At 44.1% G+C, this 72089-nt stretch overlaps 1 protein-coding gene across 1 annotated transcript; it reads right to left on the bottom strand.

Annotated features, from left to right (window-relative positions):
• Positions 1-24627: 24627 nt before the first annotated feature.
• Positions 24628-44469, bottom strand: OLFM4 (olfactomedin 4). Its single transcript, XM_014551989.2, has 5 exons — positions 44200-44469; positions 39440-39592; positions 33873-34085; positions 32738-32888; positions 24628-26214 (listed from the first exon to the last, which is right to left on the bottom strand). Exons 1-5 carry the CDS (start codon positions 44422-44424, stop codon positions 25412-25414), a joined length of 1545 nt encoding a protein of 514 aa, XP_014407475.2. The 5' UTR covers positions 44425-44469; the 3' UTR covers positions 24628-25411.
• Positions 44470-72089: the final 27620 nt, after the last annotated feature.

Genomic DNA, 72089 nt, shown 5'->3' on the forward strand with positions numbered 1-72089 from the left:
CCCATTTTGAGCATGTGAGTCCACTCCTGCGGAAGGACGCGAGGGCAGGGTATTGTGGCCGGGGGAGCTCCTGGACCAAGTCGCTGTGTTTTGCACGCCTTGTCTCCTCTCGGGCAGGAGTTATGATCGCCTCTTTCCTCATGGGGGTGTAACGAGGCTTTGTTTGGCTATTTCGAGAGCTGTGCCACATCCAGATGAAAGGAGGTCTGTTAGTGAGGAGCAGAAGGGGACGAAGCACAAAGAAATGTTTAAAAGGCTGCCTGAAGGGTAGGAGACAGGCTTGCAGGGGATTCGTTCTGGCTTTGTAATGAGATTTAAAGATCCAGAGATGAAAAACAAAAGATACAGGCAGCAAAAGATATGGATTCGTTCTCTCTCCAGATGGATTAACATTTGGATTGTTTTTTTTTTTTTTTTTCCCAGATGTAACTGGCCAGGATTAAAAAACTACCGTGTCTCTCCCGGAAGGGGACAAGCACAAGGAGGCGATGGAGACCCAGGAGGGTCCTAAAGAGACAACTGTCAGCTCGTCAGCCCACCGTGGGGACCGCTCTGGGCAGAGGTGCGGGGGCTGGGCCCCATCAGGGTTCAGGCATGCGATGCAGCCCTTCACCAGCCTAGGGGGCCACCACGGGTCCCTCCACCCTCACAGAGCCCCAGCAGACAGCGCACCAGACACCACAGCCCAAAGCCTGGAGAAAACAAAAAGAAGTTTGCTTGATACTAAGCACCAGATGGCTCCCTTTCAGCTAAGACTTTCAGAGTGTCCACACCCTCCTTTCTTCTCAGCTCACCCCTGAGGCAGCCCCTCCCTACCACACCTGCCTCCTCCACGCTGCTCCCCCACCCCACCCCCCAAGAGCCTCTGGAAAAATGGGTCAGACCTTGCGAGTTCTGGCAAAACAACTTCTCCTCCAGTTTACCAGTTTCTAGAAGCAATGGCACTTGCTTCTGCCTGCATGAAGTGGCTCCTTCAAACTCACTCTTGCCCTCCACACCCCTCCCTGACCCATCTTTAGCACTTGAGTCTTGCCCATCCTTCAAAGCCCTGAAAAATCACACTTCCCCCCAAAGCCTTCCAGGATTCCCCAGTAGGACTGTGTGTGTGTGTGTGTGTGTCTCTCTCTCTCTCCTTGTCCTCCTGTTGGGCTTTATTTCAAATAATCCTGAGTTAAGTCTACTTACTTCATAGTTGCTGTGATTAGAAGTTTCTCTCTCACTCTTGATTTTGAGTCCTTGGGAGCAGGGAGGGTCCTGCCACTTTGAAGCTGTTCATTCAGTGTTTGTCAAATTCATCCAAATAGATGAGTAGAAGCTGCAGATTGGACTGCTGCAGTGTGGAGAGGCAGGTGTTCCCCAGATGAGTCAGTTTCTCCTAGAGAGCCTGGATTTCATAACCTGGTGTTATTGCAGGGGGACTTAGGGATGTCTGGATGGAGCCATCCACTGACCAGGGCTGCTGGTGGTCAGATGCGGCAGCTTCGTGCCTCTGGGAAGAGTTTTGGCTCAGACGTGATCGGTTCAATCGAGGCTCCCTCTACCAATTTGGAGCCGTAGAATAACAGGCAAGTCTCGTCTCTTCTGCTCCTCAGTTTCTTTATCTGTGAAGTGATGATAGTCATTCCTACCCTTGCAGATAATTGTAGGAAGATAATTATAGGTACACAGTGCCTGGCACCTAACAGATGTGCAATAAGTTCTCTGAATAATTCATTCATCATCGATGGAGAATATTAATTAGGAGAAGGCACAGCCTAGAGACAGAGGATCCAGCCTCTGGACAAGCCTGATTCTTGTGATGCAGCTTGGTGAAAATGTCTAGATATTAAAGCATTTGTTATCTGGGCTGCTGAGACCTGGGTTCTGTCCTAGCAACTCTGGTACCCACAATGTAACTTTTCTGAGTCTTGACTACACCAGGTCATGGCTGTGGTTCCCACTAACTCCACAGGGTTATCGTAATAAACCACCACAAGGCTTTTGAGTCTTTTCTGAAATGCTAATGTATTTCACAGCCCTGCACCCAGACCCTTAGTAAGCAAGCCATGATTAAGGGATAGTTTTTATTATGATCTTTCTCTCCCTTTAGCCTCTAAGCTCCATTGTCAGGAACTGTGTCTATTTTGTTTCTCATTCTGGACTCGGATCCTTAACACAGAACCTAACAGATTGGAGGGTCTCAATGCATATTTACTGAAGAAATGAATTAATTAGAGGCATATTTTAACTTTAAAGAATGGAGGCTGTGATGAGCTGTAACATGTATTTCATTCTGTGGCATTTCATGATTTCTAATCAGATGGGGGGACCAGTTCAAGCCAGGAAGTATTTCAGCTGTTGAATCTGTGATTGCTTTGTATCACAATTTTTTTTTAAATCAACATTTTTCTCTTTTTTTCCCAATCTAGTTATTATCTCTGTGCAGTAATTGGGGATTGGGAGAAATTCTGTGTTCCTCCTTTTTTAATGTTGACCAACAAACTTGTGGACTTGAATGAATGTTCATGATCATTATTGATTAACTTGATTTGCAAGCTTGGGCAGATAAGATTATGCTGGGAATTCTGCAAATTTTCTTGACCACAGCCACAGATAGCCAGAGAACAATCTGAATGCAGGACCACTATGAGATTTCTCTGAACTGAAGACCCACATTTCTGACTCCGCCCAATCTCATGGCTCCAAAAGTGGAAAGGAAGATGGACGCTACAATTTTTAACATACCAGGCCTGGTGCAAGGACTTGGCATTTGTGTCTCAGTATTTCGTGGGACACATCAAATAAATATTTCAGGTTCTTCAGGGCACGTGTCCCATCCCCCTCAAAATTGGGTTTAGCCACATGACTTGCTTTGGCCAATGACGTGTGAGCAGAAGCGATGCAAGGCACTTCTGGGATGAAGTCTTAAGAGCCAGCCTGCTATTTTGCATGCTCACTTTCCCCCTGCCAGCGCAACGTGCCACATCATGAAGCCTCCTCCAGCCTGGGACCCAGCGTGAGGCTGACCTAGAACTGAGTTCCCAGCTGATTCCCCCTGAGGGCGTGGCCTTAGCAAGAAATACATCTCTGGAGGCTCAAGGTGCTGAAATGTGGGAAGTCATTTGTTATCACAGCATAACCTGGACTATCCTGATTGATACAATCTGTTAGTTTATTTAACCCTCATTAAAAAAAGAAAAACATAAGACGTGCTGTTAGGGGATGATTCTTCTTGGCTCTCAGGCATTTCTGCATGTCTTACAAGCAAAACAAGAGATCTCTTTGTTCCAGAATATCTTCCCAAGGACATTCATATAGCAAGCAGCCTGGAAAGGTAGAGGCGGTATCACCCTCCAGAGGAAAAGGCAGGCAGGCTTCCTGCCCACTGTAAATTCAGGATCCGTAAGCCTAAGGTTCCTCTCCTGTAACGCAGCTCACTGAGTGTGCAGGCATCCATCTGAGCCATTTGCAAGGGAAACACATAAATACAGCAAGGGAAACACACAAATACAGTGATGTGTGTGTTTTCCTGTGCCATGGGTGATAAAGTCAGCATATCTGACCCAAAAGTCCATGTCTCTGCCAGCATCTTGGAAACTGTGGCAGGCTAACATGTTAGCTGGAAGGAGGGTAAAATTTCAGACTTTTCACCATTCTTGACAGCCGAGATTAGCATCACCATTTTACACATGACTAAACTGAGCCTCAGAGAGAATAAATTACTCAAAATCACACTGCTAGTAATTGGAAGATACCATTTCCCCCATTATTTCCCCTTGCTTACCATGAAAAAACAGAACTGGAAATACTGTTCATTCATTTCCATATTCCTGAATTCATTGACTCATTTATCTAGTTAATGTCTATTTAAAAACTACTTTATTTCAAGCACTATGCTGGGATGCTATTTTCTAGAGTTTCTTTTAAAATTGGCCTTGATTTGTCCCAACATACCCAGTTTTGATGCCTAAAGTAAGACATTTGATATTGTCTTAATCTTGACATATGCTGTACCCATCCAGCTGTCTTCCCCCCAGCAAGCAGATGACCTGGAGAGTGTAACAAGCATCAGCTTTCCCATAATTTAACATGAAAAGTACCTCTTACCCACTGTTGCAGTGATAGGTCTGGGAGGTCTGGTGAATTCTGGAGGAAGCATGTGTAGAGTCAAAGATCACTGGATCCCTGTAAATTATGGGCTGCTCACCAAGGGGACTCAGATCCAAGGAGGGGCTTCACTCTATGTCCCTGTCCTCTCCTAGACAATGCAATAGGATCAAGAGGAACTGGGGCTTACTGTAACTAAGTCATCGTAGAAGTAAGCACTTCCGCCACTGAAAAGTCTTAGGGTGTTAGACCCCAGGAACACTGAGCCAGAGCCTCACATCCATCCCACCTCATCCTTTCCAGGTGGGACTTACTAGAAAGGACTTAGGCCAATAGATTTGGGTTCAGGTCTTGACTCCAACTCTAATCTACAACCTTAATGCTCATGGTGCAATTTTTTAAACCTCTCTGACCTTCAATTTTCTCATTCATAAAGTAGGATATTAACATCTAACTTATATTTCATAAAGATTAATAAGTGAGATACGTAAAGCAGAGGGTCTAGCACACAGTAGGCATTTACTACATAGCAGCAACTCTCATTACCACCATCATTTTGCTCTGAGTAGACAGAACATCCCTTTAAACAAAAAGAAAATTAGAGACAAGGTACAGAGCCACTGGCTGAAAGCCAAAGGGGGGAAGATAAAGTGTTATAATTGCCTCTCCAGGGACAAGCAATAAATCCAGGCAGCTGTGCTGCTCCCACTCTGAGGCAGCATGAGAGCAGGGCTGTGTCAGAGAACTCGTGTCTCAGAGCATGGGTACCCACCATGCACAAAGTGATCTGTGGGTGATGTAAGAGGTGCAGAGAGGAGGCAGGCACTGTCCTGCCTTCCAGGAGTTTATCATCTACAGAGATTGGGACAAAGGGAGGATTAGATACTAAGAGATAGATAATAAAGGTAGGTAATCTTTATGATCTGCCAAGATCGAGACAAAGGGAAAATTAGGAATCATAGTATTATGAGAGAGGAAAGAGAGAAGATGGCGGAGTAGAAAGACACTCATAGCTCACCCTCTCCCACAAATGCACCAAGACTCACATCCACAGACCCACTCAGCCAACCAGAGCACCTGTGGAACTCCGACAGAACATCGCCCTCTTCAAAAGATAAAGACGCCAAAAATCTGGTAGGAGAAAAGGAAGAAAGAAAGAACAAAAGGCAAAGCAGAGCGGGACAGGTCCCGTGGGGAGGGAGCGGCAAAGGAGGACTGGCGCTCATTCGCTGGGTCTCCCCTCTCCAAGAGGCCAGCGGGACAGAGGGGGAGCCTCCAAGGCTCGGACCTGTACAGAGCAGCCCTTGACTGACAGAACTAAGTTAAACGGGCACAGAAGGTGCCCCCTACACCCAGCCTAAGACGCGGGCCAGCAGCTGCGGGCAGGGCCAGGCTGCCCAAGCCGGGCAGAGGACGGGGGCGGCTGCACTGAGGCAGCCCCGGGGGACTACAAGGGGCTGCGCGCCGTGGCTGTGGGTGCACAGGGCAGAAAACAACCTGGGCCCTCCATAAAACAGCACGGTGGATGTGCCCTGGGGGGAAGGGCGCATACCCCCATCTCTGAAAACCCAGCGGAAAGTTATCGGGGGGAAGAGAGGCGGGGCTCAGGCATAGCCGCCATATCCTCCAGCGCTTAGCATCCGGGTGGGGGTGGGGGCGGGGGCGGAACCTGCATCCCCAATGAAGGGCTTAGCAGCCTCAAGGGCCAGACTGAGACTTGCCTACAGCCCGAGGCATAAAGGATCCTTCCATCCTGGTCCCTCAGAGAACTTGCTCCGCAAAGACAAACAAGGAGCTGAGCTTTGGCCCGGAGCAGGGACAAGGCTGTCCCTCAGTCTTCCCCGAGCCCACCTGCGGAGCACCGACCAGGGCAGAGCGCGCAGCCGCACAGAGCAGCGGAGCTACTGGCACTGGGAGAAGGATGGCGCCCCCCCCCCCCCCCCCCGCCTTTCGGGCAGGAACACAGCCCCTGACCGAGGTGCTGGGAGGGGACGCGACCCGCCCTCCTACCCGGCCAGTCTGCAACATCTGACTGCGGCATCCGGAGGGGCAGTGACCCGCCCGCCCACAGCAGAGGAGAGCGGCACCTGACCCCGTGTTGAGAGGAAGCACGATCAGCTTGCTGACGGGTACTGAGAGCAGCACAGAAGAGGGCGCCAATGGAGGGCGTCTGGAAACAGCAAGCTGAGCTTCCAAAACAGGATGAAGACAGAAAGACTTCACATTAAAAGCACACAGACTCCAGGAGAACACCGACACCACCCTCCCCCCCGTTTTTTTTTTTTTAATCTGTTTTTACCTGTTCTATTTTCTATTACCCTCTTAATTTTTACTTCTTAATTCATTTCTATTTCTCTTGGGTTTTGATGTCCTGTTATTGATTAGACACAGGTTTCAAATATACCTTTTCATCTTTTCCCCCTTTTTTAAAGGTTTTAAAAGGACGTCTCAACCCGATTGATACTCTGCTTCAACTTGCTCTTCTATTATTCATTATACACTGTTTTCAAACCCTCTTTCTCCCTTCCTTTAAAATTCTCTCTCTCTCTTACTTTTTCTTTTTTTCCTAAGTCTTATTCCTAAATAGGCATTAGATAGATAAACTCCTTAAGGACCAAAATAGATAACTGATACTCCATAAACCACAGTGCCAGAGAGGTATGAGCAAGATGAAGAAGCAGAGAAACCTTTCCCAATTAAAAGAACAAGAGAAATCCCCTGAAAGAAAGATCAATGAAATAGTTATCAATAGCTTACTAGATCAAGATTTCAGAAAAGGAGTGATCAAAGTGCTGAAGGAATTAAAAGAGATAATGTTTAGAGATATAAAATATGTCAAAAGTGAAATTGAAGCTATAAAGAAGAGCCAAGTAGAATGGGTAAACTCATTGAGATGAGGAATGATCTAATAGCTGTGTAAAGCCGACGAGATAATGCAGAGGAACGAATTAGTGACCTAGAAGACAGGACAACATAAAGTACCCATTCAGAAGAGCTACAAGAGAAACAAATAAAAAATAATGAAAACAGCATAAGGGACCTATGGGATAATATAAAGCATCCCAATCTTTGCATAATAGGGGTCCCAGAAGGGGAAGAAAGAACAAAGGGAATTGAAAAGGTTTTTGAAGAAATCGTGACTGAAAAATTCCCAAACTTAAAGAAGGAATCAGATATCCAAGTACAGGAAGCTCAGAGGGTCCCAAACAGGAAGAACCCAAGTAGACCCACACCAAGACATATCATAATCAAGATGGCCAGAGTCAAGGATAAAGAAATGATTCTAAAGGCAGCAAGAGAAAAGCAAAGAGTAAGTTACAAGGGAACCCCCATAAGGCTCTCAGCTGATTTCTCTACACAAACACTACAGGCCAGAAGGGAGTGGCAAGATATATTCAAAGTCCTGAATGAAAAAAAGATGCAGCCTAGGATACTTTATCCAGCAAGGCTATCCTTTAGGATAGAAGGAGAAATAAAGAATTTCACAGACAAGAAAAAGCTGCAGGACTTTAGCAACACTAAACCCATGCTAAAAGAAATATTGAAAGGTCTATTCTAAATAGAAAAGCAGCAGGATGCTACATAAATGAGAAACTCACAACTGGAAAGGCGATAACTCATGAATTACAAATAAAATAAACATGAAATTATAAAAGAAGACTTACAAATCACTGAGAGTGGGAGAGGGAGGCAGGGAAATATAGAATATATTTTTTTCTTTCTTTTCTAAATTTTTTTAATGGTAGGATGAGTTTGAGATCATGTTACTATCAGTTTAATAAAAATAGTTATAGTAATGGGCTAATAGATTTATGAAAAAGGGTAACCACAAGCCAAAAACTTACAAGGGAGTCACAAAAATTAAATAAAATCCATGATAATACAAAGGAAAATTACCAAACCACAAAAGGAAGAAGTAAGGACAAAGAGGATATACCAATTCAACTGCAAAGGTAAGTTCAAAATGGCAATAAACATACATCTATCATTAATTACTGTAAATGTTAATGGACTAAATGCTCCAGTCAAAAAACATAGAGTGGCAGACTGGATAATAAAGCAAGAACCTTCAATATGCTGCATACAAGAGACCCACTTTAGGGAGAAGGACACATATAGATTGAGAGTGAAAGGATGGAAAAGGATATTCCATGCAAATGGAAAAGCCAAAAAAGCAGGTGTTGCAGTACTGATTTCAGACAAAATAGACTTTAAAACAAAGGCCATAAAGAAAGATAAAGAAGGACATTTTATAATGATTCAAGGAGTGATACAAGATGAGGATATTACACTCGTTAATATATATGCACCCAACATAGGAGCACCTAAGTACATAGAACAATTACTAACAGAGATAAAGGGGGATATTGGTGGGAATACAATCATAGTTGGAGATTTTAACACTGCATTAACATCACTAGACAGATCTTCCAGACAGAAAATAAATAAGGCAACAGAGAAATTAAATAATACAATAGAAAAACTAGATTTGGTGGATATTTTCAGAGCATTACACCCCCCAAAAATAGGATATACATTCTTTTCAAGTGCACATGGAACATTTTTCAGGATGGATCATGTACTTGGGCACAAAAGAAACCTCAACAATTTTAAGAAGATAGAAATTATCTCAAACATCTTTACTGACCACAATGCCATGAAACTGGAAATCAACAACAGAGAAACAAGGGAGAAAAAAAGGAAAGCATGGAGATTAAACAATATGTTACTGAAAAACCAATGGGTCAATGAGGAAATCAAAGCTGAAATTAAAAAATACCTTGAAACAATTGATAATGAAAGCACAACCACTCAAAATCTATGGGACACAGCAAAGGCAGTGCTAAGAGGGAAGTTTATAGCAATACAGACCTTCCTCAAAAAAGAAGAACAATTACAAATAAACAATTTAACCCACCACCTGAATGAATTAGAAAAAGAAGAACAAAAAGCCCCAAAAGGCAGCAGAAGGAGGAAATAATAAAGATCAGGGAGGAAATAAATACAATAGAGATTAACAAGACCATAGAAAAAATCAACCAAACCAAAAGCTGGTTTTTTGAAAAAGTAAATAAAATCGACAAACCTCTGGCCAAACTCACAAAGAAGAAAAAAAAGAGAGCACAAATTAGCAAAATAAGAAAGGAAAATGGAGAAATTACAACAAATAAAATAGAAATACAGAATATCATATGAGAATAGTATGAAAAACTATATGGAACCAAACTGGATAACCTAGAGGAGATGGACAAGTTTCTGGAAACATACTGTCCACCAAGACTGAATCAAGAAGAAACTGACCACTTGAACAATCCGATCACTAGAAAGGAAATAGAAATAGCAATTAAAAACCTCCCTACAAATAAAAGTCCAGGACTGGACAGCTTCACCAGGGAATTCTACCAAACATACAAAGAAGAACTCATACCAGTCCTTCTCAAACTCTTCCAGAAGATTGAAAAGGAGGGAATTCTCCCAAACTCATTCTATGAAGCCACCATCATCCTGATACCAAAACCAGGCAAAGACACTACAAAAAAAGAGAATTATAGGCCAATATCACTGATGAACACAGACGCCAAAATCCTCACCAAAATTTTAGCAAATAGAATCCAACAACACATAAAAAAAGATTATACATCATGACCAAGTGGGGTTCACCCCAGGGACACAAGGCTGGTTCAACATACCCAAATCAATCAATGTAATACATCACATCAACAAGAGAAAGGACAAAAACCACATGATCATCTCAATAGATGCAGAAAAAGCATTTGATAAAATTTAACACCCATTTATGATAAAAACTCTCACCAAAGTGGGTATAGAGGGAACATATCTCAACATAATAAAAGCTATATATGACAAACCTACAGCCAGCATAGTACTCAATGGTGAAAAAGTCAAAAGCTTCCCACTAAAATCTGGGACAAGACAAGAATGCCCACTATCACCACTCCTATTCAACATAGTCCTGGAAGTCCTAGCCACAGCAATCAGGCAAGAGAGAGAAATAAAAGGGATCCAAATTGGAAAAGAAGAGGTAAAAGTGTCACTATATACCAACAACATGTTACTATATATAGAAAACCCTAAAAGGTCCACACAAAAACTACTAGAGCTGATTGAAGAATTCAGCAAGGTAGCAAGTTACAAAAATTAACGTTCAAAAATCAGTGGCATTTCTTTACACTAACAATGAATCAACAGAAAAAGAAAGTAAAGAAACAATCCCCTTTAAAATAGCACCCAAAGTAATAAAATATCTGGGAATAAATCTAACCAAGGAGGTGAAAGAATTATACACAGAAAACTATAAACCATTGATGAAGGAAATTAAAGAAGACTTTAAAAAATGGAAAGATATCCCATGCTCTTGGATTGGAAGAGTCAATATTGTTAAAATGGTCACACTGCCCAAGGCAATCTACAGATTTCATGCAATCCCTATCCAATTACCCAGGACATATTTCACAGAACTAGAACAAATCATAATAAAATTTATATGGAACCATCAAAGACCTAGAATTGCCAAAGCATTACTGAAGAGAAAGAAAGAGGCTGGAGGAATAACTCTCCCAGACTTCAGGCAATACTATAGAGCTACAGTCATCAAGACAGCATGGTATTGGTACAAAAACAGACATATAGACCAATGGAACAGAATAGAGAGCCCAGAAATGAACCCACAAACTTTTGGTCAACTCATCTTTGACAAAGGAGGCAAGGATACACAATGGAATAAAGACAGTCTCTTCAGCAAATGGTGTTGGGAAAACTGGACAGCAGCATGCAAAACAATGAAGCTAGAACACTCCCTTACACCATACACAAAAATTAACTCAAAATGGATCAAAGACTTAAACATAAGACAAGGTACAAAAAACCTCCTAGAGGAAAATATAGGCAAAACATTATCTGACATACATCTCAAAAATTTTCTCCTAGAAGAAATAAAAGCAAGAATAAACAAATGGGACCTAATGACACTTACAAGCTTCTGCACAGCAAAGGAAACCATAAGTAAAACAAGAAGACAACCTACGGAATAGGAGAAAATTTTTGCAAATGAAACTGACAAAGGCTTGATCTCCAGAATATATAAGCAGCTCATATGACTCATTAAGAAAAAAAATAAACAACCCAATCCAAAAATGGGCAGAAGACCTAAACAAGCAATTCTCCAAGGAAGACATACCAATGATCAAAAGGCATATAAAAAATGCTCAATATCACTAATTATCAGAGAAGTGCAAATCAAAACTACAATGAGGTATCACCTCACATCAGTCAGAATGGCCGTCATTCAAAAATCCACAAATGACAAATGCTGGAGGGGCTGTGGGAAAAAGGGAACCCTCCTACACTGCTGGTGGGAATGCAGTTTGGTGCAGCCACTATAGAAAACAGTGTGGAGATTCCTCAAAAGACTAGGAATAGACTTACTGTATGACCCAGGAATCCCACTCCTGGGCCTGTATCCAGAAGGAACCCTACTTCAGGATGATACCTGCACCCCAATGTTCATAGCAGCACTATTTACAATAGCCAAAACATGGAAACAACCTAAATGTCCATCAACAGGTGACTGGATAAAGAAGAGGTGGTATATTTATACAATGGAATACTACTCAGCCATAAAAACCGACAACATAACGCCATTTGCAGCAACATGAATGCTCCTGGAGAATGTCATTCTAAGTGGAGTAAGCCAGAAAGAGAAAGAACAATACCATATGATATCGCTCATATGTGGAATCTAGAAAACAAAAACAAACAAACAAACAAACAAAAACAAAGCATAGATACAGGACAGAAACAGACTCATAGACAGAAAATACAGACTTGTGGTTGCCAAGGGGGCAGAGGGTGGGAAGGGATAGACTGAGATTTCAAAATTGTAGAATAGATAAACAAGATTATACTGTATAGCACAGGGAAATATACACAAAATGTTATGGTAGCTCACAGAGAAAAAAATGTAACAAAGAGTGTGTATATGTCCATGTATGACTGAAAAATTGTGCTGAACACTGGAATTTGACACAACATTGTAAAATGATTATAAATCAATAAAAAATGTTTTAAAAAGATAGTATTATGAGAGAGACTGAGAACAGGGAAGTAAAGTGCACAAGTGTCCATGGTGGGTGAGTTTCATTCTGGTGAAAGGATGTTAATAATGACCCAGGAGGACTGAAGGCGGCTCTGATAGAGTTGGGGGAAAGGTGCAAGTTCAAGAGCTCAGACCCTAAATGCCTTTCTAGTCTACCATGTGCATATGCCATTTTACCTTGAAGAAGGACCAACATAATTGCAGAATGACTGCCAGATCACAGAGACGGGGTGGAAAATGGGACACTTAGATACATAATTTCTGCTACAAAGAAAATTTCCCCAGAAATAAATTAGTGTCTTCAGCAAGTAATGAGCTTTGGCTGGGAAGTGTTACGGGGTAACCAGGAAACAGAGTCTACACAGTGGATGGCCTGGAGGGTGTGCTTAGTCTGGTCATCAGTGAAGAGTGACAGCCTCGGAACTATGTTTAAGGAAGATGAACCTGGCACCTGTGGGCAGGGCAGGTCGGAGGAGGAAGAGGACAGCAGAGAGACCAATTAGGTAGGTAGGTATGCAGCACCTGGGGGACGAAGACTGGGCGCCCTGAACTGGGAGGGGGAGCGGCAGTGAGAACAGAAAGGCAGATTCCGGGAAAGGTCATGTTGCCTAAGCCAGGTGGCAAGCACTCCCCGTGCTGGTCCCAGAGAGGTAGCAGCAAAGCACACCTGTGGCACGGCCACCACCCACACGCTGTTTTGAGAAGATGTGCACCTGCTGAGCTCTGCTTAACAGGACCAAACCGGTCAAGGAACAAGCAGTGACGTTCTGGCCCATGAGGGCCGTTATCCATGGAGCAACAGAGTAAGTGAACGACCTATAAGCTCAACTGTTCTGAAAGCTTTTATTTTATATTTTATTTTATTTTATTTTATTTATTTTTTTGCTATTGAAGTGTAGTCAATTTACATTGTCGAGTTGGTCTCTGGTGTATAGCATGGTGATTCAGTTATACTCACACAAATATATATATATATATTCTTTTTCATATTCTTTTTCATTATAGGTTACCACAAGATATTGAACATAGTTCCCTGGGCTATACAGTAGGCCTTTGTTATTTGTCTGTTTTATATATAACAGTTTGTATCTGCTAATCCCAAACTCCAAATTTATCTCTCCCCACCCCCTTTCCCCACCTGATAAGTTTGTTTTCTATGTCTGGGAGTCTATTTCTGTTTTATAAATAAGTTCGTTTGTGTCATTTTTTTTAAGATTCCACAAATTAGTGATATCATATGGTACTGGTCTTTCTCTTTCTGGCTCACTTATTATGATCACCTCTAGGTCCATCCATGTTGTTGCAAATGGCATTATTTCATTCTTTCTATGTCTGAGTAATATTCCATTGTATATATATGCAGACTGAAACTTCTTTATCCAGTCATCTGTCAATGGATGTTTAGGTTGCTTTCCTTGTCTTGGCTATCGTATAGTACTGCTATAAACATTGGGGTGCATGTGTCTTTTCAAATTAGAGTTTCCTCTGGATATATGCCCAAGAGTGGGATTGTTGGATCATATGGTAAGTCTGTTTTTAGTTTTTTAAGGACTCTCCATACTGTTTTCCATAGTGGCTGCTGTTCTGGACCCTTTTAAAAATGAGCATGTTGATGATGCCATTCACTGCACTGGTCAGAAGACTGGATTAGATCAGCTGAGGTTTCAATGTCAGCTTAGGTTTGGGTAACTCTCCAAACAGGGGCACACGGGGCTTCCCTAGGAGGAGATCCCAAAGGACCCCCAAACAGGGGACATTTCCAACAGTTCCATATGCAGCCCAGGAGGAGAAGGAGGAGGAAACTGACACTGGATTGACCAAGGATGTTCAGTATTTGACTGCCTCTTTCACAGAATCAGCCCGGTGGGAAACACTGATGTGGGCAGCTTTGAAGACTAGAATGAGCGTTACAAGGGAAAGCACTGCTTCTTTTTGCAAAGCAACTTAGCAACTTGTATCAAGATTCTGACATTATGTTTATGTTTTGACCCAATAATTTCACTTCTCAGAACCTATCCTAAGAAAATGATCAAAAGTGCAGACAAAGATTTACGTGCCAGGACATTTGTGAAGAAAAAAGAAGAGAGAGAGAGAGAGAGAGAAAAGAGACTAAATGGCAACAATAGGGAAATAGTTAAATAAATTACGGTATGTCTATTTATAGAATATTGTGTAGGCATTCAAGATCATGTGTTTGAAGAATAAGGTAAGATGTTCACAAAAGAATGCTAAATGAAAAAAACAGCCTACTAAATTATACATACATTATGATGCCACGATGCTTCCACGGGGAGACCAGAGCAAACTATGAGGAATCAAATGGAGGCAGCTTCCTTCTTCATACTTTCATAAACTTGCAAATTTTTCAACAAGTATATATTAAGAACAACACAAATAATAATGAACACTTAATGAAAACTTGCTATGTGCCAGAACTTTACATATACATCCACCCGCTTAATCCTCATAACTCTATAAAATAGGCATAATTATCAAACCCATATTACAGCTTTGGAAAAAGAGGCAGATTTTTTGCTAAAAGTTATCCAGCCAAGAAAGGGTGGAAGCAGGACTTGAAGTCAGACCCATGGGCTTCAACCTCCCTACACGTATTGACCACATTAACTCTCCCCTATGATCAGCAAATATATAGGTGTGTGTAACACTTTTAATTTAAAAATGTCCTTCTTTTCCCTCTGCATGTTACTGTATAAAGAAGGATAGGATGTTCATAGAGAAAAGCATGGCCTTCAGGAACTGGATTCTGGTTTCCTTCCAAGTAATTCACCTTTTATGCCAATGTCACCAAAACACTCACATAGGGACTTCTTTTATGTGGGAGGAACATGGATTGCAAAAGGTCAAAGAAAACTACCTTCCATGGTTAACAATTAGCTAATTAAGAAAATTATGTTCAGTACTTAACACTAGAACCAGTCATTAGAGTTTACAAGTAGATTAAGAACAAATAGGAATGTGGTTTTTTTTTTTTTTACTTTGGAATAAAATGAAATGGGCAAGGGCGGGGGGCCCATTTTTCCCCTGGGAAACCTAAGTCTGTTTCTTTGAGAGGCGATGCGATGGTGCAGAAGCACCCCGATGCCCACCCGGGCCCAGGGTCCAGCCCAGACACTGATCTGCTGTGTGAGGACCTCAGGCACATCACTCACCTCCTCTGGGTCTCAATTTCCTTATCTGTAGAACAAAGGAGCTGGTCTAGTTGATGTTTTGGTTAATTTCTTGCTCTGATTATCACTGTTTCTATGACAAAATCAGTATAGAAGATAAAATCGACATCTGAAAAGCCAGGGAGACCACCAGGCACAGGAATCCACCCCTTTACATGAACTTCTTCCTCTAGAAAGCAGGACCCCTTCCCTGGTCCCCAGCCTGGCAGCCCCAGCTGAGAGCACAAGCTTGATGTGATAAAGCAGCCCAAGTGGGGATGATGCCAAAGAGACACAGTGGGATGAGGGTGGGTGGCGAACTCGGTGCTCCAAGGATGCCAGGTCACATTCCTACCCCAGCTTTGTTTTTGGAACCACCAATAGCACTGCACTCTGATTTCTTTGTTTTGAGTTTCTTTCTTTCTTTTTTTCCTCCCCGTTTTAAACACCATCTATGGGAATAGGGATTCATAATCCCAAGGATCACCAAGCCAATTTATAAAATGAGCAAAGGAAGTTGTTTTCTGCGCATGTGGCGTGATTTCCCCACGGACAACGTCCACGCTGGGCCGGCAGCACCTGGCTGGCTTCTCCTCTGCTCCCATTGATATTCTGCTCACGGCACAGAACACAGGAGAGTTGAAGCCAAATTCAGATGATGCGCAATAGAAACAGGCCAAGTGCAGGCTGTTTTCTGGGGGACAGATCCCGATACCCCATTGTTTGGGGACAGCAGGACACAGGAAGAGGAGGAGGGCCTCGGCAGTGTCTCTGAGAGACAAACACCCACATTAAATCTCTGTAGGATCCACCTGCAGCAACCTCAAAGCACCAAGATATACCTCTGAGCTGCATGGCCCCTGCCACACCAAACACACCCCTGCTCCCAACCCAACGCCATTCCCCCATTCCGTAGCAACTACACGTAGAGCCAGCCAGGGGCAGGTGCACACGAGGCCCTGCGCAGGATATGCAGTTGGGTGAATTGGGTCAGACCTGGACGCTGCCAGGAGGGAATATAGAAACTGAAACTAAATAAAGAATTGACCGTGGGCAGCTTCCTTTAGCCAGAAGAGCACATTTTCCTCTTCTGCAAGCCTCTCTTGCTCAATCTAAAGTTTCTTCTTTTTTTTTTTTTTTTTTTCAGTTGAACTAGAGTCAATTTACAATGTTGTATTAGTTTCAGGTGTACAGCAAAGTAATTCAGTTATCCATATACATATATATATTCTTTTTCAGATTCTTTTCCATTGTAAGTTATTACAAGATAGTGAATAGAGTTCCCTGAGCTATCCAGTAGGTCTTTGCTCTTTATTCAACTTAAAGGTGCTTAAACGCTAGAGGTGGGCAAAGGAGGAGAGACACTGGTGACTTCCATTTATTGATTGACCCTCTGAGTCGGACCTGGAGCAAAAGGCTGGAAAACATGCTACCAGTTCCTCCTCTAAAAGGAAACTGAGATATTTGCAGGTTTAAGAAACCTGATCAAGATAACCCAGCTAGTAAATAGTGGAGCTGGGTGGATTTGAACCCAAGTTTTATTGTCCCCCAAAGCAGATCTGTTTCCTTTACACTATCACCTCCAACCATATGTTAAATGCCTACGATGTAGCAGAGCTATGCATGGTGTGTGTGTGTGTGTACAGATCTCCAGACACTCTGGGATTTGAACACAGATCAGTCTAGCAGAGCAAACTACCCAAACGCAGCTCAATCCACCTTTTCTTAATTCCAAGATTCCTCCTCCTCAGTGAAAGCAGCCAGGTCTCGTTACCAGCCTCCACTTCACTGCTGAAACCAGTAGCGGAGATGACAGTGACCTACCTCCACTTTGAGTCCCTGTGCCGCAGGATACCCCTACCACATAGCCACACCTCCAGCATACTATACCCCAAAGAGTTCCAGAGGGGTTTCCCTGCTGCTCCTCTCTTGTGGCTACTAAGACAAGCTTTGGTTCTGAGTGGGCTTCAGGGACCCAAAGAGGAACCAGGGACCCGGTGTTCTACCTCAGTCTGCATCCTTATAAAACTTGACGCTTTTTAGGCTGGTCTTGGTTTCCTCCCAACTGACTCACATTTCTTCTTGTCACTTAACTGCTGGATGAAAGTAGAAACATGTCTCCTTGTTGCTTCCCCCAAACAAGTAAAAAAAAAAAAAATTTAATGAAGAAATTAAACAAAAGAGACAAAGCAAATGATACTGTCCTAAGGGATGTCTACCGTCAGGGTGACTATATGATTGACTGTCCAAACTAGAACCTTCTGAGAGCGAAATGGGGCCCACTATTCACGATTACAGCAGGGCAACTAGCGTAAACCTACCTGCCCAGGTGAAAAAAGAGGTCCAGGCGGAATGTAAGTCTCCGCGAGCAGGGGCTCCATCTGCATTCTTCTCTGTGCAGTGTGGAGCATGCAGGGGAGTGGTCGTAGTGGCGGTTACTGCTTTTAATACTACATATAAAAAACAAGAAGAAAAAAAAGCAAGAGTTCCCCCAAAGGGGTAGGGGCTCAGCAAAAGTAGGTAAAATACGTGTTTCCTGCTATTCTCTCTCCTGCATCCTGTCAGAGATGTCCTTCATCTACCTGGAGCCCACCTTCCTCAAAGTCTTTAAGCTCTCCGTGATTCAAATCTTTCAGGCAAGGTGTTAAAAAAACCCAGGCCACTCTGAATAAATTCCCTTGGCCAAAGTATTTGCATTTTAACAAATCCCTAAGGCAAGGAGTGGTTTTCAGCAGCCCGGGACCTTAGAATCATACAAGAGGTGGGCAGAGGCCTACTCAGGTCTCTGGTCAGGTGAGATCTGTTCAGAATAAAAAAAGCATCTTCCCTTCCTTTCGCCAGAGGGTTTAGAGGCAATAACCTGGCACTCAGGAGTATTGAATCCCTAGGATTAACTGGCTGTAGGTTTTGTCGATTCAGGGTTAATGGGAGCCAGATGCTGGCAATGCATGAGGTGCCTGGGCTGGCATCCTCACCCTCATGGGAGGGAGCCAAGGGAACTATCACTTCTGAGAAGCATCACCTGTGAGCTGACCCATCCGTGCATGACCCACTCTAGAATCTTCTCTCTCCTGTTGACAAAAATGAAGTTTCTCTCCCTGCAGGGAACGATGACAGCCAGGCAAACCGGAGCTCTGCTGCTGGCTGGGTCTGCAAGCCAAATGACAGCAGAGCGGCACCAAGAGAGAGCTTCCAGGGTACTTCTTAATTGGGTGCTGGGAATCCAGAGTCTACTAATGGCCATTTAAATACCAGCACCATTAAGCTGCATCGCTATAGAACTACCCACCAGATGTGTAACACCCATATTTACTGGTCTGTTTGCAGCCGGTTGTACCTTCTCTGGGCTCATGCCCCACTCGTTTAAATGGCTCTTTCCTGTCTGCTTACGGGAGAGAGCGCAATACAGCCCCGGGCCATGCATCCCATGTGCTCCCACAGGGTGCCCAGGACAGGGTCAGGAGGGAGGGCAGTGTAGAGGGGTCAAATGACTGCAACCATCTGATTTTTATTAAACACAACATTTAAAAAGAACAACCATTCTATTGCTGCCAGAGTACTTTATTTTTCTGCTGGGAGAAGAAAAGCTCTCCAAATGTTTTATTCAGCAGGAACTGGAACACTGTTATTATACACTTTCCATCCCAAACTAATTCCCTGAGCTTATGCTGCCAGAATTCCTCATCCCCAGGCCAATTCTGCCTTCACTCATTGACTTCTGAGATCCTGCTAGGAAATCTGCCACCCGGGCTCCCAGCAAGCAGCAGATGGTCTGAGGGGGGCTGTGGAACTCATTGTGGGGTGACCTCTCCCAAGAAGGTTCTGAGAAAACCCACAAACTGCGTGGTATCATTGGAAGGACCACCATGCTACCACATTCATTCTTACCGGGATTCTCATCAGGAGCAGATCGGAGCTTCCTGAAGGCCCTGGGGTGTTACCACAGGTACTGTCACTTCAGAAGATGGCGATGGGGTAAAACATCACCTCCCAAAGGCAGCCTGTCAGCCCAAGAACCCCCTAGGTCTGCCAGGGGAAAATGTCACCAATACTTCGGGGATGATGAACAGGGGAAAATGAGGGATTTGGCACACCCCAAATTCTGGAGGCTTCTGGATGGTCCCACAAATAGAAGAGATTCTAAATTCTTATCCTCAAAAAGGAAGGGAGAAGCTCAAGCCTTTTTTAGGACACTAGGGGTTCCCTGAGATGGATTCACCATGGGGTACCATTCCAACATCTCCGGCAGAATCCAGAAGAGGAGCTATAAAGCTATAAAAGTCAAGTCCCCTTCAAAAGCTCATTCAGAGTGACCACTGCTGTGGGAGAAACTCTCCCATTATAGTGGCATCAGGCAAAGTCATCACTGGGTGTCAGTGTAAAAATAAAAATAAAAAGTAGTGATGAATGACCAGGGGATGAAGGATGTGCTAAAAGAAACAGCCACCAGGGACAAAATGGGAGCAGCAGCAATGGTGACAGCAGCCACCACCGAGCGAGTTTGCTGTGCAGACATTGGCTATTGGCACTGACATCAATTTCCAAACTTTTCTGTCATCTTCCCTGTATCGCAGGGGAAGGAAGAACAAAGCTGCTTTTCCCAGTCTCCTGTATAGATGCAGTTCTGGGTTCATGCAGGGTCAGTGAACAAGGTTCGCTTCTTGTTGAAGGTGAAAGGCTTTCCAGGTGTATAAGAGGATAAGTGGGCACCAGCTGAAGTGAGAATTGGTAGCAAATGGGCTCCATGGTCCAGTGTCTGGTACCAGTTTGAAGGGAGTGGGGATGACAAGAGTGATAGTAGCAGATGCAGTGTCTCGATTTCTGGATTGTTGTTAGGGATGTGACCTCAAAGCCGAATGTTAAATGGTTTGCTATACCTCCAGCCTTCCCACTGATGTTGTAAAGCACCTAAATCCTCTTCTCCTTGCACTACCTGGAGTGAGGCAGTCTGGCTGGCTGCTCAGCAACCCATTTTCTTTTCTCTTGCACACCCAGCTGGAGCATACGTTTCCCAGCCTCCCTTGCAGTTGAGTGTGACCTGTCTCAATGGATGGTGAGTCTATGTCAGTCCATCACAACTGGACACCACTTTCAGACCCGAGCTGAACAACCCCCACCTAAGAGCCTCTTACTCTTCTCCCTTCTGCTTGTCTGATGCAGACGAGCACAAGGACCTTGGAAGATTTGTGTGGAGATGGTGGAGCCACAGGATGGAATGAAATAGGTCTGGGTCCCTGCACCACTGTTTGGAAGAGAGTCATCTTGGAAGAGAGGCTCTCTCCCATCATGGCGGCACCAGATAAAACCCCAACTGGTGTGTGAGGGGGAAAAATAGTGTCGTAGATGAGGAGGTTGTGATAGACTCAGTAACCAAGGACAAAGTGGTGAAGAGCAGTGGACATTAAACTGAAGGAGGAAAAACCTGCTCTTGTCCTAAGTCCCTGGGACTGTGAGGTTCCTCTATTATGGCATGAGCAGCATCCCAGTTGAAAGGGGTTGTTTCTGTTTCTTCACTAAACTCTGACTGGTAACATCCACCAGGGTGAAGATCAGACAAAGTCACTGGTAATACTGACGTAAAAACATTACAGGCCACAACCAAAAAGAGACTACGAGTTGGCAGAATTCAACTGAAAGAAAAAGAAAGACTTGGAGTCAGTATAAATTTCCTGGGTAGAAGCTCAGGAGTGAATAAAATTCCTCTGATGTCGTATAAACCCTGGTCCCTGTCCATCATTCCATCCTCATCCTCCATCACCCACTACATAAACTGAGCTCCAGAAAAAAATACACAGAAGCCCCCAGATATACTAGAGGTCTTTCTTTAATATCCCAGCAGGGCTGAGGTCTGGGAAACCCTCCTCACATGAGAACCCCTGGTTCCCACGTGTCCAGGGAGGACGCCCAAGAAAAAGTCTCCCCTCTGGACAGATTGAAGGTCATCTTTCTCCACAATGGATCTGGCTTCCAAGGGCTGTTCCCTTTGAATGCGTTCCAGGAGCAGATGCAGATCTCAGAGACAAGTGGGTGCACCCCAAGCTACAGATGTGAGTCCTGGCAGCTGAACCGACAACTCAAATAGCATCTCTCATGGATGAGCCAGGCCAGCTGGTCTGTTCACTGGCTGGGAGCATGCCTCAGAAATGTGCCTGCCTTGCACTTCCTGACGTGTCACAATTTACCCTTTTGTTGTTCCGGAACATTCTGGAGCACAGGAGGCTAATCATTCTTCATGGAGTGACATCTGTTTGAGATGGCAGGGCTCTAGCCCAGAACCTCCCTACTTCACCCTGAAGTGGCCACACAGTCACGCTCAGTCCGTCCATTGCCAGTTCCCTCTCAGTGGTCACGAATCAAGAAGAGAGGAAAGCACACTCTTGAGGTTGGCAATGAAAACAGACCCTAAAAGATAAATGTATTTTACTAAGAGTAGAGTGCAAGATAAATACCCATCCGTCTTCTGAGAAGATGGATGTGCTTGCTGCCTTCAGCCAAGCCAGTAGGAGAATGTGTACATCTATTTTGGTTCCAGTCATGGCGCTTGATGAAAGCCAACCTTCATTTAGGTTTTCAGTGGCTCAAAAGAGGAAGAAGCCTCAGTTTCAGCTGCTCGTGTCAGTCTGTCTCTTGCTGTCAGAAGATAGAAAGCATCAGCTCTGAGGCTCAGTCGTGGAGCTGAGGACAAAGAGAGGGTGTCCCAGCAGAAGGACCTCCTTCATGCCAAAATGGCGCTTGCTTAAAGAGTTACTACTTGCCACAAGTCAGATAGAGGAGAGGTTGTAAACTCTGATCCCAATTAGCCTTCTGTCTCATCAACTCCATGACTGCTCTGAACCTAAATTTCAAGATGAGAAGCAGGGATAAGAACTCTGTTGAGGGCAGAGCAAGTGCCCCAAACTGAACCAAACACTATGTACTTAATATCACTTAATTCAACAACAGGACTCTAAGGTAGGCGGTGTTATCCCATTATACAGAAAATGACTTTGAGCGTCAGAAAAATTCAAGGAATTTGCCCAAAGCCATAGCACTTGTAAGCAGCAGAACCAGGAGTCAAATCCAGTTTTGCTTGACTTGTTTCGGCATCAGGACTCAACGTGGGTAGAGATGCGTGTTGCGCAAGGTTAGAGATTAGAGAACAAACACTGAATACGCGGTGGCAAGGGAACGTCCAGGTTTTGGTGGTGATACTAGGTAGGTTTGATTGATGCCCAGAGCTAACCCCTCCCCCCAAGGCAATTTCAGGTCATGAGGGAACACCTATAATTATAGCTCACCATAGCTCTCCACCCTCCTCTATCTAACCTCCTCCCAATAATGAAAATGCAGGAAACCCTGTGAGCCACTGTTAATGTTCAGTCACCATCTGGGGTAATTTGAACCCACCAGTTCTCTTTCTCAAGAGGAAATCTGAAGAAGCCAAACTCAAAAGGCTTCATCTGGTGTGATTCCACAGAGCTAGAAAACAGATCCGTGGTTGCCAAGGGCTAGGAGCTGAGGGGAGGAGCTGACCACAAACGGGCACAAAAGAACTTTGGGGGGATGATGGAAATGTTTTATATTGTAATGATCATAGCCTTTACACAACTGTACACATTTGTCAAAACTCATTTACTTGCACACTTAAAATTGGCAGATTTTTACCGCATGTAAATTACATCTCAATAAAGCTGATTTAAATATATATACACATTTTTTTTTTCCCACAAAAGGGTGATAGCTGATATGTCTTGAGCTAAAATTTCCATTATGTAGCTGCGTTGCAGTAAACCCTCAAACCAGAATCCCTGGGTTGTTCAACCTTCCCGGGGGGTAGATTCCCGCAGGCAGCCACTGCAGGCTGACAACACCCAGGCCGGGTGGCCAGAGGTTTTGAAGGGAATCTTCATGCAAATACTTCCGTAGCCGTTTTGAATTAAGGAGCTGATTGCTAGGGTTACCTTGACTTCCTGCCTCCCTTCCTGAATCTTCAGAGGTCATACTGTGTACTTGATAGAAACATTCATCTGGAAAATTGCCTAGAGCCAGATTAAATATAACATCACTGTGTTTAGCTTCTATCTCACATGACATACCTGTCTTTATCTTCATATCTCGTTGCATTTTGAAGGCCATACCTGTCTCTGTGCTCAGCCCTGGAAAGTAGGGGAAAAATCTTGCTAAAAATGCTGAATATTGTAGCTACCACTCGCCTGAAAAAGCTTGGCCTGGATTGCAAATGAGCCTTTCAGTAAGACTGCCCTAGCCTAACTTGTCTGTCCTTCCAGCTCTAGGTCACTCGTGCTCTGATACATCCTTTTTGGTAAAGGTATTTCTCTCTTCCAATATGGCTTTCTGTCCAAGATGTCCTGTCTGGGGAAGATCTGGAGGCTTCCGACCCATGTTAATAGCTCAATTGGAAAAGGAACATAAGCAACACAAATATAGTCCTCACATTGGAAATAATCAGATCAGTCATGCAAATTAATAAGTACATAAGGTCATATCCCCAAAGAAAAGAGTACAGGCTCATATTGCAAGAGCTGCCAGAGAGAATGGATTTTAAAGGGAAATGAAAACTAAAGAGCCAGCCCTGACTTTGGAGTCCTTTAAAAGCTATTGACATTATCTGCCACTGGGTGGATTGGCGTCTGGGAGATAGCCATTCTCTACACATCACAGCAAAGTGTGGACTACTCTAGTAAAAGGCTTTTTTTTTTTTTTTAATAATAAAAGAGTGAAAAAATGCAAAGGACAACAATTTTTTCAAAACACATTTTAATCCTTTATTAAAAGGGGAAGAGTACATCATTTCAGGAGCCAGTCCTATAAAGCAGGACTCTTGAACATCAAGTGAGAATAGACCAAGACCAGATGATAAAGGCACCCAAAAGCACACACACACCCACACCTGCGAGGTTTTCACATTGCACTGATTTTCCACATGCTTTTAAGTATTTTTTTTTACATATCATCCTTGAAAAAAAATTAAAATTTTATTTTCTTACAAGTTCCAGGCTTAGACAAAGACAAAACTCTCACAAAGCAATGGATATGACTTAATGCAAGCAATTGATATGACTCAGACTTGTATTAAGTCAGATCTTAATATGTTAGACCTGTATTAAGTCCGATCATAATGATCTGCTTATGATACAACTAGACATGCTACCATTTTATCACAGCCATTTGCTTTTTTTATGTTCTTAGAGTCATGTAAGTAAAAGTGCATTGATGAGAAAAAAGAAAGTTAGTTTTGTTAATCATATATCTGTTTCATTAAAAACTAGTTAATTTTTTTTTGAAGTAGGAAGTTGGGAAGGGGTAAGAGAATTGATTGATAAGTCTGATTCTGATCTTCTGAGCTGCCTTTGGAATGCAGTTCTGCAGTGGAGGGTTCTATTGACTCTTATGAAGGTTGACAACGAAGAAAAGAAAAATCAAGTGCCTCATCTTCACTTGATTTGCAGTGTGTAATTTAATGCCAAAAAGAGTCTTTCTCCAGAAAACTCAGAGCATTTTACAGATATGATATAAGCATGCTAAATTTACTTGTCTGCTATATACAAACATGGTTTAAGGGGCTAGTAAGTTGGAGATTTGGACCCTCAAGGAGCTCTGGATAACAATCTGCTTAATTAAGCTCGAGGTTCTTTCGGGCATGGAAGGATTAGCCAGGCTATATGGAAGAGAACTGGTCCTTGGGCCTTCTCTCCTGTGCAAAGAATCCCCAAAAGCCATACAGAGCTCTCTTGAAGTTCCTTAATTTCCAGATGTCACCTCACTGAAGGCTTCCTCAGAACCATAATGTCCCAAGACCTCTGAAAATCCCACCCACCTTGGAAGGACATTATCTCAGTAGAGAAGTGAATCCCAGGAGGCAGACAGCTTCCAAGAGAACTCAGAAGTCCTAAGTCTCCAGTATGGTAGAACAGAGCTCCCAAACATTACTGCTAAGCGGATATGCTCTGGGTTCCCCTGGCCCCGCAGACAGATAAATAAGTGGAGAAGACCATTTTTTTTCCATGAAATTTTTCTCTCTCTCACCTGAACACATAAAAGTTTACTGGGGTTTTTGCTGGAAGACAAGATCGTAAGTCAGAAGATAACCATCGTTATAGACAAAAAGTTTCTGCTCGAAAGGGTGATAGTTAATACTCTGCAAGTTTTCCATCATCTTCTGCATGACAATGCTTAGTCTGCCCTCTTTCCCTGTGTTTGTGTCATAGTAGTAGAAAATCTCTTCTGTTCTGGTGTTCAGAGTACGGGTGGCATACAGAACCCCACACACCATGAACGCATTAGTCACAGATGGTTTATACTGCCTGGTCTGCCAAGTGTTTAGCACCTCAAGTGTGGTGTCGTTGAGTTTACTAATCACCATGTTACCAGTGCTGGCTTCAGTGGCGTAAATCACCCACAATCCATTCTCATCCGCAGCCAAGTCAATATCTTGCCAACCAACATTAGCATACGAAAAGCGGTTATTGTAGGCAGCATTCGGGAGAGTTTGAGTCTGAGCAACCTTGTTGGTGGTCAGGTTAACTCTGGCAATGTTCCCCGTGTTGTACCAGTTCACATACATGCTGTTCTTGTAAACTGCTATACCACTGCCTTGGCCATAGGTAATCCGATTCTGCTGGGCATTTGTGTACAATAGCAAATCATCCATTGTATTGTAAAGTCTGTAATATTGCAAAATTCTCCCATCTGTATCCAAAGGTGCCACCCAGTACAGCCCTTTGCCTGGATGCTGGGGCAAGTAATCCCTCCCCCAGGCACCATACTTATAGGAAAACCCTCTCCAGTTGAGCTTAACTATATCTGGTCTGCTGATGTTCACCACACCACCGTGAGCACAGCTCCCTAGAGGAACAAGGAAATGAAAGGACATTCTTAGAGAAAATGAATCACAAGATACAAACAGTTTACTATCCTAAGACCCAAAGGAATCCGTAAACATTTTTCTTGTCAACGTTCAATGACAACCATGGCTCGGTTGGAGAGGAGGCAAAACCTTCTCTTGGTTCCAGTCTCAACGCCAACCCACTGTCCGTTCTAGAGAGAACTCCCTTTTATTTATGTGGATGGGCTTTCAATCTGGGAAATGGGGATAATGCAACTGCCCAGAGCCATATTATAAGGTTTGTGGGCCCAGAAAGAGGAAAGGACGACTTGGTGAATTTAATATATTTTCTTCTATGAGAAAGCATTTCACAAATGTTATTTTATTTCATTTTTCTTATAAACGTATCAAGAAAGCAAGATCACGCGAGAATGCTACCCTACTTCCATAAAGCCAGGAAATGCTTTCACCAGGGTCAGGAAGAATTGTGATGAAGGAGAAGTCTGTCCTAGGCAGGTTTTTTTTTTCCCTCACCCTCTGCCCTTCCCTGGGCAGATCCCAAGGACACATCCACACCACATACCCACACTGCCCCAAGCTACTCTCACTACTCTCAGAAGAGGAAGTTTTAAACACGGTATTTTAAAGACACAGAAAGGTGGTCCTCTCATGGTGGGATTTCAGCCTTGAGAAGCCACAGAAGTTACTTTAGGGCCACGTTGCCTGCTCTGTGCCCAAGACACAGCCATCCCATATATTCCTTGGTGACCATCTCGCTGCAGAGCTACAAGGTGGGTCTTGCTGTTCATAATCCATAGTCCCCTGCACCACAGAGTGATGGGCAGGTTTTTCATCTTTCCCATTCTGACACAGCCATTGTCACAACGTGTACAACCAAGGAGGACCAGGCTCACTGGTCCACTGACTCTACATTCCCTGTAATACTTGGGTGAATGACTCAGGGCCACTAGCCCTTCACATAGCCCTCCCTCTGATATGCCTGCCAACCCAGAGCATTCATGAGCTATAAAAAAAGAAAAGAAAATTCTTCCAGTATTCTTATAATAGCCATCTAAACACTTGAACACCCATTTTCTGGGATCTTAATAAATACCCTTAAAAAAACTGGTGAGAAATTTTATTGGAATAACAAAGAAAATTCAACCTCAAGTACACTGGAGGTCAGTTTCCCTCATCCTGCCACCTGGCACAGAGCAGGTGAGTGGGGAGGGAACAGAACCTGGCTTTAAATGCTTGGGGAATCGGGGAGCCATGGAGAGCATAGGAGGTGAGCTCAAGCCAGAAGCAGAGCTCCAAACAACTGCCTGAGATTAAGACGGCGGGGAGCAAAGGGGTGCAAAGCTTTCGCCTCTGAGTCTCTGCCTCTATAGGTATGGGGAGATCCATTCCTTTCCTTGCTAAATGCCTCCCTCCTCTCCCCTCCTCAAGGACTGCTCAGAGGTGAAACCATTACTAGAAATTCTGCTTTTATTTTTCCAATCTGCTGGGACTTTAGGGTCCTGGAATTAAATACGTGCTTCTTAAATGCTCTCATAAATCCGCAGTTGGTGGAAAAGTCAGCCAACCGTACAACAGGTAGAGGAATGAAACCATTCTGTACCCAACCTCAAATAATTTTGCATATCATTAAGCAGAACACAGTCGCGGGTTTATTTTAATAATGCATGCGCCATTTCATAAATAAAAAAGCAACGTGTGTTCAGCCAAGAGACGGCTCTCCACTAAAGAAATAATAAATAAAATGATAAATTATTATTTCCTCTTCTAAAAGTGAGCTCTCAGATGAATGCTTGTTTGCTTTTGTTTATGAAACAATGCATGAATTATTAAAATAAAGTTAGCGGTGTGTTCAGTTTAATGATAAGAAAAACTGTTTGAGTTTCCATATGTTACAAACCGAATTTTCTAGTTAAAAATCTCTTCCTGAGAACTTATTTATTCAACTACATTTCACTCTGAGGAAATGGAAGAAAGTCACTTTTCTCTTGCAGGTTGTAAGACCGAGGGACTGTTTGCCTAATTAGATCTGGCCTTCCTGAAAAAGAAATGTCCCAAACCAACAGCAATATAATATTTAAGGAAAACTTATGTTGCATATACATATTCAAGCATTTTATTATGAAATTAAAGATAATAAACGGTTCTGTCCTAGATGTGGAAATCCTTAGATAGGAAGGAACCAAAATAAATTTCTCTTAAAAATTACTATTACTACTACTACTAATAGTAAAAATAATAATAATGTCTCACCATTTTACAAGTTGACCAGGAGATTAAAATTGTACCTGGTTTAAATATTAAAACTGTATATAAAATGTAGATCTCTTTTCCTCACCCACCAACCATTCCTAAATACTCTCCTGTCCTTTTTGCTATCTCTCCTGTATCCTCTATCTCCTCTGGACCATTTTTGAGCCCTGGCTTTGGTCAAAGGAAGTGGAAATAGGAAGAGATCTAAGTATTGTCAATGCTCAGGTGCGGCTACAGCAGTGACAGACACGTGACAAGGCTGTGGCGGGCTTCCTCGACTCCTGGCAGCAAACCGTCCTAGAAACAATACTGAAACTGACAGCCAGCCCGGTGCCCACTGCTCACCCAGCCCAGCCGGAGTCCCCATCCAGCCACCCCATCGACACCCAGCTTCTCCCGGCCCCTTCTCTTCTCATGCCCCTTCCCAGCCCCTTCCTGCATTTCAAGGTCTTACACTCCATTCCTTTCCTTACTCATCCCGACTTAACCCTGCCACTGGAACAACAACCCACTGCCCAACCATGACCCAAGATCTGTGGAAGACCAACAAATCATTCTGTATTTTCTAATGTGAGAGAACACACCATAGAACTCAGAGCAAAAGTACCCTTCCAGCTACTCCGCAAGCAAGGAAGCCAAGATAATTTGGTGTTAATCAGGTTGGTGAGTCGCTGGAACCTTCTTGTCATCCCAGGAATCACAGGTGTGCCTCTCTCTCTATTAAAGCCTCTATGGAAGGTAGCCCGGTACAGTGAAAATATTGCCAGACAGATTCCAATTCACATCCTGACTCCAGCACTTAGGAGCTGTGTCTCCTCTCGCGAGTTATGTAACCTTCTGAGCCTCAGCCTCCTTATGTTAAAAGAAAAATGATAATACCTACTCTGCAGAACTGTCAGGAAGACTAGACAGAAGGCATGTACAGGTGACTCAGTAAACGGTAACGATCAGCATTATAACCACATGATGCTACAACTGAAATTTTACAGGACTGGTTTCCCTTCCTAGGTAGTGGTTCTGTAGGTTTCTGTACCCATCCTGGTGACCTCAGTGCCCAGAAGAGGACCGACCACACAGTGGCACCAAATTATGTTTGTGGAATAAAGGAATGAAAAACTAATTAAATCTTCCAAATTCAGCTTAGTCTTATTTATAAAACACTAACGCTCTACCCTGCTGCATATCTGAATTTTCCCAAGAGCCTTGTATTCACTCCATAGAACATAATGCAGGGAACCTTCTACATCAGATAGACTTAGTCAGCCATCTCTTCATCATGTAGCTCCTTAGATATTGTCATGGGATTCTGAGAATATTCTGGGAGGCCACAGGGTGAGGCTTTGAAATACTCTAACTTGGCGTTTTTGAAGCCTCATGGTTAGTAGCATTTTTTTTTCTAAGCTGAGGATTATATGCTAGCAGAGGAAACATAATCTTGGGTCTGTCAATGCACTCTCTCATTTGGCCAACTGAACGTGGATGGAGAAAAGAGGAGAATGCAATTGACTTGTGAGAATTAGGCAATTAAAATGGTCACAATCATAAAATGATTCACATGAAACTGATTCTGAATTACTGGCTCTATGCTGCCCAACACCCGGCTCTTCCCCAGGCTTGGGATTTGGGCTGCTCACCCCACATCTTTCATTGACCATTTACTGCACACCTACTGTGTGTCAGCACAGACCCTTGGATCTCCAAGCACAACAGTGAGGACTCCAGGGTCTCTGCATCATAGTTTACTGTCTGCAGTTAGTTTGATTCAGGGGGAGAACAGAGAGAAACTGAAGTCAGTTGTTTTCAGGAAAAACAGTTAATGAGCACAAGGCCAATTATTTTAGATTAGAAAGTTCTATGAAGTGAAGCAGAAAAAGATGTCATTTGCAGCATAAACCATCTATAAAGCGTGTTTTATCGAACCCTAATTCTAGGTACTAGTTCTAAGATCCTGCTGGGAGGGGCCGAGAGAGCACAGAATTACTTTCTTGCTGAAACTTGCATAGAGTCTGTTTTGTTCTGTGCAAGTCTGTAGTGGAAAAAAAAAAAAGCAGACAGGCCAGATTTTAAAGTCCCATAATAGTGAGTAACTTTAATTAAAGTCTCCACAGGCCCACAACTTTGTGGTGCCTGGGGATTTTCCAATTCTGCATCATCGACCAATCCAAACAGAAAGAGAACAAGTGAAAGAAATTGATTTCAAAACATGACGAAAAGTCAGTTTAATATAAACATCATAAATATAATATGAACAGAGCTGGAGGAGGGCCAAGGGGCTTGGCAGGGATCCAGGGATGGCCAAGGTTGTGGGAAAGTGAGAGGAACTCTGGGTCCAATTTGTTTGAACAACACAGCTGGGCTGGGAGGGCTCATGAAAGTCTAAGTGTAAGGACCTGGGGGAAAGTTCTAGGAAAAAAAGTGCTAACAAAAATAATACAACAGACTTGCTTGTTTTCTTCCTTAGATACTAAGCGATGTATTTTCTCCCCCATCACCGACCTTGCGTTATTGATGCCTGACCTTCAAGGTCCTGAGACGACAGGGAATAAGGGGCCTTGCGCCTCACCCTCAGCTCTGTCACTAACCATCTTGTGTGACCTCAGGAAAAGCAGCATCCTTACCGCCAAGTCCCCTCCACTGAGACAGTCATGTCTGATGACCCTGAATGTCCCTTCCTGCTCTAAAATGTCCTCATTCCAAGGGATGCACAGAAAACTGTGCTGGGAAAAGATATTCCATGGGGAAATTTTGCTGAAGTTAAAAAAAGAGAGAGAGAAAGATAAAAGGGACGGAGGGAGGGAGGAGAGAAAGACATGCTCAGGTTTTAACAGGGGTTGTCATCGCTATATTCCTGCCCTCAGGGAGCCCTCCATGGTCCCGCAGAACGAGCTCTCCTTCCCCACACGCGTTGACACTGCTGATCCCAGACCAAATTTAGCCTCGTTTGTTACAGAGGACAGAGCGTGGCCTTTGTCCCAACCCTTCTCTGTCTGTCATACAGTGACAGATCCCCAGCTGCACTAGAGGGAGAGAAGAAAGCAAACAACACCAAGAGGCTTATAACTACGGCAGTATTTCATTAAAGACTTAAAGAAACCAGCAACACTGACAAGGATCCAGAAACGCACGGCCAAAAAGGAAGCAGTTGTGACAACAAGAATGAATGAAAATCACAAGAGCTGTATGATCTGGTGAACAGGTACAGTCGCCGTTCAGGCTGAGATGCTCGGGACATGCAGAGAGAGCTTCCCCGCGACCCCGGCTCCAGGGCTGGACGCTGCGGCTTTAGTTGACCCTGCGGCACGTGTTGAAGCGCACACGGGTCTAGCACCGCTTTCGTTTGCAGCACGGGGTTCACTTCAATTATCACCATTAATAACAGTAACAATCACCAGCACAGAAATCCTGATCATTGAGCTCTGAGCCTCCCAAGCCTTACTTTGTTAATCCTCACAGCAACCCTGCAGTAGGTCCTACTGTTCTCCCATTTCACCAAGGAGGAGATGAAGGATCTTTTTGCTGGGGCCACATAGCTGAGAAGCTCAGGCCCTTGGGATCCCAAAGCCAGGACACTGACTCCCACATTCCATGACCCCATTCAAGGAGGTGGTTATGGGGTGACCACCTCTGTACTACACCTGACCCTCTCCAAGGACGAATCCTTAGACAGCAGTGAGACGCCATCCCTTCCCTCCAGGAACTCGCGGTCCAGGAGGGCCGGCAGGACACACCCACATGTCCTGGACACGTGGAGAAACCCGTTAAATCCTCGCTGAATCCTAGGACACACTACACAGCAGATGCTCTACATGCACTTAGGGAAAACACGAAGGAGAAATAAAGAGGTGGAAGGAGGAAAGGAAAGAAGGGGGAAAGGAGGATTCAAGGCAGCTCATCAGATAAAGGAGCCGATCAGCCCTGACAATCCACAGGACAGAGCGGAGGGGATGCCTCGCAGATTCCAGAGGCTTTCACCTCACCCGCCCCCCTGCCACGGCCAGTCCATCACAGAGACATTTTCCCTGTTCGTAAATACAAAGGGGTTATGTGTAATGTGGGGATTTTGTTTTAAATCATCTCATTGTCTGTGCTCTTTCTCTGTGAGCCCCAGAAGGTGATAGTCGTAGAGCTGGTAAGGGACAAGATTTAAAAATAGGGAAGAGTAAACTCGGAGCTGCAAAAATTCCATCCTTCCTTCACGTCCACAATCCCAGAGCCCTTCCCCATCCCACCATCAGCTCCTTACGAGGCCTGGTGAAAATCAGGCACGCTCACCTGGAGCCGGAGGAGTGGGGCCAATTTCCTCTTTAGAGGCCTCACATTCCTTGAGCCGGTTCTTCAGAGCCAGGATTTCTCGGCGAATGGCAAGAACATTGTTTTTGTCTAGCGTCTCGAGTTTCTCTACCAGGAGAGTCATATTCCTTATCTAAGGAAATAAAAATTCAGAGTGACTTTATATTATTGTGCAATTTCTTTCATAAACATTCCAGGGCTGAATTTGTCACTTAGGGAAACATTGCCAGAGAAATACACCCGAGATTCTTCTGAATGGTTTCATTTGGAAGAATACATTTCCTGGTTTAGAGTGAATGCCTGTCAGATCACAGGCAGATGTGTGTGACAAGAAGAAAATGGCAAAGACTTTAACAGCTTTAATAACGGAGAACAGGCTTAGTTTCGGCATCCACAAATGTCCATTAAAGTTCATTTCTAATAACCTTCCCCTATAAATGTGTGTTTACTCATGCTGTATTATAATTAAGTTTCTAATGAGTGGTGAGGGCCAGAGGAAACTTACATTCTGAAATAGGTAACTGGAATTCTCAATTATAGCCCATGTCCTGCCTGTGCTAGTAAATTCTTGCTGATACAAATTACCCACCCATAACCCTAATGTGGTGATCTTTATCCACAGAGCTTAAAAGCCATCACTATGACCTACTCATAAGAAAGTCCTTTAAAGAGGCTTGTCGGTATTTGGAGAAGAGTTCCAAGAGGGATCAAGGATTATGTGATCATTCAAAAGGAGAAACAGACCTACCATGTCTAAAATCAGGTAAATTGTGGCTGTCTAGTCCCATAAGGGTAAATCCAGAACAGAGGAGACCCCTGACCTAGCTTGGCTGTGGAGTTGTTCACACTTATCTCCTTTCTAGAGATACTGAAAGGCCATTGGTTCTTTGCCTCTGACCATGAGATGACACCTATTCTTCAATCAGCATGTTCCCAACGTGTGTAACTTACTAGTCAAAGACAGGCGTGCATCTAAAGCAGAACACGGCACGTGCCAGGTGGTGATGAGAGCTTATAGAATTAGACATCAGAAGAGAGAGATTCCTATCCTGGTCCTAGAACCGGCTCACTGGAAAGACTCTATTATTAATTCATGAGAAGTGAGTTCATTCCTTACCTCTACTTCCAGCTGGTCAACAATCACTGTGCTTCCAACAAAACCGACCTTCAGCCGTTTAATCAGTTTCTCCATCTCCCTCACTTCTATCTTGATCAGTTCAAAGTCCAGTTCCGTGTAAGAAATGGAATCTTTTTCCATAATCTCTATTCGGACAGTTAGGTTGAAGAGTTTCTTCTCATACACGCTGATTAACTGGACATATTCCTTCACCTGAAAGGGAGTCAAACAGCTCAAGACCGTTCCCTGAGTGATGTCATACAGCCTTCCTCCACTACCAAGTCCGCTGGGACTAATTGATTGCTGTCAATCTTTTCTTTTTTTTTTTTTTTTTTAACTAAAGAAATGGGTCAGAAGTATATTTAACTAGATTTTTAAAAATCTATCCAAAGTCAAAAGAATCTATTACTACAATGGGAAGGGTGTGGATTTTGCTCTTGCCTAGACTAAAAATAATTTTGCTTCAGAGTCATCATTCACAAGCACATTTTAATCTCCGTTTTAATGTTTGAAGATAGTAGCTCTCCAAACTAAATTGGTTTGAATCAGAGTTTCTTGCCCACCCTCCTCCCCTCAATGCATATGCTGTAGATCAGGCCTTCCCAGCACTACTGACATTTGGGGCTAGATCATTCTTCCTAGGGGAAGGGAGGGCTTTCTTGAATATTATAGGATGTTTAGCATCATCCCTGGCCTCTACATGCCAATGGCACCAACCCCACCCCCACCCCAGTTGTGACAACCATAAATGTCCCAGATGTTGCTAAATATTCCCCAGGGGCAAAATCTCCACCACCAGCACCCTCCCTCCATTTAGAACCACTGCTCTAAATCTAAGTATCTTCTAGAAGAGGAAGAAATGCTCTAGGAAGAATTCCTTCTTTGATCACCATATGCAATGAGTTTTTGAGCCCCTCTGCCTTCGACAAAGTGGCATAAAGACCTAACTTACTCCACAATATGCGCATGTACGTGCAACTATAAAGGGCACATTTCGTGAACTGCACCCACATATTTATTCCAAATTTATTCCAAGAACTGATTATTGCAATCAGACCTTTAAATTACACATTTGTTGCATATATTTGAATGTCTGATCATTAAGTTAAAATACTTCCAAAAATTCCCTTGGTGGTTCAGTGTATAATTGGAATCTCCAAATGGAGATGCCAATAAACACAGTTGGTGGTTCTTTCTGTATCTGATCTCTAAAAGAAATGCCATGGCTTTTTTAAGGACCTGCTCATTAAAAGTTGCTATATATTCTTTTTAAAAATTTGAAGAGAAGTGAGACTTTTCCCCCAAACTGTGCTAATGTCAAGTGGGTGATCCACAGGGCCTGCATGAATTCAGAGACTCAGAGACAGATGTTGGCCTCTAATCCTTCTAATACCAAAGGCAGCCTTCACTTCTGTCATTTTAGCCCTTCCACTTAACCCCGCTGTGCAAATTAGAGTAGGCTCATAGGCCGCAGACCTGAAGGGCTAGGGCTTCAGGCAAAGAGGATTTAAATGAAAGTTGAAAATGCAGCCCTTGGCACTGCTAGTGTAGCTCCTCTGGCAACTGATGCTCACTGCCATCAGATGAGGCTGAAAAGGCTGGTGACGTTTTGATGGATAAGGAGGTTAATATATATATTATATATATATATAAAATGTGTGTATATATAAATATATATATATATATAAAACCTAGCAAGTCCCCCTCAAAAGTACAAACACAGATATAAGGTAGCCAGGTCTCAATTTCTACAAAAATCAGGCATAAAACCTTGCCTGTGATAAAAATAATAATAATAATTGAAGTGCCAACCCACTGCAGAAATGGAAATCTGTGAAATGAATATTCTTGCTGGCATTTGGCCTTGCCAGCTCTTGGAACAAGTGAAACTCCCTTAGCTTTCCTGGAACATTTTGGTGGCATATCACAGCTGTTGCTCTACAAAAATGAGTGATTCAACTGTCATTTCTGTTAAATAAAATGTGGCTCTCCCAGATTCTCCCTGAAAACCAAGGCCTACCCTGGAGTTTGTGACCTCTGAGAGTGTGTGGGGTGCCTGCCCGAGTTCTGCCACAAAGATCTGTTCCGGGGGGAGACTTGAGGTTCCTTCAGCTGACATTTCTAGAATAGCTCAGTGACGCTCAGGAAAATTGGAATCATCTGTGGAGTTTTAGAAGAAGGAAGAGAATTTTGAGGATGGGCCAGAAAGACTTCACAGTCTGAACTTTACTAATTTAAATAGACTGTTAATTTAAACCCTTCCCATGAACAGATCTCCAGGGTTGAGATGGCATGGACAATTCTGGAAACATCCCAGCTCTCCCTGGAAGGTGCAGCCTCAGCAGAGGCAGCTCAACCTGCCCGAGGATATGCAGAGAATATGGGTCTAGCCCTAGGGAGACACCTCGTGTCTCAACACTTTTACTGCCCAGGTCCTCATCACTCTAAGATGAAGCTTTAGAAGACTCATCTAAATTTGCCTTCAAACCGCCAGCCCCACAGTCAGAGCTTCCATTCTTTTGTTTGCTATACACATATCATGTCATTGATGGCTTCTAAGAATTGACGTCCGTTTGGAGGTTTGTAGTGGTTCCATGCAGTAAACGTGGTCTTGTAATAGATAAAGAATGCAGCACAGCTGGTTATTAAGCTAAAGAATTAATCTGGCTCATGTTTCTGCCAGTTCCTCAAAACCTGTGCTCATAACCATAACCAGATTATTTGAAATAAATAAATGTACTTTGTCACAGCCTGCCATTTTAATATATTCTAACCACAAGATTAATTGAGCTTGAAATGACCATCAAGACCTATGAAGCACTTTGGAGCTAGACCCACCTAAGCTCAAATCTGACTTCAGTACTTAGTGGGCAAATCCCTTAATTTCTCTAAGCCTTAATTTCTTCCTAGAAACTGTGGGTAATGGTACCAAGTTTACATGATGATTGTAAGCACTAGGGATTATGTATATTAAGCGCCTAATGTAATGGATGCCCTATACATGACAGCAATTATTACAGAAACAGTGATTTCAGATTTTCTCAACCTGACCTTTTAATTTACTACATTTCACTGCACAAAACATTGCTCAATCAATGCTATGTGTTTATGGGTTGCCTAAATGTGTCCTACGCTGCCTCAACCTTCTCATGCATGAGGGACTATTAGCAAAAGTGTCACACTAAATAACTTGCCCCGAAGACCGTAACCCTCCAGAGGAAAAAAAAAAAATCTGAGCTGCCTTTTGTGTTGTCTCTGTCCTAAGTACGGTCACAAGAGGACACACCACAAACAAAAGGAAAGTATAAAGTGCTTTCAGCATCTTATGCAGAGGCAGTCCTGTCTTCTCTGTGTATTGACAGATAATGAATCATAGACACTCAAAACCCTTTTCTACCGGCCTGACCGAACGGGCATCCCCCCTAGGCCGCTAGATCAAAGGTGATTTCCAAGGCAACCTAGGGACAGCTATAATAATTCACGCAGAAACTCAAAGCCCTCAGCTGAAGAGATAATTCTGGATGGAAGGCATTACTGACCTACTGCACCTCTTCTTAGAGGATGATAACAGCACGGCCGAGAGAAAAAAGATAACTCGGTTGATTCCAAAGACCCAAATTCCTGACCTGGCTTAACCGGCCAAGAGAAGAGCGCCCTTTACATTTATGTGTCTTTATCCTTCCAAACCTCAGTTTTTCCATCCCTAAAATGGGGAAAAGAACAGTGGCCTAACTGCCTTAAAGGGTTGCTTGAAATTAGAACTGGCAGCATTAAGAAAAGCACAAAGGGAAGCTGTTACTGTTACAGTTGTTAGTGTCACCTGTCACGCCCCGAATCCATTTTGCAAATTACAGCCAGCAGGTCAATTCCTCTCTTAGGCCTCCATCACCAATTTGTTTAGGACCAGCTACTGACACTTTCAGAACTGAAAGTTTTTCCTACTCTGCACTTCTTCCCTGCCAATTATTTGCAAGGCATATGCCACAAGCTCCCCCTTACAGGATTGGAATGAAATGTCCCAGACTCACAAACCTCTCCCTGGAGCAGCCCGGGGTTTCAAACTGCCCTTCACATCCCTGCCAGCCAGGAAGACATGCAAATCAGCCGCTTCCACTATTTCAAAGCAAATGACTCTAACTGAAAAGATCTTACCTAGGATTTTCCTCCACTTGTTATGTTTTTATGCATAACTTCTTATCTGTACTTGATTATGCTGGAATAAGACTATGAATATTAATGGTTGGAATTTATAATTTAGTGCTGTGCCTTTTCTGCTGATTAATTCAAGGACATTTCATTTCTTAAGAAGCTAGGTTCCCGGAGTCGTCAAACACATTTTCCTGGACACTCATTTAAACTTAGAATATTTATCTACCAATTCAGGTTGAAAGCAAGGGCTCAGCCTCCTCATAATTTTTGTCTTAAAAGATAATTCTGCTGGATGCTGAGGTAGCTGAGCTTAAATTTCTTGGGAAAACGTATTTTGAATCTTGCGGCAAAGATAGAGCGCCTTGTAAATTAATGGTGTGGTATATCAAATGATGCGTAATCTGATGATAGCTAGCTTGGACTTCGCCTGTGCAGAAAATGGGAGCCCTTCTAATTGATTTCTAACGTGGCTAAAAAGGTTAAAGGGTCAAAACTGGAATGCCAAGTCACACCGCTCCAGCCAGCTCAGAGAAGGGCTACTTCCTCTGGCTGGAGAAAGCGGTAATCAGTGGGTCAAGTCGGGGTTCTCCCCGAGGCTGAGCGACCTATAGGTCTTGATTCAAATTCCCAGGGAAGCCTTCGGTTTTGGTCTAATGCTAGACTCATCTAACACAAGCTCCCTGCTGAGACAATAGGGGCTAACATTGAGAAGGAGGGAGAGGGAAAGATGGAAGAGAGTGAACCGTGAAGACAAAATCAGAGGAAGAGAGAGAAAAAAAGGGAGGGAGAAAGATGAGAGGGGCATTTGAGGGATGGGAGGAGAAGAAGAAAGGAGAAAGACCAAAAGCAAGAGAAGACCCAAAAGAGCACAAAACAAAAAACAAAAGCAAAAGAATGAAGAAGGAAAGGGAAAGAAAGATTTCAAAGGATGGACAAGGGAAGGATGGAGGCAAGAGGAGAAATAAGAAATGAAGAGGAGGAGGATTGGAATAGGAATTGGATGAAAAAGTACCAGGGCAGGAAGCTAGAGCACGAAGAGGGCAGAGGAGAGGAAGGGATGTAAAGATGGAGGAAGGACCAAGAACAAGACCAAAAGGAAGAAGAAACCACAAAACCAAATAAAGACTGCAGAGCTGAAATTTACAGGGAGCAGGCAAGGCTTCCTTCCAGCCGCGGGAGCACCACAGTATTGAAGGGAGTTTTTCCCATGGTGCTAATCATCTCCATCCTTTCTTCCTGCGCTCTCACTCTTCCTGCCATAAAGAACTCCATAGGTTACCGCCAGATAAATGCTAAAGTTTCCGTTAGATGCAAATGTGCTTTTAACGGCTGCTTATAAAGCCCTGAATAAAAAGTATTCTGTTTGTGTGTTCTTACCAAGATATTGTTGCAAGAGGAAAAAAGAATGAAATGCTTACTTTAGAAAGCTCTTTGTTGAACTTCTTGGAGATAGCTTGAGCCGTGACCTCCAAGCGTTCCACTCTCTCCACGGGAAAGGTGGTGTCTGGCAGGACGACGGAGCACTGGCAGATCCCGCGCTCATCCGTGGAGCCGGTGAAATTAGAAAAGGACTGTAAATAAAAATAAGTTCAACATCAGTAAAGAGCCAGGAAGTGAGCCTTTTGGCAAGTGGAGAGCCAGAAACTGGCTTTGTCAGAAGAGTGCTTGGAGGCCAGCAAGTGGAGTTCAATACGTAAATGAATGGAATCCCAGAAACATGCTAAAAGCCATCGCCATGTCTCCCAGGCAGTACCTCACTTAGGGTTCAGCCACCTCTCCACCTGTCAGGCTAAACCACTATGATTCTCCTTTCTGGAAGAGGCTTAAAGGAAATTACTACTGTCCCCATGTTAAGGAAAAAGAAATAAAGAAGTGATCAGAGTCCTGTGTTTGAATTCCAATTCTACCACTTACGGGACCTGAATTTTCTCTAAGTCTCAGTTTCCTCATCTGTCAAATAGAGAACACCTACTTCACAGGATAACCTAGTTCACAGGGATGTCCCTGAGGGGAGCCAAGTAGCGTCAAGCAAGTCCCTGATACACGGTAAGTGATCAGTAAATGCCACATTCCTTTTCCTTCTACTTCCTCATTTTCTTTTCCACATCTCAACCCCAACCCCAGCCCAGTGCCTGCTGGGAGAATGAGGAAAACATCAAGGGATGTAGGTTACAGTGAAGCTATACAACACAAACCAACATCCTCTCCTCATCTGGGAAACTGTATAATTAACATCCTTCAAAGTCGCAACAAACCAGCCATTTGTTAAGAACCAAACGAGGTATGAATGTGAAGGTTTCATGCACACTGTTTTCGAGTCTTCCAGCTTATCACTTGCAGAAAAGTCATTTTAAAATATTTGATGTTTCTTTAATATATTCAGGCTCACACATTGGTGCCACCGCATATTTTAGAATGACAGGTTTGAAAGATCCTGTTTTTCTTTTGCCCCCTTTGAACTTCCCCAAGGGGATCCCGGCACAATTAACATATTTTTTTTCTTACTACTATTGCCTTACAGAGTAACTCCTGGCAGCCGACTGGCTGTGACTTTCAATGATCTTGTCTGACGGCCAGCCCAAAGCTCACCTGTGGAACAGCAGCCCCAAGGGTCTCTTTCTGAAACTATCAAGGGGGGAGGAATGGTTTTCACGGTTATGTAGAGATGCCGGCTACACTTCTCAAAGTTGCAGAGGTCAGCAGGTTGCAGCTGAGATGGTGTGTTCAGTGATTTATTATCTACTAACTTCTGTAGTTCCTGAACAAGCTGGACCTAGATGCTTCTATAATCAAGATCTATTCTATCAGTGACCTCTGAACCAATTAATTCAGGCTTTTGCAACTCAGTTACTTGTTAATTTAACCTAATCTTTAAGATGAGCAGAAATAAAATAAATATACATATGTTTGTACCCCAAACTCTCTACACCAGGCAAATTCTTGACATTAGTTTCAACTTTCTTCATCAATTACATCCCACACCTGCAAAATTTGGAGAGTAAGAGAAAGGACGAGCAGGTTTATGCTGAATACTGGGGCTGGGAGAGGGAGAAGGGAAGGGTCTTTTCCAGGGACAAATAAGGACTGGACAAGCCCCATCAGGAGCCTGTCAGAGGGGCCAGCTTCCCTGGGAAGCTATCTCTCCATCTCTGCCACTGAAGATAGAATGACTTCAGCTCGAGCACGCCAAGGCTTTTACAGGAGGACCAATATATCATGGACTTTTGAGGAAATAGCTTATTATAATAACTAGCTACCAAAAAAAGAAAAGTCTTGCATTTTGACAAAGGGAGGTCAATTAGCTGCACAAGACAGGGTTGGACCACTCTTAAGAGATCTCTAAAAAGCTGTCAACCCCCAAAACAATAGAGCTCATCTAGCAGTCTCTTGACAATCAACTAGAAAGGATGAGCTAACAACTTTTCACCCTGAAGTTCACCTGAAAGGCAGGCAAATAATTATGAGTCCTACTGACAGCCATTCCGCCGTCTTCTGTGGAACATCTCTGTCCCAGCACTGCAGACTCCCCACCCTCCATCCTGCTTATCATCAGCCCAGGGTGCTCAGCTGACATTGAAATGGTCCATAAGTTTGATCAGTGTTGCCCATTAGAGATATTTCTGCTCCTCGCACTCACAGACAATGAAACTAATGGTGATGGGTCTCTCTCTGCGGCAAATGCTTAATCTCTATGTGAGTAACGTGGGGAATGGGGGACAAAAATAAGGGCTTGTCCCTTTGGCCTCTGGAAGGGTAGGTGACCCCCTTGGGGAGGTTATATAGGACCCGGTGTGCCCCGCAGACACTTCACACTGATGGATTCTCACACGGCATTGGTTTGATGAACACTGACTGGTGTCCACATCTTTCCAGGCTCTGGTGTTAGGGAGACAAGTAAGACCCACCTCCTGCCCAGCGAATCACGCCCATTGTCACTACGAAAAGCCTCAGTGTCTTTTTACTCCACCAACCCCTGAGCTGGATGACAAAGGCATGTGACTCGTTGCGGTTCTGATTCTGCCACTTGCCATGTTGTGCAAAGCGTGGAGCCTTTTCCAGGCAGTGAAATGAGAATCATGAGAGTGGCCTCTTCTCTGGAGGGTGACATATGAGGCATGCCGGGCACTCGGAGCACTTTGGCATAAGATGCGACTCACATTTATGATTTCAGGTTGCAATTGGCTCTAATTAGCAGCCAAGTCTAAGAGCCTGTAGACTCGAGGCATAAAATAATGGTACTCAACATTTTCAAAGTACAGAAAATGATACGTTGGGAACTCGCTCAATGACAGTTATAAAGGGGTTTTCCACCACTTTCCAAAGAGCTCATCAAGCTGACAGCCAGCCCTAGAAAATCAGGTTTATAGTGGAAGTGACACCTAGCCTGCTATGAAAAGAAGTGGGAGTCGCGATTCTAACTCGCCGGAGGGAGACAAGTCAACCAGGAAAGAAATTAAAATCTCTGAGTATAATTTAACTACCCCCATTCCTTATCTACTTTTAAATATTTACCTCTTAACTAGACAACACACACTTTGGATTTCTCTGCTTCTTGACCTATATTTTATTTTCTATTATTTTAGCTGATCCTCTTAACCCAAATGCTGGTTTCTGATTGGTCATAAAGCCTCAAAATATATTATTACTATTAACCTCATTTGAAAAAAAAAATGCTAACCAGTTCTAATTGTCCCCAGAAATCACGTAGTATCATGGAATAAAATGATATATCTGATTTCTGGCTACGAAGAATCTTTGTGCATATTCATAACTCTGAAACTAGTCTCCTCTTACAAATAGACACCTTTCATCTAGACACTCTGAAAGTATAGAAAGCTGCATGGAGAACAATGGTGAAGAGCATGGACAACTAAGTTGGAGCTGTATAACTGGCTAGCTTAGTCACTGTAAGCCAATGACTTCACTTCACTAAGCCTCAGTTTTCACATCTCTAAAATGGGACCATTAATTTTACTTACCTCTGATAATAAGATAATGTCTTAAGTACCTAACATAGTCCTGGCATTTATAAGGCTATCAGTGAACATTGTTGCTGCCATCTCTGAGTCCCATTCAAGCCATTTGATAATCGAGCAGTTTTCATTGCCCTTGTAGTTCTGATGCTGAAATGAAAACAACAAACAAAAGCCTTGTCCTCCCCTTTTCCCATTGGACCTTCCATTCGGACGATCACATAAGCAGTAAAGAGATCATAGAGGAAAGGCTCTGGAGGAGTTACGACTTCCCCACCCCAAGTCACACCGTAGCAAGGAAAGCCTGGGCTTTGCCAAACAGGACTCCTAGAGAAAGGCCCAGAGCTGATATGGACAGAGGTGAAATGAGGAACTGCTTCCTACCCCTTGACCTCTCACTGCTCCAGGACTCTTCCCATTTCCTCAAAAGAGATTCAAAGAGGACTCACCTGCTAAAGAACTAGGCTTACTGCACGTTCTAGTGATGGAGACCAGCTGAACCCATCCCTTTCTAGTGCATGCTTTGTTTATCATTTCTTTGTTTGTTTGTTTTGTTTGTTGTTACCGCTATTGTCCTTTTGAGCTAGAAATGGCTCTTAAGATTCCTTATAAGAAAGACTGAGGAGTTAACACTCTTCTGGGGAAATACCCATGCGCAATAGCACTTTCCTAAGGCCCAGTGACTCCTCCCCCCGCTTGTCACCCATCTCCCTTACAAACAAGGCTCGGAGGAACTGTCAGGGTTCTGCAGAGCATCTCTGCTCTCACTCCCTCCAGGGCTATTCCTCACCGGCCACAGGGTCCCTGATGGGCAGCACACCAATTAGACGAACTTCTCTAGAGCTTCTACTGGCAGAGCCCCTCCCCATGCAGTTCTCATCCAGGCCAGAACCTGGAATCCCCATTTTTTAAAGTCCCCTCCATCCCACCCCGATTCTGAAGCACAGGCAGGTTTCAGAACCTCTTGAAAGCTTGGATCCTTTCCCTAAAGCCCCCAGCTGGAGAACTGAAATGCTGCTTCTCTTGCTAACAATTTAATTGTTTTACCCAGGTTTTAATTCATTTCCAGGTCACCTGCAGTTAACGAAGGGAGTCGTAAATCTTTTAGAGTGCTCAGGCCTAACCATCCATGAAATTATAGTCAGGTCCCCAAAAAGCCAGAGGAAGGGAAGGAACGCAGCTCTCAGATTCTGGGGCCTCCTCACCTGGGACTGGGAGCTGGAGCTGGACCAGTCGGAGCCAGTGGTAGGGATGGATGGACTGGAGCCAGAAGTGGGGATGAACAGGCTGGAGCCAGAGGTGGGGGTGGACCAGCTGGACTCAGCGGTGGTTATGGCGTAGAAGTCAGAGTTGGTGGGGAGCAAGGTTTTCCCCATGGCTGGGCCTAGGAAGCACAGGAGGGTGAGCAGGCAGGGGAGACCCGGCCTCATCTTGTGCTCTTGGCTGAAGCCGCTGGCTTCTGCGTGGAGCCCGAGGACTTCTTATAGTGCCTGGTGGGGATTCCACCTCCCCCTTCCCTAGCCAGTTTGCAGGAAAAGAGGAAGCCGCCAGGGAGACCGTGACCACCCAGGAGGGTGGGGACACCTGGGAACGTGAGTCACTGTGTCGCTGAGCCCCGCTCTGCCAGCTGCCCTTAGATCTGAGTGTCTCCTGCCAAATATTAACTCAAATGTGGTTTCTCAAGCCCGATATCTGATTTCCGACTTGACATTTCCTTGAAACGGACAGGATGAAAGTAGACTTTGTGGATGAAACAGAGCTTGGGGGGCCCCCGGGAAGGAAAAGCAAGCATTGGTCCTTTGCTCAGAAGCCACCTCTAGTTGTCCCCCGCCCCCTACTGCCTGAATGTGGCTTCCCGGGGAAAGCTAGGGGACTCCACCTAGGGACTATGACTCTCCCCGGGGGATTCCCTCTTCCCTGGCTACTGCCCAGGCTTCTCTGACCCACCCTTGCAGTGTCTGCTTCTAGACCGAGTTCTCTCAACAGCTCCACTTGGAAGGATAGACTGGCGGCATGTCAGCCCTGGAAATTCAGTTATGTCTCTGCATCTACCAAGCCCTTGCCCCTGTGAGCTTGATGCAGAAGAAAGAGCCCAAGCAGAAGGCTGCCCCAGACCCAGTCTGGGGTGGGGAGGGGAGCCACACTGAGCAGCGTCTCTTTCCAGAAGGTTCTGTCTAGACCTCCCTGTCCCAGACCCTGTTGTGGGCTGGCCAGGCACTCAGGAACTCAAGACCAAGAAGTATTCATGAGACTGAGAAACAGGGATGGTCCTCAGGCCCTTTTCCATCTCTCCACCGTTTCACACATCTCTGTAAGCACTGCCTTCCTCCCTGCAGGGTAAAAACAGGGGTTGGCCTGAATATTAAAAACCAGCTCGCTCTCTCTTATCAGTCAGTGACCTTAGGCAAATCGCTGAGCCCCCTGGCGCTATAACAATTCCTAAATTATTAGAATTAAATGAAATATTATGTAAGAAGTTGCTTATAGGCTTTGAAGTATTATATAAATGTCAGATTTTTGTGCTTCTTATTTTTTGGTTTTATCTTTAATTTCCTAAAGCCTGGTTCAACAGGCAAAGATGCTGTGTTCAAAACCGGGAGAGAAAGCCCTGCCCCACTCCGTTCCCCCACTGTCTCCCGGGAGCGCTCTGGAGCACCTGGTTTGAAGGGTTCAAACTCTCAGAATAAACACTGCTTATGTGAGAAACAGAGTTTTAAACCCTTGATTCACCATTCAGACACTCAGGGGAGGGGACCCGGCAAGAAAAGTACAAATGAATGACTAGAGAGTGAGGAAAAGAGATAAGGAGGGGAAGGGGGCAAAGACAAGTCTCTGTCTGTCTGGTGCCCCCAAGGAGCCCTGGGGCTGCATCCCTGGCCCAGCACCCCACACTGCCCCCCGATGCAGAGCACTGAGGGGACACCCCATCCACACCAGTCCCCCAACTTTAGGCTCCACACCACCCCTGCCATCTGGGCTGTCAGTGCTGCCTCCCCATTGAAACTCACCTGTCCAGCCACACAGGGTGACCTCTCAGGCCAACCTCACACCCACGTTCATGTGGACGTGGGGGTCAGAGGCAGTTAGGGTAGACCCAGGAAGGTCAGGAGCATTTCTGCAGAAGCTTTCTGGAAGCAGCAGAGTGTGCCTACATTATCTGCTCCAAGGCAATACGCACTGAAGATTGAGGTCAGGGCCAGCTGTCGGAGGATAGAAGGAGTATTTTGAAGACCCCACCTCTCCTATTCTGCCCTATGGTGGGTCACAAACAAAGAGACAGATTAACAAACAACAATTTACCAAATGAAAAGACAGAACGCCCAGTCCGACTAAATGTCAGATAAGTCACCAATCATTTTTTAGTATAAGTATATCCCGTGCAATATTTGGGACATACAGAGGCTAAAATAAGATGGGTTGTTTATTTAACATTTGAATTGAACTCGATGTCCTGTGCGTGATCTGCGAACCTGACCACTGAAGGCTGCTTGCTCCCTGCAGGCAGGGCCTCCTGGGAAAGAATGTGAACCGTGATGGTCACTCTTCCCTATGGGAAGCAGTTCAGCTGTGGCCTCTTTGGCGGAATGTTCTAGCCACTCAGACACCTCGCTCAAGACAGGAAAAGTGGAGGGCATGTGTGAGAATGAAGACTGGTGCGCTGCATCCATGATCCTGAGAGCGAACGCTCTGAATATAGATGCCTCCCATGGCCATGCCCCCCTTCCTCCCACTTCCCACCAAAGTAAAGGGCAAAATCTCTTCTCATTTGCTGGGAGCCTCTGTCTGTGGCTGTAATGAGCTTTCCTTGTTCCTCTTTTCAAGGAGCATGTCAGTGCCCTTGTCAGGAAAAAAAGATCTCATTAACAATGGTAGTCTGTAGTCATGACTACCTTTGGGGGCTTCTCTGACCAGTCCTTTAAGAGGCCCCTTTCCAGAGGGGTTGCATTCCTGCAGGAAAGAGGCAGTGATTCTCTCAAACACAAGTGTGCCCCAGGCAGGAGAGACATTCCCCCACCACTGTGCTCACAAGCTGCTTTCTTCCTGTCTGCCTTCATGGTTTTCAGATTCTACACTGTTTGGTAGCAGCAAATGTACCAAAGCATTGGTGATGACTCAGTAATGAGATTATTAATAATAATAGTTTGATCAGTTCCTCTGCAAATACCTTTGTCCTAAGAAACAACAAGCCTCCTGGTTATTTGACAGCCCGAGAGAGAGGAAGAAATTACCAGCACTGCAGAGCAAAGAGTGTATTATTTATAAAAATGTGTTCTGCCACTGGGTTCCCTCTAGAGTGAGAGGTCACCGAAATTCACTTGAGTAACACCGCATTCTCGCTGACAGCTGGAAGGAAAGTTACCGTGTGTGCATTTCATCAGGGGAGCTCCCTAAAGCTGTACTTCTTAAACAGTTACAACACACAGGAAAGTCACCCATATAGATAAAGCCTTAATTTAGTCCCCCTGTCATTAAAAATCAATGCCAAATACACCACGGTATTTTCAGAAGATTGTGTCTTTAGGATATGCGGTCTAGGGAAAGGACAATAGAAACCGTGTTTAGTCAACAGACTGACGACTGAGGTTGTATTGGGGTGACCCTTTCCATGTCTATTGACACCCCTCCCCAACAACCCTCAAATCTCTATTAGCAATATCAGAGATGATGTGTAAAAATAATAATCAACTGACATCATTCACGTACCCTGGAAAGCAGCTTAACGCTGTGTCCGAGGCCTTCGTTAACAATGTGTATGAAGTCCCGCTCTGTACTAAGTATCAGGCCCTATGAAGAGTTACAAAGAAAGAAGAAAGCATAATTATTGCTAATGAAAATGTCTGGTCACTCAGGGGAGACAGGTCACTTCAAAGAACATCTGAGGGATGAAAACACAAATGAAAACCAAAGCCAATTACATAAAATGGAGGGATGACTGGGTGGACGACGGTGACCTGATCTTAGTGCATTGATGTGGAAAGAATTCATAAGGTGTTGAGTTTCTTGAGGAAGGAGATGAAAGTCTTCTTGGTTTTGAATCTCCGGCACCTAGCCTGGTGCTTGGTACTTGGTGCTTAATAAACATTTTCACACTGAGGGAACATATTTAGTAAATCTATGGGTGAATGATTGCATGAGTTGATTCAATAAGGGTTGAGAAGAACTGTGAATTCTTAAAAAAATTAGTATTGGAGAAAAGGGAGTGAGTTCCCAGCAGGAGAAATTACATGAGTAAAAGGACTCAGGCAACCTGGATTCCCGCCAGGGTCACAATGATAGCCGTGCCCTGCAAGCTCACAGCCCCGCTAGCAACTCATCCTCACATCAGAATTACTAAGGTTGTTCCTCAGCTTGACCCAAACCCCTGAACCTTCTCATTCCCTAAGCATATCCTGTGTCTACACCAATTTAGCCATCCATCATGGTTTAGAAAATTCCAACTCCAAAATAAAGAATTTTCAACCAAAAACTTTCTGTTTTCAATCGGCAGCAGAATTACCAACATTGACAAAATGCAGAACCAAGCTAGTCAAAAACGCAACTCACAGAAACCAGTGCTCCGTTCTGTGCAAACACTGAAAAGCAAAAAACAACCACCAAAAAAAGTGTTGAAAGTTACATCTGCTCATTTTTTAGGGCGAAGAGAAACTCTACATCCTCTAAGACAACATTTGGACTAAAGAGCCACAAGAGTGCTCAAAACAATTTCCCTCAGTGTACAATCAGGAAACACCCACCCCCACAAGGGCAGATGGATTCATGAGACACCAGACCCCAGGCTCATTTCTGGACCCCACCAGAGAGAGTCTCTGCCCAGAGACTTGGGGCCAAGGACTGCCCTGTAAATTCCTCTTGCTGTCTCCTGACCACTATCTTGAGGTCCACCCTCACTGTATCCCATAGTGACACCTGAGTTTCCCACACCAGTTGGATATTGTAAATCACTCAGTCATCCTTCAAATGGCCAGGTGAGTTGGTTTCCCCAACTGGAGGTGAAGGTGCGTCCTCCTCTTGCTTATCTGCTCATTGCAGGCATTTTTTGCCTCACATCCAAACCACCTGAGTTATGATATCAGCCTTCTCAGAGAGGCCCATTTTCCCCATCATTACTTGCACAAACCCAGCCTCATACGCCTCTCACTATAAGACAGAGGCACACCTGTATCTATGAGGAGTTGTCACCTGGAAATTCTAAATGTGACCACTGCTACCCCTGCAGCACTTTTTGATCTAGTCTTGTCTTTTATTTTTCTGTTTCCATTACTTCTCTGCCTGAATCTTCTCAAACCCTACGAACGCCAAGCCCGAGCTAGATGTCAGAATTCTGTACTTAGAGACAAGTCAATGTAGTGAAAAGGGCAAAGAGTCCAAAATAGTGAGCAAAACTACTGATCTACCAACTTCCTAGTTGAATGACTTTGGGCACATAAGCAGAGCAGAACATATCAAACCTGAACTTTCCAATATGGTAGCTGCTAGCTACATGTGTCTATTGAGCAGCTGAAATGTGGCTAATCCGGACTGAGGTGTGTTACCAGTATAAAATACATACTGAATTTCAGAGACTTAGTAGAAAAGAAAAAAATGTAGAATACCTCATTAGTAATTTTTATATTGATCTCCTGCTGTAATGGTAATGTTTCAGATTTATTGAATTAAATAAAATATTTTATTATAATTAATTTCACCTATCTCTTTTTATTTTCTAAAATGTGGTTCCTAGAAAATTTTTAATTACATATGTGGCATACATTTCTATTACACGGTGCTGCGGTGAGACATACCAGCATTATTAGGATGATGGAGAAGTTTCTGGAGGTTACTGAAACATCGGGATTTGTACCAAATGGCCCTTCCCACTGACAGGTTAGCTAACCAGGTGGGTTGCTGTCATTGGATTTCAAATTTAGCATTTTTTCATCAGTGCTAAATGTTACAGAAATTCTCTCTAAAGAGTTTCAAAATGAAATTGTAGGGATTTTTTTTTTCTTTGTCTTAAAAAGTTTTCAGGTAAGAGAAAGGAAAAATATTTCAGAGCACTTTGGGACAAAAAGAAGGAATCATGTTAAGAATTACCTCTAGAAGAATGATCACATGGTACTTATTTGAGCCCAGATTTTTACAAACCAAGAGATTTCACATAAATTTCTACATTTGGAGTTTCTCTGGGGGCAAAAGAAAGTTCTGATAACAGGAGGCCTGCACTTCCCATCAGGGAGCTGGAGCCGGGAAGAAGCGGCCCCTTTAAACGACACACCTGTTCTCCTTTTGGCCAGGTTCCTATCATTCACACCTGGTCTATTTCCTGTACATACCTGACCTATCTAGCCTTTACAGGCCCTTTGGATATGCAATTATTGTTCTAACAATTTCAAATTTGAAAACCCAGCTTTTCAGAGGCAAAGAAAATTTCCTCAAAAATAAAAAAAAAAAAGGACGTGGTAATTTGGATATTGCATTTTCCCTATTTCATCAGAAGAACAGCATAATGTTCCAATGTATTACCAAGGATTACGTGCCATATCACTAAACTGAGATTTATGAGTTTTGGAAAACTCTCAGAACACAATGAAACAAATTTTGAAACCGCAATTGAAATAGAACAAAATTTAATGAATCATAAAATGAAGCAATAGCCAAACATGTGCAGGAAATGTATGCAAATATGATCACAAAACCATCCAATAACCCAACCTCATCTATGATCATTTAAACATAATTGAAGTTGGCTATTGCCTTGTCCATCCTGAGCCTCACTTAACACTCCCTAGCTCAGCTATGACTTGTCAGGAAAGCTTGGCCCGTGTGGGTCCCCATGCAGAATGAAAACGTGAGCCCCTGGTTCAAAGAAGATTAAGAATTTTAAGACAGTGATAGCAAAGCATAACACCATGGTGAAACCCTCCTGTGTAGGTCTGCACAGGTAACATACCCATGGAGCCAGCCCTGACCACAGCAAGGCACATCTAACCACTTCTAGGGGGTTCAGAAAGTCTTCCTACAGGAGGTAAAATCCCCAAATGAGACTTGGAATCTTATTTTCTAATTTGCATCATCTAAAAACAGACTCTGCAGCATCAGGATGGAAAAGAGACTCTTTTTGAGTTCTCTCCAGGCCTATCAAGCAGCAATTGGCAACCAGCAATTGGAACTTGAAGGAACCAGCAATATTGTGATGAGAGGGACTGAGCCTTTTCTAATTTAATGTTGCTTTTAAGAATTTTGCACTCCAGTTGCTATATAATGACATTTTACAGTTTCAACTTTTCTTATAGGATGTAAAGCTTAGAGATAGAATGATGGGGACTTTGATGTCTTCATGAAAATTAATATTTAATGAAAAGCTTCCAAGATTATTTTAAAAATAAGTAACATTTATAAAACATTAACCCACATTTTTTAAAAAGTTGATTGCTTAGTTACAACCCTCCAGTGACCAGACCAACCATTACCAAATACAAGTAGTCTTTGTATAATCTTGATCTTGTACCCTTCCCCCTGACCCTTCTTTGTGTCAAACAAATTGGTTATGCTATACCTGTGCTTAGTTTTTTGTTTTTTTTAATTTGTTTTGTATGTGGAGGATCTATAGGTGTGCATGCATGTTTGGTGCCATTTTGAATCTTACTGAGTTCCCAATTCTTTCATTCACAGAAAGGAGAAAAGAATAATCATAATGCTTAGTTAATATGACAGCCTGCTCCCAAGACAGAATGCCAGCCACTCTCATCTTCTGTAATACTCTTATTTGAGAGAATAAGAATATTTATTTTTTAACTCCATATATTTAAAATCCAAGATCAAGAAAATAATTCTAAATTCCTATCACTAACAAACTAGTATCTGGGTTTTTTTTAAGGGGAAATTGAAATATAATTTTTTACCATTATTTTACTTATCAACATAATCGATACCTTTAAGACCAACATTCTGATATTGTATAATGATTAAACTTGTCTAAATTGTAGTAATTTAAAATAGACAAACATGTAAAACAAAGCTATGTTGTTAAGTTTCCTGACAATATAGATTTTTATTATTTATTTTATTTTTGACTAGTGAGAGTTTATAAATAAATGCAATGGAAAACCATTGGTCTTAATAAAGTATCTTCAAATTAAAAAAAATAGAGTGTGTCCTACATGCCAGGCACTGTTCTAGATGCTAGGTGATATAGTAATTAAAATTAAAATTCCTACCCTCATTGATCTAACAGTTTAAGACAAGACAGACAATCAACAGTATAAGTAAGTAGAATATGCAGTATGGTAGGTGGTGTTCAGTGCCACAGAGAAAAAGTTCAGGACTAAAAGGAAATAGGAAAATTAGGGGGTGCATGTTTAAGTAGGATGATCGGGGAAAACTTCAGTGGGAAGGAGATTTTTGAGTAAAAGTGTAAAGGAGGTAGAGGAGGAAGACACGAGGGTATCCAAGGGAAAAACATCCCAAGGAAAAGCAAATGCAAAATCACAGGGCAGGCATGTCACCTGGAATTGAATGACACAGCGTGGCGGCAGGATGGATGGCATGCAATGAAGTGAAAAGAGACTCATCAGTGGTGCCAGAGGAATGCCACGTTGCACTGGGCCTTCAAAACCATTACAAAGATGCTGGCTTTTTTTCTGGGTAAGTGGGAGTCACTTTGAGTAGAGGAATGACATGATCTGATTTCTATTGGAGCAGAATCACTCTGACTACTCTGTGGCAGTCAGACTGTGCTGAGCCCATAGTGAGACTTTGGAGATAATCCAGGCAGGAGACGGTGGTATACAGACCAGATTGACAAGAGTGGAGATGGGGATACACGGTCACATTCTGGATGCCACTTGAGGTTGGAGATGAAAATCTTTGCTGTGGGCTGTTAAAGAGAAATGAGGCTGTCCCTGAGGTCTCTGGTCTTAGGGAATGGAAGAATGACACTGTTATTAACTGGAATGGAGAAGACCACAAAGGGCCATGTTTAGAGGGGAAGTTCAGGGGCTCAGTTTGGGTATGTAACATTGGAGGTGCTTTTCAGACAGCCAATTTGAAATGTGTAGGCAGTTGGATACATAAGTCTGAAATTAACAGCAGAGGTCCAGGCTCATAGAATTGTTAGCCTATCAATAATATTTAAAACAACAGGACTTGGTGAAATCAAGTGAATTATAGATTTGAAAAAAAAAAAAAAAAGACGCCTGAGATCTAAGATCTAGAAATCTTCAAGGTTAAACATCAGAGAGATGTAAAGGTAACAGTCAAGGCGATGGAGCTGCCTGTGAGGTCAGAAGAAAGCCAAGCAAGTGTGACATTCTTGAAGCCAAATGAAGAAAGAATTTCAAGAAAGAAAGAGCAACCACCTGTGTCAAATGGCTCAAATGGGTCAAGTAAAATGAGAAGACTGAGAATTGATGACTGGACTTAGCCACATCCAAGTCAGGGTGACACTTTACAGAACAGTTATACAGAGTGGTAGGCCTAAAAACATGACCAAGGAGATTTAACAGAGAATGAGAAGGAAGAAATTGAAGACATGGAGTAGACAAGTCAATGGAAGGGATTTGTTATTTGTTGCACCAATAAACAGGATCAAATGGGATACTGTGTGTGAAAGCACTTTGAAATTAACGCACCATGTAAAGAACCCAAACCCAAACACGGCTTTCAAATGTCAAATATGGCTTTCAAAATGGCAGCTGGACTCAAGCATTTCTGTGCCAAGTTAGAGCTCTAGCACCTCAGAAGATTGTGTTCTCTCTACTCCCGTGGCTGTTCCAAACAACCACTAAATCCTCAAGAAATCAGAGTTCAAAGACTCCATGGTCTACTTAACCCCGCTTCCCAATCCGGTTTTACAGTCAGCCCAGAAAGTACAGGATGAGGAAGAAGTCAAAGTTGTATACACAAAAGAAAGCCACAGAGAGTCTTTAAGAAAAGAGGTCTTTGTTCTTCAAGGGTACAAAGCCTTGGAAAATTTCCATGTCAATTAACGCATTTGTTTGATTACAGCCTCAAGATATTATAAAATGAGAAGTTTCCAGTAAGAGAAGTGTCCTCACCCACTTTTGATGAGAAAAAATGACCCTGATGGTCTCAAAGGCCATTGCAATTGTTCAAAATGAGCATCTACCCTGTTCCCAGTTGAGGATGTCAAGTTAATATTTTATTCCTGAAGATATGGACAAGGTGCACCAAGTCCCTGCAGAACTGGGCCAATAAACTCCAGGCAGTGTATTTCACTCCAGTCTGCTCCATCCCGTGGGGACCCAGGCCCACTGCAAGTCTACCCAGCTCAGAGCATTCAGCGTGAGAGTGCCATGGGGTCACACCTGAAACAGAGCCAGCACTTAAAGCCACATGGGCTGAGGCTGAGACTGGAAGACAGTCATCTATCCTTTCCTATAGCCCCATCTACCAACTCATTTGCTCAACAGATGTGCCAGGCAACAGACTCTAGGCCAGTGCAATCCAATAGAGATAGGATATAAGCCACCACATGCAAAATCTCCCATGTGATTTTAAATTTTCTAGTAGCCACATTGAAAGGACAAGAAGAAGAAAAAAAAGCAGGTGAAATTAATATTAATAATATGTTTTATTTAACGCAGTATGTCCTAAGTCTTATCATTCCAACAAGTAATCAATATAAAAAAATTATGAACAAGAATGTAAAATTATTTTGCATTCTTTTTTGGTACTAAATCTTTGAAATCCAGTGTGTGCTTTATACTTTCAGTGCATCTCACCTCAGAGCAGACACATTTCAAGTACTCAGTGGCCACAAGTAGCCAGTGGCTACCATATTGGCCAGGACAGATCTTGGGACTCAGGATTCCACAGGAAACAAATCGCATATCTTGCCTTGAGGAAGACTGTAGACTAGCGGGGACGGACAGGACTCAGACGAGTAAGCAGGCAGGCTGTTAGAATTGTGCCAAAATTGAGGTAAAGGCAGCATGTTAGTGGCCTGCAAGAAAATAGCTCCTAACAGGCTCTGAGTGGGCGGGGTCAGAAGGACTCCTTCAGGAAGTGAAGTCTTAGCCGAGCCCAAAGTATGGAAGAATTGAAAGGAGAGAGACACAGGAAAGGGCACAGGAAATGTACCAAAGACAGAGGAGCACCATCTGCAGAGTTCTGGGAATCAGAGAGAATATGCCAAGCTCTGGGAACTACAAGTCATTCGTTATTGCCGGAAGTAGGAATCCAAGGATGAGCGTAAGAAAAAGCCCTGGAGGTAAACAGGGACCAGATCACAAAAGGCCTTGTGAGCCATCGTGAGGAGGTTGGGCTTCCTCCTGATGGGAGTCCTTAAAGAATTCTGAGTGGGGGTTCTTGGTTGTCCCAGTTTCGAAGTCCGTCTAATCCCAGCCCATCTTTTTTGCTGAGGATGGGAGAACCCGGAGAGGTGAGGTGAGCTGAGCTGCTTTGAGTTCCCAGCTGGCCGAGGGCAGAGCTGAGACCAGAACCCTGATTGTGACCCCTATCCCACAAAATCTTTCCACTGCCCAACCTGCAGGACACAGTTGTGTCTGCGCAGAAATGGAAATGCTGTTGCTCCACACAGGATGTGAGGTAACAGAGCCGACTGTACAAGGCAGTGAGGCAAGAGGGTTGGAGACCAACCCTGGGAGAAGACAAGGGAGATAAATAATAGTCCAGGAGGGGAAATGGGCAGCCAGCTCCGGGTTCTGCTCCCCTGCCTGAGCCCGGGGGCAGGGTAAAGGGAGAGTGTAAATGAGAATAGATCTAATAGCCTGGGCACCTGCTGGCTGGCCCTCCAAGCAGCCTTGGGAAATGGCATGAGTGAGGGTCAACCCTGCCTGGAAATTCAGCAGGTGAGACAGCGAATCTGGAATGTGCTCATGTCTGTTTTAATATAAAAATAGCATTTAAAGTGGACACAGGGAAGCCAAGCTAAGCACCTAGGCTGCGGTATTGATTTTTTTTTTGCATTATTTTTTATTGAAGTATGTCAGTTCACAATGTTGTGTCAATTTCTGGTGTACAGCACAATGCTTCAGTCATACATATACATACATATATTCCTTTTCATATTCTTTTCCATTATAGGTTATCAGTGGATATTGAATATAGTTCCCTGTGCTATACAGTGTAAACTTGTTGTTTATCTATTTTATATGTGGTAGTTAGTATTAGCAAATCTCAAACTCCCAATTTATCCCTTCCCACCCCCTTCCCCCCTGGGTAACCATTAGTTTGTTTCCTACATCTGTGTAGACTGCGACATTCTTACCCTCAAGATGCCACAGGTATAGAAAGCCACAGGACAAACGTGCATCTTCTAGTTGTGTCCATTTTAAATGCTATTTTTATATTAAAACAAAGGAAGGTACATTCCAGACTTGCTGTCTTACCTGCTGAATTTCTGGGCAGGGTCAGTCCTCACTCCATTTCTTGAGGTGGCCTGGAGTTACAGCCTGTGAGGTGGGAAGAACTTATTAACGGTATCCCTGTTCCTCAGGGTCAAGGAGGTTAAGTGATTCCTCTAACGACACCAGGGAGTTGGTGGAGGAGCCAGGTTTAGGGCTCATGTCTTCTGGCTCCTTGTCCATCAGAGTAGAAATGGGCAAGGACAGCTAATAACCCCACAGGAGGCTGGTTCAAGGCCACGGACATCACCTCACCACCTAGTAGTCCCACCATTATGGCTTACTCCCTTTGGCTGTGGGTGTGTTTATAGCTCTAGGGCCATCCTTTTAAGTGCAAATATGCCCCGGAAGGGTCTAATCTTAAAACATTATCCATTAACAGAGATTCCAGAAGATCAAGAGTGGGACACCAAAAAGGTTGATGACAAGGGACCAAGATGAACATAACCGGGCTGTGAGGGGGTGGCAGGAAAGCACAAAGGCCAGCTTTGCTCTCTTCAGTTTTTTGGAACCTGCCTGCATTTGTAGAGCAAACACTTCCTGAGCACCTATTGTATACAAGGCACTAGCTACACCGTGTAGGACACACAAAAAAGTATAAGGAATGTCTTCTGCCCTCTCTGTGCTCAAAATTTAGCTGGAAGGGACTTTGTTTTCTACTGCTGCTATTAAACGTTACCACCAAATTGGTTTAAAATAACACACATTCAGTGCCTTTCAGTTCTAGGGCAGGTCTCACTGGGCCGAAATCAAAGGTGCTATCAGAGCTGTGTTCTCTTCTGGAGTCTTCACGTCCTTACCTTTTCCAGCTTGTAGAAGCCTCCTGCATTCCTTGGCTCATGGCCACCTCCCGTCTTTGGCCAGCAGTGTCTTCAGGTTCACATCACTCTGACACTGAGTCTTCACCTCCCTCTTCCACTTTTAAGGACCCTTGTGATGACACTAGGTTCATGTGAATAATCCAGGATCATCTCATCTCAAGGTCATCTGATTATCAACGTTAATTCCATCTGTAATCTTCATTTCCCTTTGCCTTGTAACATAACAGTCACAGTTCCCAGTGATTAGGGCATGGACTTCTTTGATGGGTGTGGGGAACATTATTCTGTCAACCATAGGGAGGCTGAACACTCAGACATAAAATTAATTTTAAGTAAGATAAGAACCGTGCAGATCCTAAGTGCATCAGAGTTCAGGAAGGGAAAGATCACTTCTTGCCGGGATCATCAGGAATGGCTTCCCAGGTCAAGGGGCTGTGCAATGTGCAGAAGGTACCAGAGTACCCTCTGAGATGAAGGGCTTCATCTTCAAGAGCCTTCTCGTCTGCCTAGTGCTAAAGCGTTTTATCCCACAGAAGCAGCAGCAGCAAAAAGCAGCAGGAGTTGAAGAGGCTGAGCTGTGGCTGAGGGCACCTGGGGAAATCACAGGGTCTCTGCCAAGATGAGTTTCTGGGGACAGGTCATGAAGGGGTTGGATGCCCGACCAACAAGGGGAGCTCTGTCCCAGCAGCTCTGAGCAGCCACTGAAGGCTGACTAAATAATGCATCCAGTGATGATGCAGGGAATATGGGGCTGGAGAGTGATGAGGCGAGAAGGGCAGCATTTTCAACAACCTGGATGGAGGTAAAGAGGGAGAGGATGTCGGTGGTGTAGGAGGGCCGGAAAAACGGCACAGACACATGAGAGCGTCTTGCAGGCAGAAGGAAGAGATGGGTGGGTTGTGGACAGGTGGGCGAGGACAGTGGCATGGTGCAGGGGACGGGGTCAGGGAGGGAAAGAGGACGTTTTAGGAGCAGGATTCAGGCATGGGTGAGAGCCCAGTCCACTGGCCGAGAAGACACAGGAGTCAGGAGCAGCTGGAGGTACGGAAGGAGCTGATATCTATGATCAGGAGCAATGAGATAAACAGAGGGCATGAGGATGCAACCTTGGGCAACATCCTGTGTCGGGGTCTAGAGGAGGAACAAAGCCACCAAAGGAGATGAAAGCAAGTAAACTCCACGGGTTGCCCCCCGCCGGTGGCTTCCAGCATTATTAAGATACAAGCACCTTATCAGAGGGGCGATGCGGTAAATTGTTACCAACCACAGTGCTTATCAGCAAGTAGTCTATCAGAAAGTCCCAGAGGACCAGGGGGGCTCCAAGAGGCAAGACCAGGTGGGTCAGGAGTGACCAAAGCTCCCAGCCTGGGTCTCTGCCAGGAAAGGAAAGTTCGAGAGAGCATTTCCAGCTCCATTTCTCCACAGGGCCCATGAAAAGCACTGCCCTCACTTGGAGGGGGCTTCTGAGAGGACAGAGAGGGGCTGAAGCCAGCTCTGAGACTCCAGATGCAGAGTCCCTTCCCAGTGTCCCCAGAGAGCCTCCAGGGTGCTGTTTGCAGCATCCTTTAGGCAACCATGTGCATCCACGGTCTCTGGCACGATGTCCCATGTGTAACAGACCTGCCGTGTTTGTTGCTGGCAAGGAGAGATGGAGGGTGAGGACAGAGTATTTCCTGTCCCATTGTTTCTCCACACAAAACTAGGCTATGGTGCAAGCTGACTTACACTATCGTCCTGTTATATAAAACTCAAGAAAGGGAAAATTGATGTGTGGATTCAGAGATCAACACAGAGGTCACCCTTAAGGCCCAGAGGTCGTGACAGGGGTGGCACACAAGGGGGGCTTCTGAGGAGTGAGGGTGCTCTGTTTCTTGGTCTGGGGCTGGTTCCCCGAGGAGGCTTGCCTGGTGAAAATTCATCCAGCTGTGCTCTTAATGGTCTGTGCATTCTTCTGTATGTAAATTATATGGATAGAAGACAGTTTGCTTTTCCAAAATGCTATTGAAGGAGAGGGCCCTGAACTCCTGAGTGGGAGATCAAGACTGCTGACAGGACAAGGGGAAGTGATGCCGAAAGAGAAGAAGAGGTGCACAAAACGAAGCCTGGGCTGTCCTGCAAGGACCACACTGAGCTCTTCTCCAAAGGAGGGAACCTGGTGGATGGAGGACACTGCCAACTGGGCAAACTCAGAAGACATGGTCAGGGCAAGAAGAAGGTTTGGAGTTCACTGCTTGTCATGTGAAGAAGGTACCATGGACTCCAAAGTCAGCAAGATGCTAGGTCTCTTAGCTGGTCAATTTTATATGCCAACTTGGGTAGGTCGTGGTGCCTAGTTGTTTGGTCAAGCACTCATCTAGGTGTTACTGGAAAGATATTTTTTAGATGTGATTAGCATTAAAGTCAACTGACTTTAGGCTTTTGGCTAAGATCATTTGTAGCAACTAGTTGACATGAGGGAAAGTTGATTATTCTCCATAATGTGGGTGGGTCACATCCAATCAGTTGAAGGACTTAAGAGCAAAAACTTGCAGTTTACCCCAAAAGAAGAAATTCTGCCTCTCAACTGAAACACAGAAATTCTGTCTTGAGTTTCCAAACTTCAGACTCAAGATGGCAACCTCCACTCTTACTTGAGTTTCCAGCCTGCCCTCCAGATTTTGGACTTGACAGCCCACAATTGGAGTAAGTCAATTTATATAAATATTAGTTTGTATTGTTCCTATTTATATTGGTTTACCCTATTGGTTCTGTTTCTGTGAAGGTCCCTGATGAATACAGTTTGCAACAGGCTGTTCTCCAGGGTCCTGAAGCCTCTTTCTCAAGCCTGCTCGGAGGGCAGACAAGATGGGAGCAGCACTTCCATGTAGGGGACTGCCGCCTAAAGTGAGGGTCTCTTTTCTAAGGGACAGGAAATCCACGGCCAGTCCAAGGGTCTAAATGCCGGCTTTGCCTTTTGACTCTGAATTCAGGCAATGTCACAGGCATGTTCTGTTAGCACAGAAAAAGAGGAAGTTCAGGGAGATGAAAATATTGCGAGAAACTTGCATGTTTCCAGTTATTCCTGCTGGGGCTAATTATGTGACTTTCAGAGGGTCCCCAGAAACTCCAAATAAATAGCTGCATCCTTGCGGGGATATCCAAGCCCACCTAAACTCTGACCCAGTTAGACACAGTGGAGGAACTGAGTGAAACAAACACAATGTTGTAGGGCTTTAATCTTCTCCAAACCCTGAAATATTGTGGAGATGTTTTATCTTCCATTGCACACGGAGGAGATTAAAAAGCCATGATAAATGGCGTACTCTCCGGGAGGGAATGCCCTATATAGGGCAATACATAATTTCCTGCTTCTGGTACCGTTCGGGATAATTGTCCTAGTAACGTGAAAACGGGAGGGATATTAATTTAAGATTAAAGCACAATTATAAGCCCTGTCATACTGTTAATTTCTTTCAAATGTTCCTCTGAATAATTCCACCTTTGCAAGATGGAATAAGCACACAATTAAAAACTGCATTAAATAAATGAATAACTAATTAATGAATGAAAAGAACTCTGAAAATAAAATGGGCCATACAAATTCTAAACAATCGTTTTAACAGTAGGCCAGATCTTAAGCCTTCAGATCTTTGAAGGACTAGCACTTGGGTGCGGACAGATAACATCTCCCTCTAGATTTAGCTCTCAAATAGCTGTGTTCTTTGGTCACATGCTGCCCAGGGATAGATTTAGACCCAAGGCCCTGTAAGCAACCGGGCGGGGCGGCGTAAATGAGCAACCTCAATACTTTTCCAGTCTTAACACCATTGCCTCCTCCGTAATGCCTGAAATTCTCCACTTTCCTTTGTCCTCCAATTCTACCAAGGCCATTCTGCCACTGATTAGGAATTCCATTACAAAATGCAAATATTCCTGGAAAGTTTAGAGGTGGATCATTCCTTAGCACATTACTAGGAATCAATTTAATGAGATTGTTCTCCTCTCAACCCCGAACTGAAGCCAGCTTCTTGCGGAGTCGGATGAGGGAGAGAGGAGTGATCATTCTGCAACAAAGGATAAGAGTAGGTTGAGAAAGGTAGACGGGCCCAGGACCGGAGCATTCTGGAGCCCAGGGAAGGCGAGAGAAGACTCCATGGTGAGCCTCCATTGCGTGGCCACAAGGGAGCTATGACTTTCAGGATGAGCTGTATGGATGAGGAAGAAAGGGAGGGTGCTATTGTTCGAGCTCCTTTTCCACATACCAAATGAAGGTCTCCATGATCACATGCATTTTACCAGTGGAGGAAATTGAGACTCTGAAAAATTTGTTAATAACACAAGACCACACAGTCATGTGGTAAATGGGAGAGAAGAATGAGAGTCTTTGTCCATCTGACTCCAAAATCCACACTCTTTCAACCACCCCACACTTCCTCACAGCATCTTAGAAGTTAGATCTGATCGTCCCCATTTTTCAAATGAGCAGATCAAGGCTATTAGAGACTAAAGAAGAGTTGGAGCAATCAGTAGTTTCAGGTCTGAAAACGTCAGGCCTGGGCAGTAACTGCAAATTCTCTAGCTTGGCATCCTGAGGGTTGGAATGGCAGAAGATGAGGTTGAAATGTTGCAGGTGAGATTATAGGAATCAGGAAAAATCACTCATGCTGCCCACAGATATGAGTCAAACTCCAATCTTCACTTCCCAGCTCCAACAGGATGTTCTGACCTTAAACTAAGTCAAGGTGCCAAACCTGGGAAAGAGTCCAAGTTACACCTGAAAGCATTGTTTTCACTTCAAACAATTTTGTTCTAACGGCCATTGATAAGAGCGGCAATTAACAGCTCTGCTATCAGGGCCGAATTACCAACATAAAACCCTGCGGTTACTAGAATTATCACTTAAGTCTGGAAGAGGATTGTGAGATAACCCTTCTCACCAGGTACCAGGAAGAATGATGACACTGAGCTTGGGAAAAGGCCCCTAACATGTACCCAAGGAACATTCTCGTAAGTGCAGACGTCACAGAGTCCAGAACCGCCAGGGACCCCAGCCTCTGTGGCTCTCTGCTGGACTTGCAGGCATGTGTGGGAAGGCCTCACAGGCTAGGAGCTGAGACAGGAGGGAAGGGGACAGGGCACAACCATTAAAAGAATGACACAGCGACTGAGGATAGGACATAAATGGGTTAGAACCCGACTAGGCCCAAAATGGCAGAAAATTCAACTCCCACTAGACCTTGAGGCCCAAGATAGTGGGAGATTTGACTTCCACAGACCTTGAGCTTCGTTATATGCTCATTGTAATATATTAGCATGGTGAATGGCACAGGTGCCACAGTTCTGAGGCTGACCATAAAAGGCCAAAAAGTGGGCGGTGGCCCAATTCCTGGAAATCCCTGCCCCTTCCCCAAAGTAGTGGGAATAATCCTCTCACTTGTTATCATGTGAAATCACCTGGCCCATAAAAACCAACCACCCCCACAACTCATGGCCGATCTTACTTTCTTAGATGACCCCAACCTCTTGCCCCACATTTTCTTGCAACAGAGCCTGCTGGTAGCTTGGCCTGAGTGCCCTGTCCCCTCCTCCCCAACCTCAAGACAAGTCTCAGCAGGGGCCCTGCCTGGGTCAGATCTGCTTCTCTCCTTCAGGTATGTTCAACCGGCCCCCACAGTTCATAAAAGGTTTCCTATTTGAAGTGAGTGGAGGAAATTGACCACTGATTCCATCATCACACACCCCTCAACCGCCACCATCCAGCTGCTGTATTACTTTGGAGAATGGATGGCATCTACCCAGACTCCAGTTCATGAGGGGAGGTTCCTCATTCATGAAATGGGTTAAAGAAGCTAACTTTAGAAACAGTGCTTAGCACCTTCTGCCAGAGCTTAAAACACTTCAAGGGCAGCATCTAATTAATCTTCACCAAGTTCCCAAGAGGAAGAGGGGGGGAAAAAAGCTTTTATTATCCTCTTTTAGCAGCTGAGAAAATATGGAGAATCAGCACATTTTCCATTCACAGAGCAGATCTGGGCTCCAATTACAGGGCTGCTACCTCCGCCAGCCAAACGCTGCCCATCACACCACCCTCCCCCACTTGGAAGCTGCAGAAGAGGAAGGGACACAAAGCAGAAATGTAAAGACCCCTCCAGCTGTGATGGGAGAAGGCGTCAAAGACATCCCGTACAGTGCAGCTCTCGTGACTCCACGTTCCTGCTCTGTCCTTGGAAGCACCAGTGTGCTTTCTTTGAGATGTAACAAGCTTTCACACTGAAAGATTCTTTTTCATCTCTCTGGGAAGTTGGGATACCTGGAGACCGTGTCTTGAAATACACATACTGACATCCAATTACACAGCCCTGTTTCCGTGGTGTATGTAACTCCCTCTGTCAGATCACTTTCCGGTCCCTGCTATGATCTACTCATACCTTCTTCCTTCTCCCTGGGGTGTCTTTCTCCCTCCTGGGGCTTCTCAGCAGCTGGCTGCCCCCAGGGAGAAATGACTGAGTGTGGGAGGAGGCAGAAGGGGAGAGAGCATCAGACTTTCCCTGGCTTCTGAGGAGAGCAAGGGAAAATCTGGAAGGTGGTGGGGAGAGAGTCCCAGGACAGTGATTACACTGGGAAAGTTGCTCTCTGGAGACACCTGTCCCACTGTCTCTGTCTCTTCTGTGTACTTCAAGTTGCTCCCTGCACATCCCTCAGAGGACATGCCAGACGCTTCTTGAGTCCATACTTCCTGTGCTCCACGTTCTAGATTTGACAGGTCCAATAACTCATACCAGCGTGGTTACAAGCATTGGTGGCTTTAAGTGATGGTTCAACCAGGGACAATTTCATCTGGGCCTCTGGAAACAGAATACCCTAACCTGGAGATTCTTGATCTGGATTTCAGGAATTTATAAACCCCCCGAAATCACAGGCAAAAATTGTATATACATTGAATATAGCTGTTGTTCTGGACAAAGGGTCCACACTTTTCATCTGATTCTCATAGATTCTATTCCTCAACAGTATTAAAATTATATCTCCAAAGAAAGGACTCCAAGGAGAAACTTTCCAACACCCTAACCCAAAAATTGAGGAAGAGATGAAGATTGCTCTCTCTGTCTTTATAAGCTCATTTAATTCTCATGGGAACCCTGTAAGGAGCTACTATTACTGACCCTATTTTACAGATGATAAAATTGAGGCACCAAGAATCTCAGCAAGGATGAGGCAAGCCCGGCTTTGAAATCAGGCAGCTTGGCGGTGGAGTCCGTACTCTCCATGCAACACCATGCATCTGGCAGCCTGGCTCCTCCTGGGGGCTGCTCATCACTCACACAACATTGAACCATTCACCTCTGGGGCTGCAAGACCGAACTCTACATCCTGACTGCACTGGGAGAGACGATGGTTTTGGCAAATCTCTTCCCGGAGGCTATACACTTGAAGTGATCTATTATAAGCGAGTGCTTTGTAAGCTGCACGGGGCTATACAAATGTGAATTAGGATGACAGCCATGGTCTATGCTTTGCCTGATAAGGTGTAATAAAAAAAAAAATCATGCCAAGGGCTGCAGGATATTTCTGCTTGAACCCATCTGCTCTCCACTTTCTTTGCTGTTGACCACATTCTGCACTTACCAGCCACTCCTCACAAAGTTAATTCAAATGCACAAAATCTGGCTTCCCTGTTTAGAAGGACTGGAAACATAAAACTCCCACAACTAGAACATCTGGCCTCACAGCAGCACAGATGTGTGTGCCACACATTTAATGTGTTTTTTTTTTCCAGTGCTCAGCACCGAGTGGGTGCTCAAATATTTTGTCAATGTCAGTGGTGACATTATAAGAAGGTGCATTTTTCTTAATAGTTTCATTTTTCCACTTAGTTTCAAATTTCAAAATTTCTCATATGATCCACAAAGATAGGATTTAACAGCAATTATTCAATTAAAAATCCTCTGTATCTAATTGACATTCTTCTACACAAGATTTCAAAGCTTCATAGACATGGAAAATATAACTTCAATCCAATCTAAGATCTTATTTTCCAGAGTTAAAAGCAAAACAGATAACAAAAATCAGGCTGCAAAAATTTCAGACTGCAAGAACAAACTGAATTAGGCTGGCTTCTCACATTAGTATTAAATCTATTTTAGGATGGCTTTCAGCAGAGTTTTCAGTCTTTCATTCAATCAACAAACACTTACTGTGCCAGGCATCATCCTAGACAAAACCATCAGATTCCAGCCCTTGCAGAGCTTACATTCAAATGGGAAGTCAGAAAAGAAACAAAACATATAATAAATAAGTAAATTCAATAGCATTTCAAGAAGTAATAAGTGCTCGGGGAAAAGCAGAGATGAATCTGGGGGCTTAGGGGTCCTTGAGGGGTTTGGAGGGGTTACAGCATGAATAGGGTGGGCGTCAACTGAGAAGATGAGAGTGGGCAAAACCGTGAAGTTGGCAAGAGAACGAGCCATGTGGATATTTGGAAGAAGAGTGATTCGGGCAGAAGCCTCAAGGCAGAAACACACCTGCGGCCTTCAAGAAACAGCAAGGCTGCAGCAGACAGAGCTGGGTGGTAGGGAATGAGGTCGCAGAGTAGGGGTGGTGACAGAGGGCCTGGCTGTGTAGGTCTTTGTAGGCCACTGTAATGGCTTTTGCTGTATTCTGTGTGCTCTGGAGAGCCACCGGCAGATTGGAGCAGAGAGAAGGCAGGGTCTGACTTCTTTTCTAAAGGCATCCCCCTTCGGCTGCTGTGTTAAGACCAGATTGTAAATGTGTGTGTGGGGACTAGGAAGGAGAACCTGAAGTAGGAGCAGGAAGACCAGCTAGGATGCCATTAAAGTGACCCCGGCAAAGAGAGGAAAGTGGCTGAACTAGCGAGGCAGCCGTGGAGATGGTGAAAAGCGCCCAGATTCTATTTTGGAAGTAGAGCCCCTGGGATTTCCTAATGGATTCAATATGGAATACAAAAAAAAAAAAAAAAAAAAAAAAAAAGGAGGAGGGGTCGAGATGACTGAGTGTTTTGCCCTGAGAATTTTATTATTAAAAAAAACAGTTTCTCAGTTCTTTACGAAGAAGTAAAGAGGTCAGTGGGAGGCAGGGATCACCTTGGCTTGTCATGTTACATACCCACAGTCCAGTGGTCCAGGGATGGTAGCCAAGGACGTCCTTCTCTGCCCAGTGCCCCACCCCAGAGAAGGTGCTGTGGGGTCTTTACTCCCTCTGTGCCTCCCCTCCCTCCCCACAACAGACCCAGATCAAGAACCCCCTCGACTTAAAGGGTGTCACACATGTCTAGATTCAGTTTTTACTTTTCTTTGATGGTGACCTTTGTCCTGATCTTCATTCTTCAAGCCTCCAAAAGAGCTCAGAGTCCTGATCTTGTGGGAATCATGAAAAAATGCCCCGCTTGAAATTTTTAAAGAGGCTGATTCAATTTCCCTCCAACTTTCAACTCTGTAGGCAGAGTGGGTTAAACACAAATTTCACGGATTAAGGAAATCACCTAGATTTTCTGCCTATTTCTGCCTATTTCTGAAAAGGTGGAATATCCGTTACAATCTAACCCAGGTCCAGAAGTTCATATTTGCTCTTTTTACAGAAGGCACCTCATTAAATCACTGTCTAGTCCATAACTGGCTTTATTGGGACATAAATTCATTCCACTAAACCAATAAATGTTAATTCTTCACCCAGGAGATTCGAGCCAGTCTGGTTTTATCCCGTTCAAGCTCCTGAGGCCTCCATCAATTACTCATGTTTGGGTTTATATGTCATGATGGAATCACTTTAGCTAGAACTAACGGGAAGTGAAGGGACAATAAAGCTAAGCCTCATTCCAAAGAGAATGCACAGAAGAGGGCATTCACCTGAACCCCATTATTCTTTTCTATAAATTAAAATATCCTGGCATTGTGCAGCAACAATCCATTATATTTAGGTCCTCCATGAAAGCTGCGGCAGGCGAGTGCTGGGTACTAATGAAGGCAGCTGGAGGGTCTGGGCTCAGGAGGTTTGGGCTTCAGGCTCACTTTGCAATAACGAAGTGGGTGACTTTCAGCCTATTGCTAATGTCACGGAAACTCAGTTTCCTCATCTGCAAACCGAGTACCATATTGGTCTCAGGGACTGGGGGAGAAGTTCACGAGAAGAGTGAGGGGGTGGGGATGGCAGAAGGAAAGCCTCTGTCTCAGAGAGCAGTGCTCTCTCTCTGTTTCTCCATGATTAACCCCAAGTTGCCCAGCCGCCTTCCACTGTGGTCTTACCAGTAGCTTTCACCTCTTTGAGTTCAGTTTCCCCATTTGAAATATAGAGCTGATGCCAGCCCTCCATTCCCCTTCACAAGGTACACGATACGGATCATCTCCGTAAAGTTCTCAGCATCTGATGGGAAATGGGGACACTTTTAGAAGAATGTACCACCACCGAAGCAGGATTCCATTTTTAAAAACAAAGGCATTAACTCTCCAGCCAAATGTTCTTTCCTATGATGGAAGGTTTCTCTTTAAAGCCGTCAGCTGTTTTTTTCCCCCTCAGATAGAAAATGTCTTCCTCTCTCAGAACCATATATAACTTCAGAAGCAAGGAGGGGGGAAAAGGCAGAGTTGGCAAAAAGTAGAGGTGAATTGAATGCCTGTACATCCCATTCAGGATAAACTGCCCTTGGTGTAAAACAGTCAGTAACGTTTTACAAGGAAAAAGTGTAGATAAATGACTGCAGTCCCACGACAGTGCTCCTGATGGCTTTTTATAAACCATGCATGCAGCCTGGATGCCTCTGTGCCCGCTCCCCCAACTCCAGAGAGACATCATGAGCAGGGCTGCAAGCCAGCCAGGCCAACTGCGCCAGCCAGCTCCGGCCAGACCTCGCTCCATCTGCAGGCCAGAGAGCCTCGTGTTAGCACCAGCTCCTTCCTGGGGCTGGAGCAGGTCCTACTACTAGACTTAGACCTGGAAAGGTAGAGAGCCTTCATGCCAGCCCCCGTGCTGAGCTTGGAACAAAGGAGGAGCTGCAGGGTGAGACAGGACAGGCACAGGCTTTGGAGTCACATTTGGGAAGCCAGTCCTGCCATTTACAAACAGCGTGACCTTGAACCATTTCTTCCTTCTCTAAAACAGGGATTTACAAAACCTACTGTGTAAGCTGATGAGAGGATAATGTGCTATGACATTGTGAATGCACTTCACCCAGAGTTGGTTTGCATATCATATATTTTTATTCTCTCCTCTAGTTACTGGGGTGAACTCAGTCCTCACCAGGATGCTGCCGAGTAAGGAGAAATTTATAAATAGGGAAACTGAGGCATGCTGTGACTTGCTCAAACACACATGTCTATCTCCAACTCCACGCTCATCCACTGAGCGGAGTTCAGCCTCTTTATCTAACAAAGAAATTGAGATTCAGAGAATGAATGGGTTAAATGACTTTCCCAAGTCTCCCTGCAAACCCAGCTCAGAGCGCCTTGTTTCCAGCTGACCGTACTTTGCGTCAGCCTAGAGCCCCAGACATCACCTCCATCTCACAGATCAAGAAACTGAAGCCCAAGGAAGACAACGACATGTTTAAGGCCATCCTCCAAATCTTGGCAGAAGACCTTGAGATCTTTCAGAGTACTCTGTGTCTTGGTGACCTAGGAGATCACCGCCTGAAGTTTTTAATGGATTCCCTGAGTGCCCGCTATGCACCAGACACAGTCCCTGCTCTCAAAGGGTTATTGGCCAAGTGGGAGAAGAAATTCACAGGTAAGTTCACCCGAGTGGCAGGCACTACCACACAGGTAAGCTTGGGGTTGGAAAGGAGAATGTAGGAAAGACACCCACTCCAACCTTGGGGCATCAAGATCGGCTTCCTCAAGGAGTTAGATGTAAGCTAAGGCCGAATAGAAGCTAGTCAAACAAAATGAAGGGGGGGGGGAGTGTCCAGGAAGTGGAAGCAAGGTGTCAGTTGCCAGAAGTTTAGAAAGTCTGACCTATTAAGGTAATTGGAGCACGAGGGGAAAACAAAGACAAGGCTTGAATGGTAAGCCAGCTAGCTAAGGCCTTGCAAACTGCTTAATGAGCTTGAACTTGATACTGTAAAAGGTGGTTGTTGCTCGTTATACAATGAACTCTTGGGCACACCTGTGACTGGCATGGCATGACCTACATCACCAAGTGGCAGCAAGGTCTTTAGTAGAATATACTTTTGGTTTCCATCAAGCCCAAATTCCCATGAATAGCAAAGAGGATGAAAAAAAAAAAATCAAACTACTGCATAATGTATCTTGACTTTCGTAAAACATTTCAATAGTCTTTCTTGATTTCCCTGTGAACAAGATGAAGAAGCTCAGCAAGAAAAATAGTCCTGCTCTGTGGATGAATGGCTGGCTGGACATTTTAATTCAAAGAGCTGCTTAAAGGGCTGGTGTCTCACTCAAGAGAAATCTCTAGTAACATGTGCAAAACTCTCTGTCTCTCTGAGCTCTGTCTGATGAGCAGGTTCCAAGGCTTTGAGGAAGAGATGGAGGCTTGTTTATCAAAAGTGAAGATGAATCCAAGAGGAAAACCTAGTACTTCAGGAAAAAAACTATCTTCAAAATACCAATAAGGTCGTATAAGTACAATTAAATGTAGCTGAGACAAATGTAAAATCCTGCGCGTCTCCAAGATTTATTGCCATGAGGAAGAATTTGATAGGGGTTTGTGTGGGCAAAATAAAAGTATTTTTGTTAACTGCATGACATGATTGCTGAACAACAAAAACTGCAATTCTTTATTGGAAGGAGGAATGAATGTTCACAAATAAATAAAACCTGGCTCACATTTCCAGGCTGGTAAGGTCTGGGGAGGTGGAGGTGGTCCCTGTAAGAGTCATGAACAATATTTCTCTGAGTCACTGAGTCATCCCTGCCCACCTCCTTATACACTCTTATATACAGCACCCCTGGAAACCTCCTCCTCGTTCCCAGTAATGACGGGAGGACGTGATACAGGAGGCTGCTTTGACATCTCCTACATCTTCACGGTTCATCTTGTTAACATGGCTGACAGGGCCGCTCTGGCTATTGCATTCAGCATCTTAGGAAAACTATTAGTCCAGCTCTTTCTAACTCCTAACACCCTCCCATGATGTCCTTTCCTGAGAGTCCATTATCCCACCAAATGGTGCTCATCTACATTTTTTTACATTGGGGTGGGCCTCTTCCTATGGCCTCTTGATCCCACATGTAAATAAACCAAATGGATCTGCCAGCCCAGCCCTCCAGACATGCTGGACCAGTCTGAACGCTCCATCCTAGGGACTTGCCCTGCACCCATGGCCTCTCTGCAGAAAGACTCTGCCCAGATCCAAAGAGGTCGTAACCCAGCTGTACTTTGTGATGATCAACCCCTGTTCTCTGGATGAGTGGTGAAGGTCCTAGAGAATGTATGTTTGGAGAAATGGCTGAAGGACTCCGACTCTTTGTCTTGGAGAAGGATCAGTATAGATATGATATTTGTCTTCCAACATCTAAATGGTCCTCTCATAGGCAAAAAGTAACAAACATATTCTGTGCCACTCCAACACCAGGAACTAAGTCTGAAACGTGTAAGATGCATTAATACATATTTTGATTCATGGTAAGGCAGAGCTTCGTAACAACTAAAGCCATCCATAAATGAAACAAGCTGCCTAGAAAAGTAATGATTTCCCAGGCACTGGAGTTGTTCCCAGCATATTTCTGAAGGCCATGGGGCAGGAGTGTTGCAGAAAGCACTCCTGCTTTGGCGGAAAGTTGGACAAGATATTGGGTTCTTCTTAAATGTATAGTTCTGTGAGTTGCTGGATCTTTGCTTAGATGGCTAGGATGCTCTGTGACTCCTATATAAGTTCGTGGATCCCTGAATATCAAAGGACAGAGAAGAGAAGACAGGGGACTTGAGTTGTTATCGAGGCTGTCCCGATTTTATTACATGAAATGGATGAGACTCTGGAAATTACATGATTTCCCTAGATAAACTATTCTAGCTTATATCCCTTAACAGAAAGCTTTCCCTTTTCTCCCTTCTAAATCTCTAGACCTAACTCTTAAGGTGATTCCTTCTGGCTTGATGCTCAGTGAATATGAGGAACAAACAATCATAGCCCTCAATATACGAACTCATATAACTAAGAGTGTATTGCGTAAGGCTTCTCTTCACCATGCTGAGAAATTCCAGTTCATTTCCTGCTCTTAAGTGTTCTTTCTAACGATCATTTCCCCAAACTCCTCTAAAAGGTCTCTAAAACCGAGTACAAAACTTATAATGACTCCCTGTTTTCTGTAACAGTTTCCCAAAATGTGTTCGATGGAACATTAGTTAGTAGGTTGTTTTTGAATGACCCTATTACCAAATGAATTTGAAACATCCCAGACTAAGGGAAGTTAATCAGACTCTTCAGAGAATTTCAAGATGCATCATGAATCTCCTAGACCAGGATACAGTGTGTAACGTCTATCGGACTTATCAACACAGGGTTCTCTTTCAGAGCATCTCAAAGGCGTCATTTTCTGCAGAAGAAAGTTTGGGAAGTGCTCCTCTGGATAACGATGTCTAAAGCTCATACCCACCCCACAGAGCTCTCCATACAGAGGCCGTCTTCTAGCCATGTGACCAAGCCTCCCTCTCCTTCCCCACCAGAAACCTCCTCTCACTGCCCCATCTTCCCTCTACACTTTGGTGCACCCTCCCCTCCTCTCCAAGTCAGAACTTATCCAGACTTCAGTCCTAGCTTGAACTGAAATGGTGTCAAGTAATGATTATGAGAGATGGAACTGACCAAAATCTCAACCAAGGCAACCCCTCCAAGAGACAGATGAGACAACTAAGAGTGGAAAGGTGGGCTTGCCCGAGTCACACAGCAGGACACTGAAGGTAGGACTGGAGTTTGCATTTAGTTGAGTCTTCTTTACGCCGCACACAAGTGGGCCACTC

The sequence above is a fragment of the Camelus ferus genome, chromosome 14 (assembly GCF_009834535.1).
Source record: "Camelus ferus isolate YT-003-E chromosome 14, BCGSAC_Cfer_1.0, whole genome shotgun sequence".
Classification (NCBI taxonomy): Eukaryota; Metazoa; Chordata; class Mammalia; order Artiodactyla; family Camelidae; genus Camelus; species Camelus ferus.

Bases quoted from the DNA above. Each gene is read 5' to 3' on its own strand.
- OLFM4 (XM_014551989.2), bottom strand. From the start codon at position 44,424: ATGAGGCCGGGTCTCCCCTGCCTGCTCACCCTCCTGTGCTTCCTAGGC. The intron at 39,593-44,199 runs GTGAGGAGGCCC...TTTTATTTACAG, and splicing joins GCTCCAGCTCCCAGTCCCAG to TCCTTTTCTAATTTCACCGG. The intron at 26,215-32,737 runs GTGAGCGTGCCT...TTGTTCCTCTAG, and splicing joins CCCCACTCCTCCGGCTCCAG to GGAGCTGTGCTCACGGTGGT.